Source organism: Amaranthus tricolor, chromosome 10 (assembly GCF_026212465.1).
Source record: "Amaranthus tricolor cultivar Red isolate AtriRed21 chromosome 10, ASM2621246v1, whole genome shotgun sequence".
Taxonomy (NCBI): Eukaryota; Viridiplantae; Streptophyta; class Magnoliopsida; order Caryophyllales; family Amaranthaceae; genus Amaranthus; species Amaranthus tricolor.
Genome location: NC_080056.1, coordinates 13,069,718 through 13,130,665, shown reverse-complemented (window position 1 = coordinate 13,130,665; position 60,948 = coordinate 13,069,718). Strand labels below are relative to the sequence as shown.

The 60,948-nt window shown below is 32.7% G+C and overlaps 2 protein-coding genes across 3 annotated transcripts; both read right to left on the bottom strand.

Annotated features, from left to right (window-relative positions):
• Nucleotides 1-2,948: 2,948 nt before the first annotated feature.
• LOC130824854 (uncharacterized) lies at nt 2,949-5,216 on the bottom strand. Its single transcript, XM_057689870.1, has 4 exons — nt 4,633-5,216; nt 3,991-4,462; nt 3,532-3,908; nt 2,949-3,441 (listed from the first exon to the last, which is right to left on the bottom strand). The coding sequence occupies exons 1-4, from the start codon at nt 5,214-5,216 to the stop codon at nt 2,949-2,951; spliced, it is 1,926 nt and encodes a 641-aa protein (XP_057545853.1).
• Nucleotides 5,217-16,771: 11,555 nt separating this feature from the next.
• On the bottom strand, nt 16,772-29,990 carry LOC130825707 (ABC transporter C family member 10-like). 2 transcript variants are annotated; one of them, XM_057691071.1, is made up of 13 exons: nt 29,858-29,971; nt 28,981-29,039; nt 21,938-24,015; nt 21,175-21,495; nt 21,003-21,089; nt 19,953-20,540; nt 18,724-18,888; nt 18,329-18,623; nt 18,036-18,250; nt 17,650-17,955; nt 17,411-17,474; nt 17,099-17,338; nt 16,772-16,995 (listed from the first exon to the last, which is right to left on the bottom strand). In XM_057691071.1, the coding sequence occupies exons 3-13, from the start codon at nt 23,981-23,983 to the stop codon at nt 16,880-16,882; spliced, it is 4,443 nt and encodes a 1,480-aa protein (XP_057547054.1). In that variant the 5' UTR covers nt 23,984-24,015; nt 28,981-29,039; nt 29,858-29,971; the 3' UTR covers nt 16,772-16,879. The 2 variants fall into 2 exon arrangements, with proteins under 2 accessions (XP_057547054.1, XP_057547055.1); XM_057691072.1 differs by lacking the exon at nt 28,981-29,039 and having other exon boundaries at nt 29,858-29,990.
• Between the last annotated feature and the right edge of the window lie 30,958 nt (nt 29,991-60,948).

Sequence of the window (60,948 nt, the reverse complement as noted above, 5' to 3'; positions counted from 1 at the left end):
TTAAGTATTATATATCTTGTGCTTATTACTAGTGATCATCTAGAACTATACAAAACAACTAATAATAATAAACTAATATGACAAATATTAAACTAATGATACAATATTTAAAAGATTTTATTACATTATTTCTTTTTAGGATAATAAGAACCTAAGAATATTAAGGAATATTTATACATTTTCTTAACGTAAACATATGTCTTTTATATGATTATATATGATTATATGAATGGTAATTAAGTTCAAACTAATTATAATATAGACAATCAATTAATTAAAAATAAAGAGATAATATTTTATGATTACACGTGACAATTTAATATAATAAATTATTCTATATAATTCTCATGTGGAACAAATGAAGACGCTTAAGGAAGGGGTTTGACAATAAATTTAATTCAATACATTCGATATACTATATTGTATTTAGTTAGAAAAAATGACATATAGCACAATAAATTCGATATTGAGTGAGTACATATTCCTTAGTTAATTATATTTATTCAATAGACATATATGTATTCGTCAATTATCTTATTATTATCATTTTATTTCGCTATTAATAAGTGAATAAAATAAAATTAAAAATAAACACTTACAATACTATAACATAAAACTAACACAAATTGTGCATAGGCACCTATACTATACTAATAGAACTAATAATATATTCATACTATTATAATGCAATTAATAATAAACTAATACAATTAATAATATATTAATAAATTTTAAATTACAAAGGAATTATAATTTGCGTAAAAGAATAGTTATTTATAAAAGAAGACGAGACAACTTTCTTTTAGTCACTTCAATATAATGCACCACTAACAATTCAATGAATAAGAGCTATCACTAGTAATTTTTGGCATTAAGGTATAATTCTCTGACTATATCTCTCGTTTCGTACCCTTTTCATTTTTAATAGTCTTACTCTTTTCTTTTATATTAATTGCGTTTTAATCTAGTTGCAACGTTTATTTTTTCATACAGTTTAATGCACTAATTCAACCCTTAATGTTTCAAATTATGTATAACAAAAAATTAAAAATAATTAAATATTAACAATCTTTGTGTTGAGACGAATCAAAAGAGATCCCACTTGACTATATTTTAAAATATAGATTAAACACTAATCACAAACTAATGATGGTGAATGAATAGTGCAATATTCCTAATATTGAGAGTAATTCGAAACGGAGGAAGTATCATCTACAAACATAAATTATTTCTGCATCATGACCACTTATTTCTATTTTTTACTCGTTTTTTAACTCATTTTTCAATCCAATCTTTAGTTCTACTAAATTTCACTTATTTTACCGTAGATGAAAGATAAGAGGAAGAATAGAGTAATTTGGATTTTGAGGAATATGAGCAAAAAGAAGTTATGCTTTTAGAATTTTAGCATTACCACACCACATTTATTTATGGCATGGACATGTGAATCACAATCACATTGCTAAATTGAGGTCAAGTGGATCACTTTGCCACTGGCTACTGGCTAGTGCTAAAGTGCAGCAAAATTAATTTAAATCATAACAAAAATTTTATTAAAGAAATAGAGTTGAAGTTTTCCTATAATTATCACTTTTAAAAAAAACCCAAATGTTTTTCTGACTCTATTCTACCTTTTTTAGAGCTTGTTCTCATCATCTGGTCTGATTTAAGGTCTAAATTTATTAATGTATAATTTGATTTGTTCTATTATGGTCTAATTTGATTTGCTTTTATCTAATTTGATCCAATTAAGTCAGATGTGATCTAATTATGTCTTATCTGGTTTAATTTCTATGAAAGTTATTATTATTATTATTATTATTATTATTATTATTATTATTATTATTATTATTATTAGAGATATTATCAATGGTACCCCTGTACTATAGAAAAATAACAATGGTATCCTAGTGTATTTCAGTGGTACCCCCCAAGTGTATGCTAATTACAACCGTGACACTAATAATGATTTTTCCGTTAAATGTCCGTTAATTTTTGAATTTAACCTAACCATGGTTAGTTTGTAATTGTTTAAATATCCAGCATCAATTCAAACACACGATCTTCTTCTTCTCTTTTCCATCTCCTCTTCATTCACTGCTTCCATGGCTGCTTCCTCAAGGATCTCATCATTCTGCGGTAAGGTGTATTCGGGTAATACCAAAAGACAACATGGAAGCCCTAACGTTAATTCCATTGAAGTTGGTGATAGCTGGGTAAGGTTGAAGAAATGTTACTGTGACCCAACAAAATTCTATGATATTAGGGTTTCGGGTTCAATTAACAATCTGGGAAGAATCTACTACAAATGTATGTCGTGCCAAGCAATTGAATGGGGTTTTGATGCTGATTTGAAGTAAAAAATTGATGAAGCTACACCTGCAGAGGTACAAGGTGCTGCTCCTGTAATGTTGAATGGCGAACAATTTAATGAACTCAAAGCAACTGTTGAAGGGCTGTCCAAGAAGGTTGATAGCTTACTTAAGGTTCTGGTTTTCATGAAATTTATTGTAATGTTCTACCTATTATTGGTTTTTCTTGCGATTGTAAAGTAAGATTGTAAGCGTTGTAATGGTTTCCATATATGTAAGCTTAGGTATTGTGTTGGTTCTTGCCTTGTAAAAGTAAGGTTGTACTGTTCATTACCAAAAAATTGGAATTAGATCAATTTGCATACCAAGTTGCTGCTGTTTATCCAACATCTTACATAATTAATACAATCTGGAATACAATCTTACATAATTTGCATCCATAATCATACATTAATTTTACAAAAGAGGTTTAATCTACTATTCATCCATTAGTTATACAAAAGAGGATTAATCTACTGTTCATCAATTAGGTATACAAAAGAGGATTAATGTACTGTTCATCCATATGAAGTCAGAAGTTAAGTAATTACATTCACATAACACAAATACTAATCATTTTGCTTTGCTCTTTCCCTTTCACTTGGAAGTTGAAGCATCATCAGTGTTTGTTGCTGCTGCCTTCTGTTTTTTTGTTGCCCCTCCCTTGCAACTGGCCTTGTTGTGACCAAAATCCCCACACTTTCCACATTTTATTGTCTTGCTCCTCTTTGCCTTCCTCTCTTCATCATCACCTCTCTTTCGGTTCCTACAAGGCCTACCAACACCTCTTTTGAGCACAAGAGGTAATATAGTAGGGTGTTCAGTTGCTGGCCACTTATCCTGGTCAGGGATAGGTTTAATGCTGTGATGATAGGCCAACTTATATTTCTCTACTGAATACCAATCATCAACCAAGGATTGTGGATCAAGACCTTCATGAAGTATCGCTCTCATTACATGCCTACATGGTATGCCAGTGAGTTGCCAGACATTGCAAAGGCATGTACATTGGTTCAAACTGACAGCCAAAGTTGATTTACCCTCCACCACCTCATACTCCCCTGGACTAGACATGAAAGCCCTGCAAGACCTACTCTCATTGCAGAATACTTGAACTCTCTTCGCAATGTTTGGACACAGCCTCTCCCATTCTTCACACTTCTACCTCCTTGCTACTAACCTAACCATTGTTACTCTCCTAATTCCCTCTAACAAACTTAACACTGGCTTGCACCTGTCAGTTCCTAGGGTTGCATTGAAGCTTTCCACAAAATTTGTCTTGTTAACATCACACTTCAATTCAGGGTCAAATTTATGTTTTGTCCATCTCTCCTGTGGACCCAAATTAGCAAGCCATCTCCTTGCATCAGGGTTGTTTTTTTCAATCTCATTCATGGCCTTTGCAAATGTGAAGGTTGAGAAGGCCCCACATGCTAGCCAAAACAATTGCCATAACTTAGGCCCATGAAAAGACTTCTTCCAGTTGGCACTAATGTGTCTGCAACAATACCTTCTTTGCACCTTAGGCCACAAATCAGTGAGAGCCTTCTCAATTCCCTGCATATGAAAACAACATATTAAGATTAGGTTTAGAAGATTATGCATAATCAATGAAATACCAAGTAATAAGTGTTGTTACCTTCTGCCTGTCAGATATTATGCACCAATTGTCGCCTCTGTTACTTGGTTCCAGTACATGCTTAAGATGCCAAATGAAGAACTTCCAACTCTCTTCATCCTCACATGAAATAATACCCCATGCCACTGGAAACATTTCATTGTTGCCATCAAGGGCAATTGCAGATAACAAAACACCACCATAATTACCCTTTAAATGAGCCCCATCCACTCCAATAACACTTCTACAACCAGAAAAAAGGCCCTCTAGAGATGCCTTGAATGATACAAAAATGCTCATAAATACTAGTGGTCTATCAGGATGTGTAGGGGGATACCAAGCACAATTTGCATATGAACCCTCGTTTGTTGATTTGATAACATCACAGTAAGATGGCAATGCACTGTATGATGTATCATGCCCACCATGAATGATACTCGAGGCCTTGTTCCTAACCCTATACAAGCTTGGTTGTGCCATCTCAACACCATATCTGGACCACAAAAGCTCATTCAAAGCCTTACCTGGGATGTCATTATTAGCCCTTATGTCCTCCAGTAAGGCATCAAAGCCTTACCTGGGATGTCATTATTAGCCCTTATGTCCTCCAGTAAGGCATGTCATGCCCACTTCACTGTTACCATAGGGTTTTTGGTTTCTAACCCCAAGCATGTGTGTTCAGCATTTTGAATTTTCTTGATAGCCCAAGTGACACCATCAGGCAGCGTAGAAGCATGCAATCTCCACTCACATTTTGCTTCACTACAACTAATTGTGTACCTAAGTCTGTCTGCTTTATCAACAATCACTGAAAAACCAGATTGTATGCAATAATCCCTAATTACATCCCTCAAATGTTGCTTATCTGTAAACAATTGCCACTCCTTAATCACAATATTCCCAAAACCTTTGTCTTTGTACAACTCCCCATTCTTATACAACTTAGTCAAATAATTATCAAAGTCATCACATTCATCATCCCAAATCGGTCCTTTAAATGAATCAAAATAATCTGCATCAACATCTTCCATCCTTATTCCATCCTCTACCTCAGCCTCTTTATCACTATCAACCAAAGACACAGTATCACTGTCGCAATTATGGAATGACAGGGTTGGATTGAAAGATTCATCATCACTCTCACTGACCAATGACTGTGTTCCAGATTTAGCAGCAGCCTCCTTGTTCTGTTGCATCAATCTTACAGACTTTCTAATAACTGTCTTCTTAATTCCCTTTCTTTTCATAGTGGTCTTTGGGATTTTTTGTTTGGAAATTTGTTTAAAGTTTTCTTAGCATTGGTCTTTGGGGTTTGTTTGGGGATTTGTTTAAATTTTTCTTTTGTGTTCTCTTTGATGGTGTCTTCTTTTGTGTTCTCTTTGGTGTTGTCTTCTCCACATTAAATTTATCATTTGCTTCATCATTAACTTCATCAGCTTGGTTTATCTCATTCAATAACTCAGTATTTTCAATGATAACATCATTGATGTTGTCAGGGGATGGTGGGTTTATCTCAACATGTCTTCTACTCCTTCTCAAAACAGGCAACTTGGGCCTAAACTCAGTCTTTGGTGGTTTCCAACCCTTGGGCTTCAAAATCTACAATGGGGTTGGAATGGGGTACACTTCTATATCAAAATCACTATCAACATCCATATCATCCTCAACAGCATGTTCCTCAAGTATTACAGGTTCCTCCTCACAGGGTACATCAACATCCACATCATCAGTAGGTTGTTTCTCAAGTGTATCAGGAGTTGAAATGGGGTCCATATCATCAACAGGTTTTTTCTCAGGTATAACAGGAGTTGGAATGGGGTCCACATCATCCTCAACACTCAACACAGGCGGCTCCTCATAGGGTTGACTAGGGGTTGGAATTATCAAAACAACATCATCATCATCTTCATCATCAAGTTCTGCAGGGGGGGATTGGATCTCAAATCTTTCTTCAGTGCATTCTACTTTAAGGTTTCCCTAAGCCTCCTAGCATTATCTAACAGGGCATTAGGTTTAGAGTCCCCTACATGGACGCAAATACTGTCCTTGCCCATATTTCTACTAAACATCTCAAACAATGCTTTATCATCAACTAGTTCAACATGCTTCTTTTTGTATACATAACTAAAACTGGGATGTTCAGGCGTCAAATGTTCCTCCCTCTCAGCCTTATCCCAATAATCAATAATCATGTCAGGCAAATTAACTTGGTCGACATCTTCAACAAAAACTTCTGTCTCTTTACCCTTGTACACAAATTTCAACACCACACTATCATCCATTTACAATCTGTTAACACAAAAAAAAAAACAAAAACAAAAACAACATCAATCATCCAATGCCAAACACATTCAGAATTCAAAAAAGCCTTAAATTTTAGGGTTTTTCCATTACAAAAACGACCCAGAACACCTTTAAACCACAAAATTCAAGAACAAATCCTAAAGATCGGAAATTTTAAGACGACAAAATAAAAAAAAAAAGCGACATTTTACTTGACATTTAGAGTAATAACTCAAACAACCGAACATCTTGCATGTACAGAAAAAAATGAGGAAAGAATAGGCAACTTACCAACGTCAACAAAAGCAGCAATGAGAAAGATGAAGCTTCAACAATGGCGTGATCAACGCAGGGAGATGATGATGAAGACAGAGTAAGCAAGTACGGGTTAGGAGGGAAAAGGAAGAGGGAAGCAAATGAATCACAAACAAATCATGGTTGGTTTTTAATGACATTTAATGGAAAAATCATTATTAGTGTCACGGTTGTAATTCGCATATACTTGGGGGGTACCACTGAAATACACTGGGGTACCATTGTTATTTATCTATAGTACAGGGGTACCATTGATAATATCCCTTATCATTATTATTATTATTATTATTATTATTATTATTATTATTATTATTATTATTATTTGCAAATAAAGTTTTATTAATTGCCAAAAACAAACCAAATACATCCCAACAATTTTGGAGATTGGTTTTAACTTGAAGCCTACTCACCTTGTTATGCCATCAACAATTTTGGCTGAAGGGGTAATTGAAAAGTAAATGGTTTGTTGTCTCTATATCAACTCCACATAATGGACATTAGTCCTTTTCCACCAATTTCCTCCAAGAGACCTTACGTTCATTCAAGTTTACGTGTGAAGTTGTATATCATTTAAGGACAAGACACTTTAAATAATTTGTGAGAGTTTGACTTATAATTTGAGGATGATTGTTGTTATCACCCGTAAGGATTGCTATAGAGGAATTTGGGTACTATAATAGGGTTGGAAGTATTTATTATTCGTTCCTATGGCTAGGGTTCTAATAAGAGCCACCATAGAGGTATGCATGCTTTACCATTGGGACAACGTCTTAGGTCGGATGTTGTCTTGGAATTAGCTCTCCTATGTGTATTCTTCCAAAATTATATAACACTTTGGCGTCCTGAACGGGACAGGCAACGTCATATGTTGGGGGATTTGAAATTAGAGGTGTTATGATCAAACTAGAATCTTTGTATGCTAGGATGAACTCATTGATATGCTTATATTGCTCATGTGTTATGTCTCTGAACGTGTACTGGTTGTTGTGTTTGTTCTTATGAACTTGCGGTATTGACAACTAGCAATTTGACTTCGGGTTGGGAAATGGCAAGTGAGAATGACCAAGTAGGACACCTTTGAATTTTTTTTAATAAACTTTGTTGTTGATTATATTTTATTATACATGTACGAATTATATAAATTTGATGTCATATTGGTGTTATTCTAGAGGCCAATTGGTTCTCAAGTTGCACATTTATTTTCCGCTGTTGAGGTTGTGTATTTTATTTAGTTATTCCTTATCATTAATAAATGAACGATCCACTAATTAACTTAATTTATAATGGTCCACGAATCAATCGAAGTTCAGATTTACATATGAGTGTTTGGGTCGTCTTAACTCAGACTGTTACAGTGATCCTACAAATATATAATAATGTGCTTTGGATAAGTGATTATCAATAATATATGTTCTTTTTGTATGTTTTAAAGTGTAAATAAAAAATTATATCACTTCATCTATTATGTTTTGAAACATAATAGTTTTAATAAACATTTTAAACTGCAAATCAACAAAAACCCGAATTTTATAATGGTATTCATATATATATATATATATATATATATATATATATATATATATATATATATATATATATATATATATTTTGACACACACGTAAGTGAAATTGGAATTTTATGAAAATATTTACGGTTGAAACTATCCTAATAGGATCGGATTATTGGATCGCAGGATCGTAAAATCCTGTTATGATCCTACCACCTATATTCTTGAGCTAAGTAGGATCGCATGATTCTACCAATATTAAAATCCTATCTACGATCCAGATTGATCACCTATTTTCAGATTATAGAATCGTAGATTAGGAGTGAAATTCTAATAACCATGGTTGTTACTATATAAGTATAGAAACTACTTTAACCAGAGGTGGTATAGTTAAATTTTGGCCCAAAAGTTTTATTTTGATTTGCAAAGTTTTAGTTTATACAATATAAACATTGCAATTGATTATGGCTTTGAATTTTTTGAGTCCAATAAACATAATGTCTAAATTCACTAAGCATTGTTTTAGCTGAAAGGGAATATGATGATTCACACAACTAAAAAAAATTCCAAGAGCGACGACTAATCTCTAATTGATAGGGGAATCAAATATCAAAAAAATTCTAAAATCAAATGCAAAAACACAAGTCAAAACACAATCCACAACACTAAAGGATTTGTTAAGTTTAGCTAATGTGGGTTACATGATTTCTAAGCATATTGTATTTGTTAATTGAAGATTTTTCAAGTTCTTAAAGAACTTAAATGGAAGTTAATACAATGGTTGTTCTAGAGTAGCCAAAAGTTAAGGCTAGAGGTGAGGATTACAAGTGAGGTTTAGAATGGAATAAATAGAATTACCTTATCTAATGTATCATGGGGTGTTTATAAGACATACCTATTAATACTTTCAAAGAACCGAGAAGCTAAAATAGAGCAAGCCAAAGTGTCACACAACACAAGAAAGCCAATTTGACTTTTTGGTGGCCAACCTAAATGTTGGGTTGATTTTTTTTTTTTTTTTTTTTTTTTTTTTTTTTTGCCTTCTATGAAAATTCGACTCACGTTTCTTTGCTATACCCAAACAAGGCACTTTCACATCCTTTGCACAATTGCACCTCTTAGTTTCCCGAGCTAAGTCTCATATCTCCATGCCAATAGATAAGCCAAGCTTCTGATATCAACTATACCTCAGCATCATTAAACATGCACACCGCCATTATGTAACTCACATAATTAACATTTTTTTTTATAAATCCAATACACCTTCTATGTGTGAATCTCATACATCATGTCCACCTCTATACAGAAACAGAATGGCTCGAACTCAATAATGGTAGAATTATGGTTAGAAGTTGAGTAGAAAAACAGAGAATAAACAAGAGACAATCAAACAAGCAAGACAATGTATTTATGAGCTATCTATGCATACCTCCCCCTCAAGTAAAGTATCTTAGAATTAATATAATCTCAATTACACTAATGACTCAACTTACAATAGTCAAGAGCTCACTGTTAACCCATAAAGGTTTCACCTTTAATGGTGAAACTCCACAAATGGCACTAATACAAAGAAAACACTCTAATGGCCAATGCCCTAGTTTCTCCAGTGCATTTGCCTCACTTCTCTTGCTTCTAATGATGTTCTTAGACCCCTTTATATAGTCCCTCATCATATTAGAAGCTTTAGGACAAAACCCTAAATGTCCAAGTAAAACAGCCCGCAAAACAGAATGTCGCAAGTAAGACCCTAACTTATCAATCTTAGTATTATTCAAATCAACTTTTTTATGTTAACATCTGTTCAATCACAAACTTTCACATATTTAATTGAGTTCAATTTACATAAGTACATGAAAAAGCTAAAAATAGATCAATAAAAAATAATCAAGAAAAATAAAATATAAAGGAAAATGTCGAGGGCTTAAAAAATTGTTAGCCTAGGCTAGACGGATAGTCAAGCATATAAAAAGTGTTTGTTACTAAGGTAAGTGGGAGTAGGGATGGCCACGGGGTTACCCGGAACCGAACCGGTCCCGAACCGCTTGGAACAGGATCCGAAACTGGAACCGTTCGCGACAGGTTCCGAACCGGCCCGAACCGCGGAACCGTGAAACCGCCGGAAAAAAATGCATGAACCGGACCTAAGAACCGCGGGTTGGAACCGGAACCGATCCGGGTGAACCGGTCCAACGGTTCCATGGAACCGGAACCGGGACCGGTCCGGGTGAACCGGCCCAACGGTTCCATGGAACCGAAACCGGGACCGGTCCAGGTGAACCGGCCCAGCGGTTCCATGGAACCGGACCGGGAAACTAGCCGCTGCAAATTTTCCTATAAATACCCATCAGTTTCAATCATTTTCATTCACAACTCATCTCTTCTCCTACTCTCTCTACTTACTCTCTCTACTTAATTACTTAATTACGCAATTATTCTCTTAATTACATAATTAGTCTTTTAATTATTTCTTAATTTAGTTAATTACATAATTAGTCTATTAATTATTTATTTATTTCTTAATTCTATTATTATTATTTCAATATTATCAATCATGTCTTCTTTTTTGAAAAAAGCCTCTAAAAAAGTTACTAAAGTGGCAAAATCATTGGGAGGTTCTAGCTCAAAAAGAAAGGCCACTTCAACTCCGTCGGTATCAACAACATCTTCGATTATTAATTATAATTATGAACCAAATTATCCAGAAGGGTACGACCAAGAATTACATAATTATGCAGAAGAAGTGAAAAGAGAAATACAAATTGATGAAGAAGAAGAACAAGAAGAGGAACCAACGACCCCTACTGGGATACATATATCTCGATAGTCATCAACAAGATTACATGAAGAACAACTACAACAACAACAACAAAGACAAGCTTGTGGTAAACGAGTTAATTTCCAAACTATCGATTAGTTTTATAATTTTATTCTTCAAATTGATTAAATTTTAAATTATTATTTATTTATATATCATGGTATTTGAGTATGTCTTTATATTTAAATTTAGATGAAGATGAACCAGTAAGACAACCTTTTTCGGCAATGCCACCTCCTAGTGGTAGAGCTGTTTCACATGTGTGGTCGTATTTTACAAAAGAACCAACCGACAATCCAGATGTTTTCTTATGCACTTGTCAAATTTGTGAAAGTCAAGGAGTAAAGCCCTTAGTTTCATACAATTTCGCCAGAGGTAAATACTTTTTCAGTTTTTTATACATACATTATATATTCATATTTTATAAAAATTTATTTATTGTGTTTTGTGAATACGTGTTAGGTGGTGGTACGAGATCTTTTAACAAATATTTGGCAAAGAAGCATAGAATCACAAAAGAAACTCATGCAGCAAGCGGCAGCGGGACCACAAGTGGAAGCTGACAGTGGGACATTCCCAGCACAGGTATGCCTTTTAAATATAATCGTAATGATATGATTGATGAATTTTCTAAGTATGTAAAAATTTGTGATGAATTGCCATTTAACCATGGTGAAAGTAGGGCATACGAGCATTACACTAGAAAAAGTTTGCAACCACAATATAGAGCAATCCCTAGGAGCACGCTTAAATGACGCACAATTAAATTATATGAAACAATGCGCTATGAATTAGTAGAAATGTTTAAATCTTTTAATGGTAGGGTTAGCATAATAGCTGATATTTGGTCTGCTCCCCCACATTTAGAATCTTATATGAGTGTAACAGCACATTGGATAGATCAAAATTGGATTATTCAAAAAAGAATAATTGCTTTTGAGGCAATGCTAGAAAGACATACGGGTGAAAACATAAAATATAGATTAGTAGAGATATGTAGAGAATGGAACTTATTAGATAAGATATTTTGTTGTTCTACCGATAATGCAACCGCTAACATTAAATGTATGGAACTTTTGTATAACGAACCTGCATTTAGTTTTATCCTTGGGGGTAGCTTATTACACATACGTTGTTGTGCTCATATAGTTAACTTATCTTGCCAAGCAGGTATAAAACAATTAAGCGATTTATTAGATCCAATTAGAGACATAGTGAAGTGGCTTCGAATGGGACTGATAAAGAGACGATATAAGCAATTATGTGACCAATATCAACTAAAAAAAGTGTATTGGTCATTAGATACTCCTACACGTTGGGGCTCAACCAACAATTTATTAAGAAAAGCGATTGCTTATCGTCCAGTTATAACACAACTTTATAGTGAGTGTACAGATAGCTATATAACTGATGACACATGGGAACTAGCTATAGGTGTTCATAAAATATTAGAAGCGTATGACCACGCAACTAAGATATTTTCATATGTTTACGAACCAAACGTCCACTTAGTAATAAGTGAGTGCATTACTATTTTTTATCACCTTCTTAAACATACGCATGATGATACTAACCCATATTTAAAGCCGATTTTTGTAGATATGATGGATAAGTGGAAGGCATATTTTACCGATTTTCCTTATATTTATGGAATTGCAACCATTTTAGACCCATGTTTTAAAACAGAAGTCCTTACTAAAGTAATTGGATTTTACTACCAATCATTAGATCGCCCGCCTAGTATGTACATCATTATGTTGGAACTTGTAAAAAACTTTTAGCAGAACTTTATGATTACTATGCTAGTTTATATAACCCAAAACGCGATACGTCTAGGCGTGCTAGCGTCTCGGCACGTCCCTCTTATTATAATTCCGTAATGGCTAATATAATGAGCCAGGATGATTGTTTTGTTGGATCATCTTCTTCTTCACCCTCCACTGCATATTTAGAATTAGATAATTATCTTAAACATCACTTTGAAATTGACCAAGGTAGCTATAGTATTTTAGGGTGGTAGAAAGAAAAATCAATAAAATTCCTCATATTATCGAGAATTGCAAAGGGTATCCTTGCAATTCCTGCTTCTACGATTGCGTCGGAGTCTGCTTTTAGTGCAGGTAGAAGAGTTTTAGACGAAAAGAGATCTTGTCTTGCTCCACATAGTATTCAAATATGTGTTTGCAAGAAAGATTGGGATCAAGCGGAGATTCGAACACAAGGACTAAGGAATGATGATGATCAATGCGATGATGATGATCCATGGATGATGATGGATACATCTGCATCATCGTCAGGAGGAGAGTCAGCGGAAGCATCTAACCAACCAGATAATGATGACGAAGACGAATAGGATCAATCGGACAACGATAAATCAACATTCAACAACTACAAATAAAAGGTATGACAAAGAACTACGTGGGCTTTGATTCCTTGGGGATACGTAGGCAGCTTAGTATTCCTTTGGGTACTAGGTTCAAGTCCATTTTCTCCCTCTTTTTTTATTAATCATCTTTATCGACATTATCGTTGATTCGTTTCTTATTAATTTATTTTTTTCATTCTTTTTAGTAAATATTTTAATAACGATGACAACTTGACAAGCAACGAATTTCGCTAATAATCAAGTAATCATCAAAGGTACGTCCGCAATATTATAGTATTTTTATATTATATAAATATTTAAGGAAAAATAAAAATGGAACCGATGGTCCGACCCGCCCTTCCCCCGAGTTGGAACCGCCGGAACCGCCTCATGAACCGCCAACGAACCGTTTGGAACCGCCCGGAACCGGAACCGTTCGCGACAGGTTCCAAATGGAACCGGAACCGGATGGAACCAGAACGGAACCGGCCCAACCCGGACCGTGGCCATGCCTAAGTGGGAGTAATATGAGTGTTGCAACAAATATATGTGAACCACTTTATATCAGAAGCAAAAGTACTTGTGCTAATGATTTTGGTTGAGGAAGTTCAGTCAATGCATGTGATACTCTTCTCTTGCCTTACATAATGTTGGAGTAAGTGATTCTAACACAACCTCCTACTGCCTAGTCGAACCTAATTCGTACGAGATTTCTCCAACTATTGAGAACCGAATTTCTTATATTGCTGCCTTAAGTAGGTTTGATAGACCAAGAAACCCATCAGATGGCTTATGAATTTCTTGTTGACTAAAGTTCTGATATAATAATTTTAAAATACGAAGAACCTACTAGCTACAAAAGTGATTTTGCGAGTCAACACTCCAAAAAGTGGCTTGGAACCACAATTTTCAAAATGGATTTCATGCATGAAAAAATCAACTGTAGGACTTGGTACAGTTGTCCAATGCTTAGCATCTACTGGTTGCAAATGAGTTTAAGACAAGAATAGAGACATTAGTGTTTTTAAGATAGGAGTAGCAGCAAAAGGATACAAACAAGGTCATGGTGTAGACTATGATAAAACATCATCACTAGTAGCGATGCTTAAATCTATAGAGATACTCTTAGCTATTGTTGCATTCTATGAGAGTGAGACTTAGTAGATGGATGTTAAAACAACATTCTTAAATGGGCTCTTGAAATAGGATGTGTACATGACACAACCTAAAGATTTTGAGGATCTAGAAAAATCCTAACAAGGTCAGTATGTAAGCTTCAAAAGTCTATTTATGGACTGAAGCAAGCATCTCAGAGTTGTAACCTTCGTTTAAATGAAATAATCAAACAGTTTGGTTTTTCTGAAATTGAAGATGAAGTTTGTGTCTACAAGAAGTTTAGTGGGAGTAGTATATCTTCTTTGTCATATGTGTACATGACATATTACTCATAGGAAACGATAATTCCATCCTTTACTCGGTTAAATGGCTAAATAATTATTTCTTTATGCAAAACCTTAGAAAAGTTGAGTACATGTTAGGGATCAAGATCTATAAGGATAGGAATAAACGATTGATTGGACTAAGTTAAAGGACTTATATTAATAAGACTCTTACAAGGTTCAACATGGAAAATTCGAAAAGATAATTCCTCCCAATGCAATATAGTTTAACGCTTAACAAGACTCAATGTCTTTTGTACATCGATTAAATTAAGAGGAAGAGTATAATGTACCTTATGCCTTGGCCATACGTCCATTGTAGTTGTCATGTTTGTACTTGACTAGATTTCTTATATATTTTGAGTATATTTAACACAATCCAATCAAATCCAAGTGATGCACTCTAGAATGCAACTAAGAACATGCTAAAGTACTTGAATAGAACTAAGGATCATTTCTTAGTGTATGGAATGAGAAGTAAAGTAGCGCTTGATACTGTTAGGATAAAAGAAATTCTTTTCAAAAATAGAAGTTGTGCTTAGTGTTAGAAATGGTATTATCTTGCGTAGATGCCCAAACACGTTGCTTAAAAGTTTCACATTATTTCATAAGATTGTTAAAAAAGATAGATGTGATACTTTGCAAAAGTTAGGCGAATAACAATAGTGTAGATTTGTTGGCTAAAACATTATTTCAACATTAGCATGTGTCTCATACTAAGGGTTGAGTTTCATACATATAAGAAAGTGCTTTTAACTGTGTACTATTCTTCAATTAGTCAAAAATGTAAAAACATTTGAATACGTTTATTCATGTTTATCATTAGAGTGTAAGTTCTTATTTAATCATGATTTGGTGTTACACAAAATGTCCAAAGTATTTTGTAACATTTAATAGGTTTATCAAATAGGTGATTTGATGAATGTAACTCTATTAAGTGAACACAATTATTTAAAATGCATTTTGTCCCTGATTTGAATCAGTATAATGGACATAAATGATTCATTAATGGACTAGTTGTAAGTTGACTAATAGAGCAAATTCGTGGGCTATAGAGACATAAAGATATCTAGTTATTTACATGGATTTTTAGTAGTGATATTGATACATATTAGACTAACCTTTCTGATCTTCTTCAAAAATCTTTTTCAGAATTTCATTGTTATATTTATAGGATTCTTTTGACATGAGTATGGCACTATTCTCAAATTAAGATTAGTAAGCCTTTGACATTTTCAAATATTATACCGTAAAAGGAGGTAATAAAGAGAATGCTTGGGGTCGCTAATAAGGAGTTTTAGTTATACAAGATTAGATAAGTCCTCCTATTTATTAGGATTAGTGTGTTTCATCTCTTGAAGAGTAAATATTAAAAATAAATAGGCATGTTCAAATGGATTAAATTGTTAATTATTTGTTCAACAGTTCAAACTCAAGTTTATTCGTATTATATATATATATATATATATATATATATATATATATATATATATATATATATATATGTATATATATATATATATGTATATATGCATATATATATATATGCATATATATATATATATATATATATATATATATATATATATATATATATATATATATATAAAAGACATGCGAAGAGATATTATCTTAATTATTATGTTACTTGCAACTTAAGTTTAGCATATGAAGGTATATATTTCTTTATTTTGTCATTTACTCAAGTAAGACCAATGAAGTGACAAGAACTTATTTATATAAGATGCATTTGGTCATAAAATCATCTATACACATAAGTTCCTGTCACTTTATTTGTCAAAATTTTAGACCTCCTATTCATTTTAAATGTCTCATTTGATTTTCCAACACTATTCATCAATTACTCTTATTATGTGATTTTTTTAATCTATAAGTCAAAACATATTTATTTGCAATCTTGTTTGATTCGTCTTAATGTAAATTTTATTAATATCAACTTTTTATTTTTTTTAATTAAGCAATTAATGATATTTAAGATTGAAAACGTGAATTAATAAATGTGCCAAAACTAATTGGAACATTTAAAGTAAATAGGAGGGAGTAATAGAGAAAACTATTAAAAAAGTGGTTTAGCTTTTTATGAGACTTAAATGAGTTAGATAATAAATTGTTTTAACTTAAGCTTTGTTTATTCGATAAGTATAGTTTCCCTAATGCCTTTGGTTTAATATGACTGCTGAGCAGAGTCAAAATGAGACCAATATTCCTTCACAAGTGTGCCAAATAACGACCCTTCCATCTTCATTAGCTTCATTGGATCATCATATTCCACCAATTTTCCTACAACAACATTATTAACTTCAAAATTTGCACTAAAATCTACAACTTAAACTATATTTACAGTAATTGAGCACAAAAATGTCATGCATTGAAATTGGCTTACCATCACTAATGGCTAAGACCTTCGTGCAATCCATAACAGTCGGTATCCTGTGGGCTACTGTGATCACAGTGCAATCAGCAAATTCTGTTCGTATTGTTTTTTGTAGAATCATGTCGGTTGCATTGTCGATTGATGCAGTTGCTTCATCGAGCACCAACACCTTGCTTCTCCTTAGTAAAGCACGACCTAGACAAAATAGTTGTCGCTGTCCCACGCTCCAGTTTGATCCATCCTCAATAACTAACATAAAATATTTAATATCAGGAATTCATTACTTTAACAATTTGTAAGCTCACAACATTAAAGTTTTACCTAAGGAATCTAAACCCTGCTCTTTCTCTTGGACGACCTCTTTGAGTTGGCACTTTCTAAGCACCTATACAAGAAAACAAGAATTGAACTTTCAGAGTCATCAAGCATTGCCAAAAGTATAGATGTTAAAGTAAATAACATATTTTGGGACCTCAACCCTCAACTTACCTTTTGGTTGAATTAGTTCCTTGACAATAAATTATATGAAAATATTTCGAGTAAAGAATCAACAACTATACCTCCCAAAGTTGTTCATCCTTATGCTGACTCAATGGATCTAAGTTGAATCTTACAGTGCCATTAAAGAGGGTAAAATCTTGGGGAATAATCCCTAGATGTGAGCGTAGATCGTGAAGTCCTATCGAACATATATCAATTCCATCAATCATTATCTTTCCTCCTACCGGTTCAACCAAGCGAAACAAAGCCCCAATTAAAGTAGTCTTTCCACTGCCAGTCCTACCAACAATACCAATTTTGTCTCCTCCTTCAAATGTGCAACTGATTCCTTTTAAGACCAAGGGTGTATCTGGCCTATATCTTATCTGTAGGACACCGATATTCTTTAGTGTAAGGTATTATGAAAAATTATCGAATGTGCAAGATGCGATTGCTGTAACGTTACCTTTAGATTGCATATTTCTACTTTACCAGTAAATGGCCAGTTTTGTGGAGGACGGTTGTCTTGAATAACTTCTGGAGCTTCACTTGGTATATGCATGTATTGATAGAGCCTCTCCACGCAAATTATATAGTTTGCTAATGTGCATTGATTTCGAATGGCAAAAACCATAGACATATTTAAAGAGAGACCATATGACAACGCCATTCCGATAAATCCTGCATTATGTTTTATATTCAATAATCTCAGTTTTGTTTACCTTGCAAAAAGAAAACAATAATAGTTAAAGCTCGTACCAGAACTGAATGTTCCAGTAGGAAGCATAACCATGCATAACGCTGCAGCTGCGAGAACAGTCGCACAGAGGGTCTCAAGCCTCTGCATTAGCCATTCATTTGCAGCAAAATTGTGGAAGTATGGACTTGCATTTGTGTCGATTATATCGAGGTTTTTAGAAAAGAAACGTTCTTCCTCCTCGAAAGCTCTAATTGTCATAGATCCAGCTATAGATTCAGCTAAATGGTTTGCTACCAAAGACTTGGTTGTACCGTTGATTCTCATCAACTCTTTAGCTGTCGCAAAATAGTATTTCTGTTGAAAAGTATGGTAAAATCATAAGAACGAAAACTTACTAAAACAATTATGAACACTTACGAATCTAGAAAGAATATCCTGCAAAAATAATGTTTACCTGCAACTGAATTATCATGTAAATAACTGGTATAGAGACAAACAGTACTTGCCAAGTAAAAACCGCCAAAACTACTAGATTAGCATAGGCATTTATAGTAACTGCAATGGATAATAGAAGGCTAAAAGGAACGTCAAGATCAACGATGCTCAAATCTGAAGAGAGCTGCAAAGAATACATAGGAAGAAGACATTAGTTCAGAACATGTCTTTCACTTGTAAATTTTTGCATGAAAAACTTGTATACGATGGAAGAATTATTTTGGAAAATTGCCTAATTTGTTATATGTTTATGAATCACGTACATTCTGGACGCATGATATTCAGGGCGTGTGATATTTTGGGATATGAATGAATATATAATGATAAGACAAATTCTTGGGAGAGACGGTCTTTTTGAGAGACCATTTCTAATTGGCCCGGCCTATTATATATTTTTTTAAAATTGTAACTAGGCATTAAGAATGATGTAGGTAGACATTTAAGATATTGAAACTAGGCATTAAGGATACGGTAAGTAAGCATTAAAGATAATGTAAGTAGACATTAAGAATACGGTATGTAGGTATTAATCTTTAATGGGTTGGGCTTGAGATACATCTCTCAAAGAGACGGTCTCCGAAGAGACTAGTTGTAATGATAATTGGTGATATTAGTTTAATTGGTTATAAATTATTTATTAATTTAATTGTCTATCTATATATAGGTTGTAGGTTGTTTCCAAAGATAACAAAGTCGTTGCAAAAAATGTATATGTTTTTTGAAATGATAATAGTCGTTGCTAAAAATAGTAATAACAAATTTCATTTAATTGTTTTCCCTACAATTAAGTCGTTGCAAAAGATAGACTATCATGTATTGCAACAACTTATGTTATTGAGAAAAACAAATATTTATCAACGATAACTGTTGTTGCTAAAAATGCAGAAGATTTTGCAACGACTTTTTCGTTGCAATAAACATTGTAGGAATCGCAACGACATTGCTTTTGCAACAATAAAACTCGTTGCAAAAAACGACAAACTTTTGCAACCACCAAAGTCGTTGCTAAAACCTTTCGCTACAGCTGTATCCACAATAACAGAAGTCGTTGCAAAAAAACATTTTTAGCGATGAAATGTGGTTTTTAGCAACCACTTATTTTGTTACTAAAAACGACTTTTCTTGTAGTGCACATCTGTGCACATTAATCATTTTAAAGAGATTATGACAGTGTTATGCTTAACATACCCGACTAAGTATTCTCCCGAGAGGTGTAGAGTCATAGAAAGACATTGGAGCGCGAAAAAGAGAAGTCAACAACTGAGAAAATATGGAGTTTGATGCATTAAAGCCCAATGTAACAGCAACAAAAGATCTCAAGAGTAAAAAGAATGTTGAGCTAGCTCCAATAATGAGGTAAACCACAATCAATTTCAAAGTGCTGACTCGAGATTTGTCAACACTAGAAGCCAACCAAATGTTCTGTGATATCTGGCCGATGGCAAAGATGAGGTGAAAAAATGTAGCCATAGCTAGGTATAAATAACCTTTGTTCTGATTAAGGTAGATTAAGTAAGGTTTAAGACCCGTGTCTCCTACTTCTCTTTCTTCTTGTTTAATCAATTGATCACATTCTGATGCACCAGATTGGTTCTGAATATCAGATTTCTTGATCTCTTTGGGAGAATTTCTGCGTTTTTTGGATGTGCCAACCTCAGTTAGCCTTTCGGTACCAGCGGTTTCTTTGTGTGCATTAACCAGATCTAAAAATTCCTTACTCGAGGCTAATAACTCATGATAAGGCCCTGATTGAAGGATTTCACCATTTGACATTAGCTGGAAATAACAACAGTTAGTAAACAGAATTTTAGAAAGCTGCATCTAAAGGTCTTCAATGGGCTAGAACCCCATTTTGTAAAGGCCGGGCCGAAAATGGGCTCTACTATAATTAAAATGAAGTGGGCTATAAAAGGATTTAATAAGGGCCGAAAACAGATCTTTGTAAATAACATTATTAATATATAGTTTAAATATTATAAATGACAATTTCAACGGAGATGATCAATATTTTTTCAATTTAATTATTAGAAATGATAATTTAATTGTTATAAATTGATAGATAGGGATTAAAACAATTTTTAGTAATAAAAAAGAGCCAGGCCATTTAAAGCCCATATTATATTTAAAGGGCCTTTATCTAACCCGGCTCATATTTACTTAAGCCCGATCCAACTCTTATCCAGCCCATTGAACACCCTTAGCTGCATTACATATTAGGAAAGTAAAGACTCGACTCACCAAACAACTGTGAAAACCTGGAAGAAAATCGACTTGGTGTGTTACAAGTAAAACAGTCTTTTCGGAAAGTGCTTCCATAATGTATTCCTGCCAGAAATTTAAAGGTTGAATACTAATTAATATTAAGAAAAAGAAATAGAGAATTAGTACATTTTAAGGGTTTAAGGATTACATTAAAGAGGCTAGTTGCAGTGTGTGCATCAACCGCGCTGAATGGATCATCTAAAAGATATATATCAGCATCCTGATATAATGCGCGAGCAAGTTGAATCCTTTGTTTCTGGCCACCACTTAGATTAACTCCTCTTTCCCCTATTTGGGTCATGTCACCATACGGAAGAAGCTCTAGATCCTTCACTAATGAACACCTCCGAAGAGATTCTTGGTACCTATGTTCGTCCATGGCAGACCCGAATAGAATATTCTCCCGTATTGTCCCTGTTTGGATCCAAGCTGTCTGGGAAACATAAGCGATACTCCCATACACTTCAACCTGAAGATAGTACCAATATAAGCAAAAAAAAAAAAAGAAAAAGTCTTTTTTGGCATGATAAGAACCAAACCAAACAATCAAATGCAAAGCAGTATCGGCCCGTTTAGTTAGTGATATTAAATGGTGGTAATGGGAATGATTTATAGTGTAAAATTTTATCAAAAGTTTCATATCATTCCCATCCTAATAAAACTTTGATTACAAAAAATATTTTTTTTTTTATAAATTTTCATTATCAGCTAATACCATCTCTTCTAATGATAATGCATTGAAATTAATTTTATGAAAAAAATGAAATGATTAAAGTTGGACAAGCATGGCCATCAAGGTAACCAAAAGATTTTTTAATCAAAATTACTCTAGTTTTCATTCTCATTACCACAGTTCATTACCACCTACCAAACGGATCGTATAAATAAGAGGAATGATTGTAAAAGCTTACATTTCCCTCCATGTATGGTACTTCTCCAAGAATTGCTGCAAGTATTGTTGATTTGCCTACGCCAACTTCTCCGCATATAGCAACCTTTTCACCAGGCCGAACCTCTAGATTTATGTCCCGTAATGTTGGTTTTGACGAATTCATTTCCCATGAAAGATTTGCATTCCTCATCAAAATGGCACGGTCCAAACAACCTAAAGTGCTTTTCTTTTTGACATTTTCAGTCCGAAGCTCGGGCTCCTCAAGAAACTTGACAATACGCGTAAATGCAACTCTTGCTTGAATGACAACACTAATAACATCAGGGATAGCTCTAATAGGGTCTTGTACTAGACGCAATGTAGCCACAAAAGTGAAAACATTGCTAGCATGTAGAGGAACGTTGATGAAATAACAAGCCCCGAATGTAGCTGCAGACACCAATACAGGGGACGACCAAAACAAAATTCCATTATAGGCCTTTTGCCATTGCACTCCTGATAACCACTCACTTTCCACTTTCCTTAAGCCCTCGATTACAGCCTTGAAGTGAGTTTCCCATGCATACAATTTAAGCACCTTCATGTTCACAAGAGCCTCGGAAAAAGCCTTTAATCTTCCATCTTGCGCAACCATAAGCTTGCTTTGGTACTTATGCTGCAATTTTGCAAGCGGGGTGTTGCAAAGAACGATTATAATAATCACGGTAAGTGCAGCAATCGTTGCAAGTCCTACTGAGTGTACCAAAATAAGTAATGAAATGCAAAGTTGAAGACTTGTAGTCCAAGTTTGATGAAACCAAAAAGGAAACTCACCGATCCTATAAGCATCAACTATAACATAATTCATTATCTCACCGGTAGAATGCTTCAACCTTGCAGCATTTGATAATCTTAGTTGCTTTTTGTAAATCGCTGCAGTGAGCATGGACCGTACTTTAAGGCCAATCAATCTACTCTGAAAGTACCAATGCCTTTCTGACAAAGATTCTAAGCTCTTTGCAATGAAGAGTGAAACGGCTAAAACATAGCCTTCGTATTCGAAAGCTTTGTTTCCCTCTGCAACCTCAATGAATGCATTCAACAAAAGAGGTCCTGCCGAAAGGGTGAGTATCTTTAAAAGAGAGAAAAACCCTGATATAAGCAACTCATTCCAATGGCATGCAACAATAGTCCACAAGATTGATGGTTTTGAAGACGGCTCATCCTGTTTTTGTTTATTTAACTTATTCATGAATCGTAGATAGCAAACTTCTGCTCTATCTAAGTCCCGTAATTTTGGAATGTTCTCTTCTTCAAGAGTCTTTTGCTTACTTAATTCCATCAAAGGATTCAACCACCAAAACGTTAACTTACTAAACCACCCCGCTCTGGCAAATGGGGAGACATCCCCGGCTGAATCACTCTTAGCCTCTCCATCAAGAGAAGTGTATAGAGTACTTCCATTTTCGATATTCCAACATTCATCGTTTTCATGGCCCTTGTAAGTACATAATAGCAACAAACTTGCTCCTATGAAAGAAAACATATCCAAGGCTATTTTCACTGTTATCTCGTGGTGCACAATGGCTGAAAAAACAGAAAAAAAACAGAATGTCGTAGCTAAAAGGAACGCAAAGATGGATACGATTCGCAATGAGGTTCTTGTGAAGTATTCTACTTTGAGATTAGCCATTAAACTCACTAACAACCATGTTAATCCTTGAAACAAATATAGAACCCACCAATGAATTGGCAAACTTGAATGACTAGTTCTCAAATTCTCCTCTAAAATCCAAATTCCTAAGCCTATGTAAATGATTCCCAAACAGGTATTAAACCCAACTGATGATATCTGCCAGTATGAGAAGTGCCTAGAACAAACAGAGAGCTTGAATCCCTTGGAGGAGACTTTGTAGCGTATGTTGAATAAGAGCAGTGCAAAGAGCAGAACATCACAAAAAATGGTGAAGGCATGGTTCAGGCAGGATGATGGGTGAGTGACAAACACGAAGCGAGGAATACAAGGCGCGGAATTGGGATTTGAACAATTAGATTGCCCACAAAATAGGTTCCAGAGATCCTCCATTTTCACCTTTCACTGCTCTTTTTCAACTGATTCTGCATCAAAAGACATAAAATTCACTCAGTATAGACAAATATATTATAGAACTTTATTAATAAATTGTGCAACTGTGTTTGTATGTGTTAGAGCAAGTGCCCAATCTACCAAATGTGATGGTGTTGTGAGCAACACAAGAGAGTCTTCGATGTGTCATGGTGATGGTACAATGAAAAACATGAGTGTGATGCACCAAAGGAGCCTTGGATTGTGCCTTGAACGAGGCAAGGCTCAAATGAAGGTATGCTCGATCGAAGTGTGAAGCAACAGCAGCAGGTAGTGAGCATCCATGGCTCGGTCGAGCGGAGTACAGGGGCAGTTTTTGCGACATTCTGTTTTGCAAGCTGTTTACTTTGGGGCTTCATGGGTTTTGCCCTGGGGTTTCTATTATGTTGTAGGCTATAAAAAGAGGCTTAGAACATCACTAGAAACATAAGAGGTGAGGCAAATACATTAGAGAAGCTAAGGCATTGGCTATTAGAGTGTTTTCTTTGTATTAGTGGCATTTGTGGAGTTTCACCATTAAAGGTGAAACCTTTATGGGTTAAGAGTGAACTCTTCACTATTGTAAGTTGAGTCATTAGTGTAATTGAGATTATATTAATGATAAGATACTTTATTTGAGGGGAAATATCCATAGAAGCCTCATAAACACATTGTTGTTGTTGTTTGTTGTGTCTCTTGTTTACTGCTCTGTTGTTTCACTCATCTTCTACATCGTTTTCTACCATTGTTGAGCACGAGCTATTCTCTTTCAATATGTAAATGAGATTTTTAGGGTTAGTTATGTGATTGTAGAGTTATAGTGTTTTAAGATGTGTATAGGAGTTAGGACTGCATGATTCATAAAATGATAACTGAATTAAGATCAATGTCAGCATAATTGTGATATCATCTCAAAATTATATGATGCTGTCTTCAATTCATTGATATGGGATAAACCGTTCCAATATAAAATCACTCGGCTAGTTTGTACTAGGATAGCTAATTTTTAATCTTCATGACTTTGTGTATGATTTAAAAATTCTACTAGAAGAAAACAAGTTTACATTATGGGGTTGCAAAGATTTTCAAATCTATCTACCCCTCAAACAAACCCGTGTGTTTGTTGAAGTACTTCACATATGAGAAGATCCTACATCACTAAAATATTAAGTTATCAATTGCATTCTACCATATGATTTTGCCAAAGAGTGAACCTTACTAAGTGTATATGCAAGCCAACGATCATTATTCGTTGATTTGTGGGCCTGAGTCCACGGATGTCCTATGAGCGTGTCCACACGAGTGGCCCATGAGGTGATTATGTGACCAATAATTGTTACTACCCAACAGTTTTAAGGTTACTCAAGAGATTTATCATGGATTCAACAGATAGTAACAGTAGATCAACTGCATCATCCTGTTTTTGCATTTCCAGACTATTATTGCAATGGCAACAGAAGTCATATTTTTGGACTGTAGTACATAATAGGAGTGTGTTTTAGACCTCTTCACGGATAATTATACATCTCATTACAAATTTTTACCATATACAATCAATTAAAAATATAGTATCCTTTAGTTACAATGGATAATTATCGGATATCATAATTATTTATGTAAAAAACTTATTTTCATTAAAATATTTTGTAATAAATTAAGAAAAAAAATTAATTTTGAAATATATTTTTGTTATAGATAATGATATATATATATATATATATATATATATATATATATATATATATATATATATATATATATATATATATATATATATATATATATATATATATATATATATATATATATATATATATATATATATATTACTTACATGGCTATTATTAAAAAAATTATACAAATTAAATAGATTACTAATTATAATTAAATAATTAGGAAAAGACACCATTGAAAGAAATTTCAAATGATGATTCTATCACCTATATTTGACAAATTTATAATACATAAATAAATAAATTAGGTTTTATGTTAATTATTATAGTAAAAAATTTGTTCTTTCGGCTGAAAACGTATTTTAAGCTTTTACAAAGACATTGAATATTTAAATTATTTTTTAATTATTTTTATGTGTGAAAATTTTTTATTGTTTTTATGTAATTACTTATAATTATTTATGTTGTTTAGTGTATAATTTTATGATTATGTTTTACATCCATTAGAAATATGTCTCTCAATCAAATAGTAATACTTTTACACTTTTAAAACCAATCAATTTATAGTTTTTAATATGATTTAGAATTCATATAATAGGTTATTTACGTATATAGAATTACTAAATTTTTATAAATAATTCATAATTCATAAATCGTTCTGGACGCATCAATCTATCTAGTATTAGTATAATAGTTGTGAAGATCTGTACATGCAATATCGCATGGGTAATTCATGCAACTAAATCTCATACATTAGAGTATCTAATTTAGAGTATACACGCAGGTTGATGAAGAATGATATATTCTATATTCAAGGAATTTCATTGAATGGAAACAAAACAATTCATGATAAATTTATTAGTTATAACATTTATTAGAATATACTTACTCTGTTCTGTTTTACCCGCTATATAAGGGTTTTACATGAGAATTAAGAAATTAGCATATTTGTATTAAATAGACCATTATAGCATTTTAGGAGATAAGTGTAAAAAGGTTAATAAGATATGAGTATGGCAAAAATTAGGGGCAAAATAGATATTTACATTTTGCTAGGAATAGTAATGCTGCAAGAAATTTGATACTGTTGAATAAGGAAAGCGTATCAAGTATAATGAAAGGGAGAAAGTATTTCATATCATGGAATGGAAATAGAACGATTCATAAGCTTTGGGTTGAGTTACTTGTTTGACATAGTATCAGAAGTAAATGTGACAAAAAGTTTAGAGGGTTCGAATCTCATCCTCATCTTATTATTTCAAGTGGAATGTTAGCATTTGCTATAAGGAGCGTCTGTGCTGCATCCGTAATTCCATATTTCTTTAGGAGGCATGTTAAAAGTATTTAATATATTCTCAGCTTAAACTTTTTGTTAAGTTGGTTTCTTAAAAATATTATAAGAACGTTGGATAATAGTTCAAGCATTATAGCTACTTATACTCCATCTGACCCTTTGATTTGCACTTTAAAACTCAAATATGTGAGAGTTTTGAGTCCTTGGGTATGGTAAAAACTCAAAAGTAAAGGATATTGGGAGTAATAATTTAGAACAAAAGCTTATAGGAAATCCAAGTGAAAGAAACACTCTGATATAGTGTAGAACAAGTTTTTGACCACAATCATTAGCTTAAATATTTGGTTGATTGATGAATAAGTGACTTAATAGAGCCTTAGAGTTGTTTAGTAGTTATACTCTAACGGTCTCATCTCTGCATTTGTGCTACGTGCCGAATCAACTTGACTATTATTATCCTATAATATATGTTATGCAATTCCACATTAATAAAATTTTTTAATTAAATAATTTAGATTATAGCTTAGTCAAGCCCGGGCCTAAATTTCTCTGAATGCACATAACATAACATGAGCACGGTTCCTAACAAGCTAGTTAAGAAGAAAAAGACAAGTAGTAACTGAGCAGCAGATCCATCGTCCAGCCATAATTGAGCTAATATAAGCATTCCTAAAATATTCCTATCACTCTTGTTTTCTTCTGTTGGACATTTATTTTCTTTATGTTCATGATTCATGATATGAACTTGGTTTCAAATCATTGTGTATTGTAACAAAACTCCAAAGGGTAAAGCCAATTATTTCAACTCATAGGGATAAAGTGTTCTGACTTCTGTCAAAGTAATGTGATAAGGTGTCTCACTGATTTTGTATATTTTCCTTTATTAGCAATGATCTCACTCTTATTCTTTAAATTGTATTTAACAAATTTATATTTACTCTCCATCTTAATCAATTATATTCTCCAACATAATCCACTTTTCCACTAAATTTCACACATTTTACAACTTGAACAAAGTGAGAGCAACAAAGGTAGCTAAGTAAGAACTTACGGCCCATTTGGTTAGTGATATTAAATAGTGATTTATAGTGTAAAATTTCAAAAAAAGTTTCATATCATTCTCATAGTAATGAAACTTTGATCAAAAAAATTATTTACAAATTTTCATTATCATCTAATACCAACTCTCATAATGGTAATAAGTTGGAAATAATTTTATGAAGAAAATGAGATGATTAAAGTTAGATAAGCATGACTATCAAGATAGCTAAAAGTTTTTGCAATCAAAATTACACTAGTTTTTCATTCTTATTACCACCGTTTATTATCACCTACCAAACGGACTATTAAAATTCTAATATATTTCAATCAACTAAATATTGCATAATAATTAAAAGGAAAATCTACTTTTAAAAATTTTACTTCGGTTGTTTATCTTTTAAAAAATCTATCTTTAACTTAGTTTTTAAAAATCTCATCTTTGCTTTATTCATCCTTTTAGAGGTCCAAATAATAAGATGATCATGCATGTCATTTATCATTTTTATAAAGAGTTAACAAGAGAAATTAATAAATTTTTTTGAAAGAAAAAATGAGTAAAGGTGGATTTGTTTTTCTAAAAAAAGACGAAAAGTGAAATATTAAAAAAAATAATCAACTAAAGTTGTGATTTTTAAAAATAAATTTTTTAATTATAGTACTGCAACTATTTTTTAAGTTTTAAAATGATGCAACTCTATCCTATCCTATTAGTATAAAATACTCCTTCCGTCCTATTTAATTTGTTTTGGTCTGTTTCACTTAATTTGTTTCATTTTTATTTTTGAACAATGATCAATCATTTTCTTTTAATTTCTATATACTTAATCTCACTTTTAATTTCATCCACACAATTTATTTTCTGTTTTCATTTATTACTACTTTCTTAAAAATAACTCAAATTCTCGATGTGCATCAAAGAGGATAGAGTAATTTTTACAAAATAAAATAAGGACAAATATTAATTTACTAACAGTATCTGAGTTCTGTCTGCACCAAATTTTTGTTGCTACTCCAAGATCTTTACTATCTCCTACAAGAAGAACTCATGATAATCAACGTAAATGCAAATTATTTTATTTGAGTTAAAAAGAAAAGATAATTTCTACATATTACTAATCTAAATATCCAATACTCCATCTCTGAGGAAATTTCATGCAAAAAATAACGTCTCTACTTTATACTCCTTTGTTTAGATTTATGCTCCTCCATCCGTTTTAAAAAAACTGCTAAAAACTTTATAACCTTTTCATTAAAACCAAAGTTTACAAAAAAAAATAAAAATTTTCAAATCAGTGAAAAATCATCTCAAACTCAACAATCTTCTCATTAATATCATGCAAACTTATAGGGTAGGGTGTGTTTGATTTGAAAAAAAATTATTTTTGGATTCAATAGTTTCTTATGAATATTAGTATATACATATAAGTTTAATGAATTATTTTTTTTTACCAATGAATTTTAAAATGAATCTAATTAGATTTGTGTACAGTCAACACTTCTTTTATACAAGTGTTACATAAATTTATCAATGTAAGATATATTCACGGTCGCGCCTCACACATCAGTGATATAAAAAATCCCTACACTAAAGATGTTATACTCTATTAATGAAATTATAAATATTTATCTCAAATGTATTAGTATCATATTGTACTTCACTTTTCCTCATAATTTCTCATTGTTTTCCATCTACCCAAACAAAAAAAATTATATATTTTACATTTTTCATATAATTTTCTTGAAAATTGAAGTAATTTATTTTGGCGAAACCAAATTCACTCCATTCAACCTCAAAACAAAGTCAAAAGAAATTAAAAATAGAGTTTGGAAGGATCGGACTATACTTACATAAACATGGAGGAAAAACCATTCGCAAGATAATATTCTGATGAGAAACAGAAGTCTCAGTATGTGTGAAAGAAGAAACAGAGAAATATTTTGGAATGAAGTAGTCTCTTTCAATTACCCTATTTTATAGAAGTATGTCGAATTATATTATTATTCTATTAATAATAATAAATATCAATTCCACTATAAGGTCATACTCCTTCCCTTTTAGTGAAAAAAATTCAAAATGAATAAGACAAACTAAAATGAAAAGAGGTAGTAAATTGAAAAAGACAGAAAAAATATTTGTTATTGATCTACCACCTTTTTATGTAATTCATTCCTTAAAAGTTGTTTAATAAGAAATGTTTCAAACAATTAAGAAAAATAAAATCTTTTAGATAATAGATTTATTATTTTATTAAATAATAAATTTAATAGAAAAAACTAAAGACTAGTATTAGCATTAAAAAATGTTAAATTAAATATGGTGAAAAAAATATAAAAACCATAATTATTAAAAATATATTTAAATAAATCAGGAAAAAAAATATAGGAACCATAAGCGTTATAAAAATGAAAATAAAAGTTAGTGAAAATCATATGAGGACTATAAGTATTAACAAAATATTAAAATAATTATAAATAAGATTATTATATCTAAAATTTGCTATACAAAATAGAAAATTTTTGAATAACAAATAAAAGTAGCCAAATATCAAAATAAAAAAACTTAAAAAAAAAAAAAACCCAAAATGACAATTATAAAAACTTTAAGGAACAAAAAGAGTATTATCATTTTTTTTATAAATTTAATCCACATAATTTTCTCTCTCACTTCATTGATTTTCAACTATTTGTCATTTTCTTTACTAATGGGAAGAGAAGGAGTATTAATAAAGTAATATATTAATAAACGGGTAATAAATATTCATTTTCCTCTTTTCTTTCCAAATTTAGCTATAAGATTGTAACAATTTTTTTATTGTTAAATAAAGTAATATATTAATAAAAGGAGATTGTAAGCATTTTATTATTGTCAAATGTAGAGTAATTTACTTCTTTCACTATTTACTCACACACTCACACAATATATTTAATTAATTGACCTTTTATGTTATATCATCTCACTATTCGTTACTCACATTTTAAAGATGCTTTAATGTTTAGTTCAGTTCATCTACTTATAAAAACTTTATTGTTTTAATATAAAATACCTTTTGTTCCACTTTGATTTTCTTCACTTATTAAAATGAGTTGTTTTAAATCTTTTTCGCATATATACATGAAAGTTGTACTATCTATATAATACTATAATCAATTGGTTGGACTAAAGAAATCATGTTGATACACTCCCTTTTTCAATATATTTTTAAATATATATATTCATATATTTCTCACTAAATTATTTTGTGCAGAAAATTTTAAAATTATGTTATAATTTATTGCTTTTCATATTTTAGTTAACAATAAATGAAGAGTATATTGTATATATTTTTTGTACAAAAAAAATATATTTAGTGGCTGTTATATAATCCTTTTCAGCTAGTAATTTATGTTTATTTGTCAGGTACTACTTTAAAATCTAACATTGGAATTTTTCAATAACTTTATCGGAATATATAATATGATTTTTAAATTATTATCTTTCTCATATTTTTCAAGTAACTTAATATTTAATAAAATAATATTTTTATTATCTATCTCAGCATTATTATTTCTATATTATAAAAAGAAAATTCTTAATTTTTTCAAAAATTCAATATGTGAAGACCAAATCTGAGGGAATATAATAATATAACCACAAATTATTGATAGAATTTAGAATTATAAATTTATGATTGAGTATATAATATACTCTTCATCTGCAAAAACATGGCCAATTTGTCAATAAAAAAGTTAGTATGAGCCTAACACACACTTTTATGTGCCGAGCCAAAATTTGATTATGGTTCTTTTGTTTTATATTTTACATATATATAATTCAGAATTAATTATGTTTATCATGACATAGAGCCTTAAACTGCCCAGCTTATATATATTACTCCCTCCGATCTTATGAATTAGTTCCATTTGCTTGGGCACGGATATTAAGGATTGTGTAGGGTCCATTAAAAAGGATAAATAGTAAAGGGTAAGTAGTGAAGGATAAGTAGTGAAGGGTAGTTGGGTAAGTAAGGTATATGGGGGTATATTCGTAATTACTTGTGTGAACTAAGGGTATTTAAATAAAAAAGGATTGCCAAAAATAGAAATGGGACTAATTCAAAGGTTTTGCCAAATAAGGAAATTGGACTAATTCATAAGATCGGAGGGAGTATTTACTCTATTTAGTATTGTTATGTACTTAGTGTAGTTGATGTATGTGTTTTTGGTTGTTTATTTTAGTTGTAAATTCTTCCTTAATAGCCATATCATTACAACATTTTCCATTTTGTCTTGAATGGCAAGCAAAACATAATAAATAAATAAGATATACCTACATACTATTATTGCGCAAGAGAATTCTTAGCAAAATTTTTATTCATTTGTTGAATATTTATTTTTTATCCTTAGAATTTTTTCCGAGAAAAATATTTATGAATGCAAGTTTTAATATGTGTCACTGAAATAAACAACTTTAGTTTAGAGCTAACTATATATATGGATTATTCATATTCAACTCCAAAATTTCCTCCTACTAGTCCCTATATAGTCTTAAGTATTATGATTATATCTCATTACAATAAATTTAACTTTTTGCAACATTGGATTTAGTGGCATCAAAAAATTAACACTGATTTATATTTTTAATGTAATAATTGTCGGTTCTTATTTTAAGTTTTACTATAAAGTGATTTAGTGACATTTTATTTGGCCTTTACTGGCATATGTAATTGTTACTATAGTCCATAGTGACATTTATGAAAAATATCACTAGATCTTATGTTGCGAAAAACTTTCGTATAATTTTTTATTATGCTGCTAAAGGGTCTAAGAAATGTCACTAAATTCATTATATATACTATTAGAAATTTAAAATATTAACATTTAAATTAAATGTCGCTAAATATATCCCAATAAAGCAAATTATGTTGTAGTGTGTGGTATAACATTTATGTTGCTATGTTCTAATTATAGTAATATAATATTAATAGTAAAATATTTTTAATCTTAACTAAAAGATATTCAACTCAAAATACTCATATGAAAGGATGATATGGAAGAATTCAAACTAACACTTTGTTAAATTGAGTTAAACTTATTGTTAATATCAACATACAATCGAAAAGATACAAGATGTATACTTAATAAGCCAAGAAGATATATCCTAAAATCATATGGCAATGCGAGTAAGGGCGCCAATGACTTATAAAATGTGCACATTAATTTTAATTCATCAATTTGGAATAAACCAATTCGAACACAATGACACGTGAGAGTAGCGATCTTTACTACGACTACAAAATCTACACTATTCACATGAGAATGAGGGCAGAGTAATTTTGTGGAGCTAAAAAATTAGACGTGGCCAATTCTAATCGCCTCTCTAATTTCGTCTTTTTTTCAGAGAGAAAATAGAAGGAAATATAGTCGCTATCAACTATGGAACTAAACAATCTTTCAAAATTCAAATTACAAACACTAAGATTAAGAATTTAAGATTAAAAAATAACACATTAACAATTTAACATTAACAAATAAAAATTAACAAATATTTAAAGAGGATATACAAAAAAATGGGAATGGAGGTGGGGCAACACCATGTAGAAATAAAAAACAATTTTTATTTTTATTTTTTTTAAAAAAACGTGTCCTTGACTCCTTGCCGTGTCCCTTCCGTGTCCTTGCCGTGTCCGCGTGTCCGGAAAAATATTAAAATATTGGACACTTCATTTGACGTGTCGGACACGAATTTTAGCGTGTCCGTCGCGTGTCCGTGTCCGACACGCGACACGAATGTTCAGTGGCGTGTCTGTGTATTCCAGATGTATCTAGTATATTCATTTAATATTTGTTTTTGCTTTTTTTTTTTTCTTTTTTTTTTCTTTTCTTTCTATTTTAATGCGTTTGCCCTAGGTTAATTTATATACGAATTTGCAAGTAACTTTCTAATATATACGATCCACTGCTACATTGTAATGCCTTTCACATTTCTCCTACCTGCTCTTTGTCGGGGGTATGAGTATGAATTATTTGTCTTCTATCCCTAGATTTTTACTATATGCAAGATTAACTGGGTTTGATGATCACGATATGATGGTTTAATAAAATATAGTAGTTAGATTAAAGTGATATTTGATGCATAATATTACTTCAATTATTTTTCTTTTTGCTGAAATAATATACTCCTCTAACTTTGTTGTAGAAACTAATATTTAAAAAATTTCAATATATTTATGTCATAAAAAGTAACTTTAAAGAGAATTAGGAGTACTATTTGAGATTTGCTCGTTTATAGCTATGATTCTGTTTTTTTACTTGTAATCAATTTTATGGAGAAAGAGATTAATCAATACCTAAAGTTTTGTCTATTATCAAAACCATCAAATTGATAATAAATTCAATTGGAACAAAAATATAATGTATATGACTCAAGCCAGATCATACCATCTAATGGTATAAATACTGTACACCAAATCATAGCATCTAATGGTATAAATATTGTACACCAAAACACCATGTGTATTTATACCGATTACTTCATAAGTGCATATGTCCTGCATCTATCAGTCTTTAATTAACAAAATAAATTCAATGTGGAGTTCAAATCCTATCCTATACAACACGCAGATCAATACCAGCCAAACTTAATTAATGTCTATTTTTATGGAATCTGTATTTACTTGAGACAACTTTAAAATAAAAATCTCATATGCTAATAATTGTATTAGTTGGCTATTCAACCCATATATAGAAAACGCTTTACAGTGAAACTGTCGCACGAGAATTTGTGATTAAAGTTCTATACTTGGATTGATTAAACTTCGTAAAGCAGAATATCCAGTGCTTCACGATAGCACGAAATACATTGAGGTATATTGTCACTTCACCCGAGATAAGCTTATGGAAGATCTCATCCAGCTCACTTACCTTCTTACTTCTAGTCAATTGGCAAACATGCTCACAAAGATTCTTTCTTCCCACTATTTCAATGATTTACTTTCCAAACTTGGCATGTTTTCTACCACTTTTAGTCAGTAATCAGTTGTTTATTCAGTTAGTTTGTTTCCCTTTCTGTTTGGTTAGCATACAATTAGTTATTATAACTTACGTTCTTGTAATTCTGTCCCTTGCACTTTATAAGTGCCTTTGATGTTGTTTCTTTTATTCAATCAATATTACGCAATCATTCAGTATTTTTTTCCTTATTGTTTATCCTTTTCTGTTCTTGCAATGCAATTATAACAGAGGAAGGTATTGAAACAACTATAAGTAGTTAGAACACCTACTTATCACCTTAAAATGTCATCTGTTGAATTTCTGCGTTAAAATGTATATAAATTTCAACATTAAAAATTTGCAATAGGTTTAGCATATAACATAATTCGTAAAAACATATACTTATTGTGCACCTACTTATTTACATTAAATATCTTGTGTTTAATTACCTATAATAATCCAAATGTTTTGACGATTTTTCTATAATAACCTGAAATTTTGATTAACCATTAATAATATTAATTATACAATCACTTACCCAATAATGTTATTCACAATAATAACCTATTATTGTAGATTAATTTAAAAAAAAAAGGAAAAATAAAAATAACTAACATAAAATAAATAATTAAAAGATTAAAAAATTCAAAAAACAAAGTATCCTTTCCCCACTGCCAAAACCCACTTCTGCCACAAACTACAACCCACTTTGGCCACCCTTCCTCAACCAGTTCCCCTCCCCGGCGAGCCCTCCCTCCAAGCGAATACCCTCTCCTCTCTTTCCACTACCCACCATTCTCTATGATATTGACTCCACAATCTTTCACTTGCTTCTTTAACTTGTTGATCTTTTCCATTATTGATTAAACCGCCATTTTTGCATTTAATGAAATGATTTCAAGATATAGTCTTCCGAGTAAGCTTGATTTTTGAGAACTTTTTATTACCTTGTCATAAAGAAAGAAACTTGGAGAATCAAAATCTAAGAGTCTCAAATAGAGTAACTTTGCAATATGTTAGGGTATAATGACAAATGGGTGGTTGTTGAATGTGATGTTGGGGCAATATATCGATGCGGATGAATTGAAGCAATAGAGAAGATGAAGCATTAATAAATTATTTAGAGGTGATGGTGATCATGATTAGCATGATAAGGTGTATTTGATGGAAATAAATGATTAATTAATGATGGAAATAGAGTAATTCGATATGAAATGGACATGATGAAGCATTTGAAAATAGAATAAGGAATATGTTATATGGTGACAACGAAGATGAAGATCCATGGCAAATTACGTCATTACAGATGATGAACAAGGAATGAGGGAGGTGAGGTTGTTGTGGCAGTGGGGGAGGGGCATCGAGAGGGTAAAGGTAAGTTTTTGTTTTTTTTTTATTAATCTTTTTATTTTTCTAATTTTATTTTAATTTAGATTTTTTTTGTTTGCAAAAGTTACATGTCACAGCAGGTTACCAATTACTTCGGTATAATCTTCGCATATATCCTATTTATGATTAATCAATAGTTGAGATTATTATAGAAAAATTGAATAAATATTGAATTATTATAGATAATGTTTCCTAGTTAAAATATTTACTATTATCTCAAAAAAAAAATTAAAATTGTGCAATGCTTAATTTTAGTGTTAAAAATGGTAATTTGACCATTAAAAAACTTCTATCAATTTAAGCACCTTCATTAATACGTAAAAACATCTACTTACGGCAGTTTTTAAACCTACTTATTACCTATAATGTCACGTGTTCAATTTGTGCATTAAAATAGAGTGATTTGAACATTAAAAATTTACATTAATTTTAGCACCTGTATTAATTCATAAAAACACCTGCTTTATATTGTTAAAAACATACTTTAAGTATTTAAAATACTTTTTTTTAGTTATGGAAACAATTTGATTCATTTTACTAAAGATCATAAACAAGATATGAACATCTTAAATATCATCAATAATATTTATAATACCTTAATTATGTAGCAAGCCCATTTTAAATCACCATGAATTCTGTTAAAACAAACATTAGTATAGTGATTTTAAAGCTTACACTTACGTTTCTCTTTTAACGTTCTTATTCAGCATTTAAACTTTTTAAGCTCGGTTGTCATAGTAAATAACCAAAATTATTTTAAAATTAAATTAAATAAAAAATTGAAGTAATGCTACTTAAACTAAATTAAGTCATTTTTCAACTTACATGTCACTATACCTCTTACATATATTAGAGTAATTAATAATAATCCAAAATTACTAATAATAATAATGTTAATAAATTTCTTCTATGTGCCCATGAAGAGTGGCCCATGAAAATCCTTCGTAAAGGATGGGCCTTGGTTCCATACTGATGCAAAATCAGTTTGGTTACGTTCTTCACTTTTGAGTTGTATTGACTTTATTCTTTTGTTAAATAATAAAAATTTATATTAGCAAAAATTAATAATAATAATAATATTATTAATAAAAGAATAATTTGCAAATTAAAGCCTTAAAATTAGAGACATTTGTGAATTACAACCTTAATGTTTATTGTTTGCGAACTACAGCCACAAAAGTGTTAAAGTGTACATCATTCGGGGCAAATCATAAATTCTGACCATTTAATTAAAAATTCTGACCACCAAAATGGTTAAAATTCTCTAATTTAGCTTAAACGCTGTAGACTTTGATACTTTAGTGACCGTAACCGTAAAAATGTTAAACTGTAAAGCGATAATTAGGAAATTATACTTAATAAAAAGAACGAAAGAAAAAAGAAATTAAAAACCCATATGTCTTCGCGTGATGTCCCATCCTCCATCTTCTTCCCTAAAATTCTACGTTGTTTCAGATGAAAATCCATTTATGAACAGTTCACCTCTGACTGCCCGCCTACCAACTAAACTGGCTCCACCTCGTCTTAACTCAGCCACCACCTATCGCCAACCATCACTCAATATCACAACTTTCCCTTCATATTTAAAATCTCTATTTTTGTGCAAAAGAAGAATTTCGAATTTCCGATTTTTATTTATCGCCACCCTTTTCATTTTATCGCTACTCTTTCTAATGAAATTACGAATTTGCCCCTTAACTTTAAAAATTTACAAATATGTCATTGTAGTTAATAACTTTTCATTTTATTTTTTTTAATTTTTTTTAATTATTTTTATTTATATTATTATTGTTATTATAATTATTATTATTTATGTTATTATTATTATTATTATTATTATTATTATTATTATTATTATTATTAAACCACAATAATAATAATAATAATAACAAAAATAATAATAATTATAATAACAATAATAATAAAAATTTTATAAAAAAAAAATAATTTTTTTTTAAAAAAAAAACAGTCTCACGGTCTGTGCGACTGTTTTTTTTTTTTTTTGAATTTCGACTTATAAAATTTCTTTTGTTTAATTAATTCATTTTTTAAGTTATTATTATTATTATTATTATTATTATTATTATTATTATTATTATTATTATTATTATTATTATTATTATTATTATTATTGTGGTTGTTATTATTATTATTATTAAATTATTATTTTTGTTTTAATTATTATATTTAATTTATATTTTTAAATTTTATTATTATTATTATTATTATTATTATTATTATTATTATTATTATTATTATTATTTAAATAAAAGTAACTTAAAAAATAAATTAATTAAACATAAGAAATTTTATAAGTCGAAATTCAAAAAAAAAAAAAAAAACCAGTCGCACAAAACGTGCGACTCGACCGTGCGACTATTTTTTTTTTAATTTTATTTTTATTTTTAATTTTTTTTATTATTATTGTTATTATAATAATTATTATTTTTGTTATTATTATTATTATTATTATTATTATTATTATTATTATTATTATTATTATCATTATTATTATTGTGGTTTAATAATAATAATAATAATAATAATAATAATAATAATAACAAAAATAATAATAATTATAATAACAATAATAATATAAATAAAAATAATAAAAAAAAATTAAATAAAATGAAAATGAAAAGTTATTAACTCCAATGACATATTTGTAAATTTTTAAAGTTCAGGGCCAAATTCGTAATTTCATTAGGAGGGATGGTGATAAAATGAAAAGGGTGGCGACAAATAATAATGCCCTTTCGAATTTCCAAATTTGATGTTGATATTGATGAAGAGAATTGTAGTCTTTGTCCAATCTTCAATGCTTTCACACTCAAATTTATGGTCCACACCTTAATAGGTACTACTTTTTCGAATCCCGATTCTTATTTGTCGCCACCATTTTCATTTGATCGCCACCCCTCGAATGAAATTACGAATTTGTTTCTAGAATTTTAAAAAAATTACGAAAATGCCACTAACCTTAAAACCTCTATAAAAATACTTCAAATTCACTCAATAACACTCTCATCACTTCCATAAATTCAAATTCTTCACATAAAATTAATCGGAGCTAAAACTTTGAAATCGACGTCGTCAACAAAAATTCGAGGTAAGTTTTATTTTAAATCAATCGAAGAAAAAAAAAATTAAAATGGGTTCATCACAGTCGCACGTATTGTGCGACTGTGATGAACCCATTTTAATTTTTTTTTCAAAATTTCGAAAGAGTTTCTTATGTTTAATTAATTTATTATCTTAGTTAATGTTATTTAGTAAATGTTGTAATAGAATGTATTATCATAATGTTATTCTAAGAAGTTTTATTTTAAATCATTCGAAGAAAAAAAAAAAATCGGTTCATCAGAGTCGCACGTTTTGTGCGACTGTACAGTCGCACGTTTTGTGCGACTTTAATGATCGATTTTAATTTTTTTTTTTTTAAAATTTCGAAAGAGTTTCTTGTGTTTAATTAATTTATTTTCTTAGTTAATGTTATTTAGTAAATGTTGTAATAGAATGTATTATGATAATGTTATTGTAAGAAGTAGTTTTTACTATTGGATCGAAAAAGGAAAAAAAAAATAAAAATAAAAAACCCAGTCGCACAACCCAGTCGCACATTTTGTGCGATTGGGTTGTGCGACTGGTACATATATATATATAGATATATTTTTATTTTTTTTTTGGAATCAGAATTTTAAATTAATTTTTTTTAATTATTTATTTTTTTTATTTGGAATGAATTTATTTAGTGTAATTAATTTATTAAATTTTAGTTGTTTAAATATTTATGAATATAATAATTTTTTAATTGTTTGTAATTGTGAATTATTTTTGTTGTTACTTGTTTTTAATTTATATGATTCTAAGTGTTTATTAAATTAACTTTGGAATGTCTTCTTATTTAAAATATGAAAATTGTAGTAAATGACTGGAAATCAAGGTAAGGGAAAAGGGTTTTTTAGAGGGTTATTAAGCGACAATAGATCTAGGCCAACTTTACTCAGAGGGGAGTTACGGAATCTGCAAGGCGAGCAAGGCAAGAACAGGCGGCCATACACAGTCAGGCCCAACGTTCAAGTACCCTAGAGCAAGTGCGTAGTTGCTTTGAGCGCCAGAGTAGCCTACATAGTCATACGGTCGGCCCAGGTGACGATGATACTGATTACGACGAGTCTCTTAGTCGGGAAAAGTCTCTTGGTCAGGATGAGTCTGTATGTCATCCTATTGATTGGACGAGCGTAAGAGGCTATGCTGGTAAGTTCAGGATTAGAGGGCAGGGCTCGGGTGGCACTTCTGATCAGGCAGGAGTAAGTCAGGCTGAGGATGCGGCTCCACGGGGGAGGAGGCACTCGCAGTCGGCGGACACGGACTGGTTGATCACATTACCCCAGCCCCGGGGCCCTGTTGATACCACTTTAATACCCAGCTACGGTGGGCACGTAGCAAAGGTTATATTTGAGGGATCGGAGCGTACCCCTCTGATTTCGGAATGTCGTGCTCGGAAGAAGACGTTGGATTCAATCATCAGACTTCAGGACATGTCTGATGAATTGTACTGGGTGTTACCTGTTGATACCACTTTGTGAGGAATCCATGTTCCAGCCAAATATCGCACGACCCTCCGGTTCCTAGTCGACCAAGTGGACACAATCTCTTCCCATCTGTTTTCAAAATCGGCGATCGTCATACTGTTAACCAAGGGGTTCCATTTTGTTTGCCTGAATATCTGCCTCTGTTGATTTTTCTTGCCGCCACACAATTTATCAACCATGTTCTCCACGTCAATGCCAATATGCCATACGCATAATAGATGTCGTACATCTGCATTAAACATAAATTTAAAATTAATTGAGATATATATAATATATAGATCGACGATAATTAATAATTAAAACCTCCTTACCTGGAAAGACAGCATGAATAGCTGCAGACAAACCCTCATCCCGATCCGTTACGATTACATCGGGCGTTTGGACTCTCCCGTAAATATCCCTCAACCTCTCCAACACCCAAGAATAAGACACAGCCGCCTCATCTCGCATCAAACAAAATGCAACCAAGAAATTATGATTTGTTGGTGTCATTCCAATGATTTCGCAAAGGGGCCACTTTTGCTTATTCGTTTTGTACGTTGTGTCTATCAACACAACATGGGGCCACGAACGTAGCATCTAGATAGATGTTCGATTCGCAATCAATAATTTAGTCAACTGACCCTCACTATCCAAGTCCGTCCAAACTACATAATTATGCTCCGTGGCCATACACAGACAGTGTTGAAGAGGAGTCTTACCATCCATCTCTTCTCTCCTGATTGACTGTCTCACATTGTAAATTTGATTCATACTAGCATAAAAACGAGGAACATTTCTTCTAATTGAAGACATTATAAATGCTGGTTGCATGCCAGTTGCACTTAGATCTCGTATGTGCTGCCTGATATCCACAGTCATCCTATTTACTCTTATTTGACCATCTTTGTACATGAAGAAGGGGTGGTTATGTATTCCTTTTTTACTAGGAAACACTCTAACCGTCCAAGGTCTTTCCTCTGGGTTACGACTAGTTCCTAAAATCATAAATTTACACCCACAACCCCTACTTTTGGAACCAGGTTGGGCAACATTGTCTAAGTTATAAAAATCAACCCTTCTTTTATTGTAGCGGTGACATCTTAAGTACAGACTCACTCTAGAACGCCCTTTTTTTTTTATATGAAGCACGTGTAAATTGAAAACCAATTGTTACTGCTATCTCATTAGCCCAAGCATGTAAATTATCTACAGAATCAAATTCTCTATCGGTAACAAATCTATCAGAATAATCTACATTATCCCCTAAATTTTCAAAGTCCTGCAAATAATAATTATAATAACATTATCATAATATATCAAAATAATAATAACTTCAAAAATAATTATAAAAAATCAGAATAATTAATTTTTCTATAAAATAATTAAAATAAAATACCATTATTATTGCACAATAATACATTAAAATAAAATAATTTAATTAAACAAAATAAATTTTATAATTCGAAGTTCAAACAAAAAAAAACTTAAAAAAAAAATAAATTCCAGTCACACGTTTTGTGCGACTGGTTATATATATTTTTTAAAATTTTTGAATTTTAAATATTCAACACTACTACACTAATTATTATAATAACATTATTATAATATAATAAATTAAAATATATTAATTAACAACAACTTAAACAATAAATTAATTACATGCAAGATATTTTAAATTTCGAAATTGAAAAACACAAAAAAAATAAAAAAATAAAAATATTGGATTGCAGTCGCACAAACCAGTCGCACAAAACGTCCGACTCAGCATAGGTCCAGTCGCACGTTTTGTGCGACTGCATCCCAATTTTTTTTTTTTGCAAGCCAAAAATCAAACTGGTTAATTACTTACCGAATCGTTATCATGCTCGTCTTGGTATGCCATTGATGTTCGATGTAGAGTTCTAGCTTGTTTAACTTAACGTAGTGTTTTTATAGAGTTTTTAGAGAGAAGGTACCGTGTTTGAATTCGAATATACTACAATAACGCCTCTAAAAATTCAATATATATAGTTTCGATAATAATGTTATTAAGCGATAACAATGTTATTAAGTGCCATTTACATTTCTTAAACATTTTTTAAGTTAAGTGGCATTTTTGTAATTTTTTTAACTTCAGGGGTAATATCGTAATTTCATTAGAGGGGTGGCGATAAAATGAAAAAGGTGGCGACAAATAATAATTCCCTTTCGAATTCCCCCACTTTATCAATATATTACTTAATCATTATGTTCATTAAAAGATTCCGTTGTATGTTATTTAATTTTAATAACTTTCAATTGTTCTTCAATCTTTCGATACTAAATTAAGTTACGGTTTACCTAAATCTCTAAATCCTTTCAACTCAAGTCATATGTATGCTCAGTATTGTGCGACAGCGAAAACGGTGATCGTATAACAATGAAACAAACAAGAAATTAACAAACAAACAATAAGAAATAGACACAAGAAATTTACGTGGTTCACTGTCTGTCTTTAGCTACGTCCACATGTTACCAAGAACAAATTTTACTATAAACTTGAGACTACAGTGCAAGATATGAAAATTGCTCACTTTCTCTTGCTAGCTTTTTCTTCTCTAAAAATCTAATTCAGAATCGGGAGGGGTTTTGATATTAAACCTCCCGACGAAGAAACTAGAATAAAAGAAAAGTGTTTTACAGAGTTGGTGCACGTCTTCACAAAAAAACTGCCCTACACCCAAACTCGCAACACGCGACAAACGACATGCCTCACGAACTCGCGGTCAGTGACCAAAGTTGCGACCCACGACCTGCCTTGCTACACCATCCAGAAACTTTTGCAGCAACTGTCGCCATCCGCGACCTAGCTAGCGTCCCTCGAACTTCCAATTCTCGAAACAGTAACTTTTTAAGGTACTTTTCGCAAGACAACATAACAATCGCAACCCGCAAATTTGTCCTTCATACTTTCCATAATTAAGACTCTACTTCGAGTCACCAACCATAAACGATCTCCACCATGACGAAAACTCGTATTCAATAAATAATCCCATCAACAAACCATGGTGAAACATAACCAATTTTAAGCCCCAAAATCGACACTTAGCTCATTGTTGAAATACAGTGTGACTCGAACAGGAAGAACGGAGGTCGCCAGGCAGAGAGAGGTCCGCGGGGCGCGGAGAGCTGTCTGATCTATTCCGCGGGGCGCGGAGTTGCTTCTGATCTCACTCTGCGGCTCGCGTAATGGCGGTTTCTTGGCACGTTTTGGCCGGTTACTATTAGTTTTTGACGGTTTCTTGTATTTTCTTAACCCTAATTTCTTTTTATTATGCGGTATAATATATAAAGGCCCCATGTAATTAGAATTAAAGGAGGATGCAATAAAAAACACAAAGTGAGGAAAACTAAGAGAGAAAAAGCTTGGAGAGCCATTGTTGTGGTTTCTCGTGTTCATCTTGTAATCTCCTGGTTTATAGTGAAAAGTTTATTCTCAGTGCCGGTGGACGTAGCTATCACGTTGATAGTGAACCACGTTAATTTCTCGGTGTGATTTTCTTTATTGTTTGTTTGAATCTTTATTGTTTCATTATTGTTTTCGATCTTTGCTTTCGGTGTCGCACAACAATTGGCATCAAGAGCTCAGGTTTAATCCTAGGAAGAGTTTTTGAAGGAAACAATGGTAGGAGATTCTACAATAAGGATTGAGAAATTTAATGGGAAAAATAGCTTTGGGCTATGGCAGATTAAGATGAAGGCGTTATTAAAGCAGTTGCAGATTTGGCGTCCGTTGATCCCAAAGAGTGCAGCGTCTACGTCGGGATCTGGAAACGGATGGACTAATGAACAGTTAGTAGTGATGGAAGAAAAGGCTCATTCTACCATCTTACTAAGTCTTGATGATCATATCATCACGGAGGTTGCTGATCAGGAGACGGCCGCAGAATTATGGTTAAAATTAGAGTAACTATACATGACAAAATCTTTAACCAACAAATTACTACTGAAACAGCGGTTGTTTAGTCTCAGAATGCAGTCAGGTACGCCATTAAGGGATCATCTAGAAAATCTTAATTCTATTTTACTAGATTTGCGTAATTTAGAAATTAAGATAGATGATGAGGATGCACCGTTAATATTGCTTGTTTCTCTACCGAATAGTTATGAGAACTTTGTGGAGTCTTTTGTGGTTGGCAAAGAATCGTTGACCCTAGAAGAAGTGAAGGCAACACTTTATACTAGGGAGTTGCGTCAAAAGGCGACAGGTGATAATGAGAATTATGGCAGTGGGTTAGTTGTTAGCTCAGCTAAAAATTCTAGAAAGAATAAGGGGTCTAACAATAGTAACGGTGCTAGGTCGGATACTTGTAATAGTAGAGATAGGTCTAGTAACACTAAGACCATAATATGTTATCACTGTCAGGAACCAGGACATTTTAGGTCTAAATGTCCAGAATTAAAGAATAAATCTCATGCCACAGTAGTTGAAAGTAAACATAACAAGAGCTATGATTCGGAGGAAGATTTAGCATTGATTAGTTGTGTTGAGTCTAATGATTTGGTTGATAGCTGGATTCTTGATTCTGGTAGTTCGTTCCATATGAGTCCTCGTCGGAACTGGTTTGATACTTAAGAGTCTTGTTTTGGGGCTTCAGTTACGATTGCTAACGGTACTCCATTTAAAGTAGTAGGTATTGGTTCCATGAGACTTCGGACTAGTGATGGGAGAAGGGTTACTTTGACTAAGGTGAGGCATGTTCCTGCATTGGAGAAGAACTTGATATCGCTTGGGACCTTAGATGATTTGGGGCTCAAGGGTGAGTTTAGCAATGGGGAAGTGAGTTTCTTTAAGGGTTCGGATTTGATACTTAAGGGTGTCAAGGTGAAATCCCTGTATGTCTTTTAGGGTGTTACGCTGCTTAGTTCTGCTGTTAGTGCTTCTACTTGTCACCAGGAGATGACGAATTATGATAGGCATGGCCATATGGGTGAAAGTAGAGGGCTGGAATTGTCCATTGAGAATCGTCTTACAAGTGTCAAGGATGCCTACCTTGAGGAAGACAAGCATTGTGTGTTTGGGTTTAAACACGGGTGTGAGCTTAGCATTGAAGCTCATGATCACTTGTATGGTAAGATGGTTAGTTGGCTACATTTGGATAGTTTGTTTTGTGGATTTGTTATGTTCTGTGTTTTAGGTATTTTGTGGCATCATACCTATAGGATAACACCATTGCAGGACGGTGTTACAAGAATAGCAAATTGGACCTTGTTAAGGAGAGTCTTATGCATGCTCTTTGGTACTTGGTTGTTGAGTAGATACTGGATTAGTTTGTTTGATCGGAGTTTACACACGGGATTAGAGGTTCCCAGTATGTGTGTGGTGTGGCTCAGTAGGGTATCGTGCTATCTCATATTTGGAGTCTTGTTAGGACTTTGGTGTGTTGTTGTGTATTTTGCAGCAACTGGTTATGGTGATAGTGGTACCGAGTTTGAGGTGGAGTATGAGGTTAACTCCTCATCCATTTCTGTTCGACCCCAGATAGATGGTGTTGATGCTACCCCAAGTATCTCTCTGACTGTGATTTCTGGTGCTATCTTTATCTCTGTGGATAGTTTAAAGGAGTCAGTACAGGGAACATTCCGCCGATCTAAAGCGTTTCAAGAAAAGCCTATATGTGTTCTCGAGAAGTCTAATAGGTTGGCTGTAGGGAGTGTTATTTTGGTTGCTATAAGTGTGGAAGTTTATGCATTGAACCTTGTGGGATTGGCAAGGTTGGTAGCCATTTTTGTGGAGTCACTTGGACCTCCAACTTATGAGCACATTGTAGAGTATAGTGAGCGGCGCAGTGGCTTGCTATGACATTACGTATGAGCAGAGTGAGGGAACTGTTTTATGGACTGGTAGTGTTACTTAGCTCAATTACATCACCTCATTTTGAGGCTAAGTTGGTCTACATGTCTAGAATAATGGTTCGGTGTTTGAAGTATGCTGTGATGTTTACTTGTTTTGCGCATGCCAGAAGTGTCATTTGTAGGTTTGTGACTCAACCTGGGTGGGGGCACTGGCAGGTAGAGATTTGTTCTCTCTACAGTTTGCTTGGATCAGCTGTTGTGTTTCTTATGTACGGGAATGATATTAAGTGTTTTGTTATATCGATTGAAGCTTGGGTTGTGTTCGCTGAGTTTGATTATGTCTTGATCTCGGTGATGGTTCTTTGTGATCAACCTTGGTTGGCTTTTGTGTATTACGATTGTGTGTTTAGTGATCAGGTACTTGATGTTCGGGAGAAGCATAGTGTGGTCAGATTTCATTCGGAATGCACGTACATGAAGATAGAGGTAAAGATGGTAGGATGGTCTAACAGTCCTAGTAGATTCTTTACTATATTGGATTCATTAGCATAGGCCCTTAGGGGCGGTGTGAGGGAGCTCACAGGTGGAGGTGTGCACAACCTCAAGGTGGAGCTTGCCTCGTGTACTCGTGATGCAGATGGAGCATTATGTGTGAACTTGTGATGCTAGTTGAGCGTTATGAGTTCTTATACTTGGAAACGAGTATGTGATAGGTCTTAGTTGAAGACTTATCGAGATGGGTCTTAGTTGAAGACTTATCGGGATGTATGGCTTATGCTTGAGCTTTGCATCGGGTTTGGCTTGAGAATGGTTTTGCTTCACTATGGCTTGATGAGGTAGTGGTTGACTACGTGTTCTCGTCAAGGTGGAGATTGTTGAAATACAGTGTGACTCGAACAGGAAGAACGCAGGTCGCCAGGCAGAGAGAGGTCCGCGGGGCGCGGAGAGCTGTCTGATCCATTCTGCGGGGTGCGTAGAAGACTGCGGGGCGCGGAGTTGCTTCTGATCTCACTCTGCGGCTCGCGTAATGGCGGTTTCTTGGCTCGCTTTTGGCCGGTTACTCTTAGTTTTTGACGGTTTCTTGTATTTTCTTAACCCTATTTTCTTTTAATTATGAGGTATAATATATAAAGGCTCCATGTAATTAGAATTAAAAGAGGATGCAATAAAAAACACAAAGTGAGGAAAACTAAGAGAGAAAAAGCTTGGAGAGCCATTGTTGTGGTTTCTCGTGTTCATCTTGTAATCTCCCAGTTTATAGTGAAAAGTTTATTCTCAGTGCCGGTAGACGTAGCTATCACGTTGATGGTGAACCACGTTAATTTCTCGATGTGATTTTTTTTATTGTTTGTTTGAATCTTTATTGTTTCATTATTGTTTTCGATCTTTGCTTCCGCTGTCGTACAACACTCATGCATAAACCAAGCATTTTGATAAGTCTCCAAGGAAGATCCATCATAATAGTCTCACCAAGACACATACTTGTCACCAAGTAAAAACACTCATAACGCTCCACCTACATCAAGAGCTCATGGGCAAGCTCCACGTAAACATCAACACCCTCCTCCTGGAGTTTTGCAACACCTCCCTTAAGGACCTACTACATCACATAATAATCAATATTCAGTAAGTCCAAGCAATGTTTAAACTTATTGAAGGGGACAGACTTAGTGAAGAAATTAGCAAGGTTATCCGCAGTCCTAATCTTCTCCACCTTAGCCCTATTGTCAGTTCGTAAGAAATGATACTTGACAATAATGTGCTTGGTCTGATCATGTTGCACTGGATCTCTAGCTAAGCAAATGGCACTTGAACTATCACAATACACTGTGCCAAAATCCTGCGCATACCCCGTTCACCCACAAGGCCTTCGAGCCAAATTGGCTCCTTAGTTGACGAAGTTAAAGCCATGTACTCAGCTTCAATATTAGATAACTAACTAAAGACAATAATGTAGACTTCCAACCAACCATGAAACCACCCAAAGTGAACACATACCCGGTCACAGACATCCTAGCGTCCACATCAGCTGCATAATCAAAATTACTATACCCAGTCACCAAGCACTCCTTACTATTCTCATACACAAGATCAATATAAGTTGTCCCTCTCAAATAGAAAAAAAAATCTTTTTCACCCCTTGCAAGTGTTCCCTCCTAAGTCAAGCCATAAATCTGCTAACAACACTAAAAACATGTGCAATATCCGGCCTAGTACAAACCGTAGCATACACCAAATAGCCAACAACATTGGCATAAGGAACTCTAGACATATACGACAACTCCTCCTTAGTTAAAGGTGATATAGATAAAGACAAGTTATAGCTCATAATAGTTGGTGTACTTATAAGCTTTGATTTTTCCATCCCAAACAGAGACAAAATCTTCTCAAAATAGCTTTTCTAAGTCAAGAAAAGCTTACCTCTAGCCTAATCCCAGTAGATCTCCATACTTAATATCTTCTTAGCTGCATCCAATTCTTTCAGATCAAACTCCGAGTTAAGTAGCTCCATTAATCTAGGAATATTTGATTTACACTTTGTTGCAACCAGCATGTCATCAACATATAACAATAGATAAATCATGGAACCATCATCCAACTTACTATAATACACACAGCAATCATATGAATTCCTATCAATCCCATGCAAAATCATAAAAGAATTAAAACTTTTGTACCACTATCAGGGGGATCGCTTAAGCTTATACAATGACTTGAGCAATCTATCGGCATAGTGTTCCTTTCCAGGAACCTCGAATCCCTCAGGCTGCTTCATCATAATCTTCTCCTTAAAATAACCATGAAGGAAAGTCGGTTCAACATCCCACTGCTTCAGTTTCCAGATAAAAGTGTGCTATAATAAACAATAACACACGTATAGTAGTATGTCAAACCACAGGTGAGATTATCTCCACAAAATCAACCCCTTTCTACCTGATTAAATCCCTCAGCAACTAGCCTAGCTTGAAAACGCACTTTCTCAGTTTCTGATGGGTATTCTTTCTTCAAGTAAATCCACTTATACCCCACAAGCTTCCTCCCTTTCGGTACCTTTACTAGTTGACATACTATGCTCTAGTAAAAAGACAACATCTCTTCGTCCATTGCAGCAAACGATTGTGCCGACTAACTGCAGCTAATTGATTGTTTATATGTGGTAGGCTCAAATGACTCTACATCATCAGCTAAATTTAATGCATAACCAGTCAACTCCTTAATACAACAATTCATTCCCTCCATCTCTTCAATCAACCTAATAGGCTTCTTGATAACTTGTTTAGACATCTAAAGAATAGTGTTAAATCGACTAGATGACCCCTAATTAAATCGCTCCACCTCCACCCCAAATTTAGGAAAAGTAAGAGTAATCTCAAGTTTAGGATTACCTGGCACTGGAACCTCAGCATCATCATCAATAAATTTACCCGAGGTAAATCAACAATGGTTGGCTGATGCACCTCAAGCAGCCTATCTGTCTCCAATAAGTTCTCCGCTATCCTTCTCAAATTAGAAGTCTTTGTGTTCTTTTTGGAATACATGGTGCTCTCATTAAAAGTAACATCCCTACTAAAAATGATCCGTCCCCCTGAAAGTGAATAGATCCTAAACCCTTCACACCATCCTTGTACCCAACAAAACACCCTCTTGGCTCGTGAATCCAACTGACCTTCAATAACATGATAATAATCAACACAACTAAAAATCTGTTGTTGTTTCACCAGAGCCTTCATCTTTATCAGCCATATTCTAAAATTGTTGAATCTCCCACCATTGTTTCCCTTAAAAAAAAACTCTCATAGGATTTAAACTTGAGCTCTTGATGCCAATTATTGTGCGATAGCAGAAGAAGTGATCATATAACAATGAAACAAACAAGAAATTTATAGGCAAATAATAAGAAATTAGCACAAGAAATCTACCTGGTTCACTATCGGTGTGATAGTAGCGTTTACGGGGCACCAAGAATAAATTTCACTATAAACTTGAGATATAGAACACAATATGAAAGTGGCTCACTTTCTCTCTTTAGCTTTTTTCTTTCAAATAAGTTAATTTAGTTTAGGGAGGGGTTTTTATATTAAACCTCATGTACAAAGAAAATAGATTAAAAGAAAACTGCTTTATGAAAATTGTGGCACATGTCTTAACGGAAAAACTGCCCAGCACCCAAACTCGCGACACGCGACAAACTGCGTGCCTCGTAAACTTGCATTCAGCAAACCATCAACAACCTTCACCTTGACGAGAACTCGTATTCAACGAACAATCCCATCAATTAACCATAGTGAAACATAACCATTCTTAAGCCCCAAAATCGACACTTAGCTCATGTATAAACGAAGCATCCAGATAAGTCTCCAACCAAGACCCATTACAGTAGTTCCCACCAAGACTACATACTTTTCACCAAGTAAAATCACTCACAATGCTCCACCTGCATTGAGGCTATGGGCAAACTCCACCTAGATATCAACACTCAAACAGAAGCAGATTTCATCTCTGCAAATTTTTCTCTTTAGGTACACCCTTGACCCCACCAAGATAAACTTTATTAAGCTTAATTTACTTATGTAGATAGATTTTTTGTAAATTATAGAAAGTTTGATATTATTAGCATTAAATTATGAATTTAATGATTGGAATTGAAAGTTGAGATTTAGTTAGTCTTGTTTCCGTTGGGGTTTTAATTGAGAATGTTTTGAATGAATGGGGAATGAAATTGATTTACTTGTTCATGTTAAAAATTATTGTATCTTGAAATATATTATTAAATGTCAAAATGATTTAACTGGAAATTGAATATAAGTATTGCTTGTGTTGAATTTGTTTTAAGTTGAAATATAAAATTCCTTGTTCTTGGTCTATTGAAGAATAATGATGTATTGGATGAATGTGTTTAGAATTGAAACGTAAATATAGCTTGAAAACGAATTGTATTTGGTAATTGATTATTAAGTAGAAACTTCAACATTAGTTATAAAGTGAGTTGGTATTTGATGGGTTCACTTGGAATAAGAAATTAGGATATAAGCTAGAGTGTACTTAATATTTTGATGTATTGAATTATAAATTGGGATACAAAGATGAGTTTAAGTAGGAGATTTGTGTGTTAAAGTGACGCAACTAATTGAGCAAGATTATTAGAAGTGGATAAAGAATTTGGTGTTGTAAGCTTTAACATGGACTTAGGAACATGTCAATGGTTATTGTTGGGTTTTTTATATGTGCAAAGGATTTAGTTCTTGTGATTGAATAGAAATCTTGAAGTTCATGTAGCAATAAGATTGAAACTTGGTGTTGTATGCTCACAATTTATAAAGATTGTATTGGTTTTGTTCTTTTTTTGTAAGTAGATTTTTTTAATAATAAAAATCCTATAAGGGACATCTAATGCACCTTTTTGATATAAAAAATCCTGTAAGGAAAAACCATTGAAAAAACAAAAAACGTGGAGCGCCATTTAAGGATAGTGAGCAAACTGACAATACACAGCTGGACCATACCAAAAGGTATTGCACAAACCACCTAGCCCTAATAGGTCATACACTTGTAGATGAGTCACAACCCGACTCACTTAAACACCTAGAAATCCAGAACAAAAATATTATACACCATGTGTGGGCCACAAGACGGCCCACCAAAAATAACAATAAGAAAGTACACCATGGGTGGGGACAAGAAGACCCACCAAAATACACCAATAACCTAATCCTAGGGAGCCCTAACGCTAGAACTAGTCTAAAATATGACTGAGCCGCTATCCATTTCTCCGAGGAAGCCCGCCTCCGCCTAATGAACAAGAACACCCGCCCAACAACCAACAAAGAGGAGATAACCCCAACCAGCCCATTAAACCGTGACTACAAACAAAGGGACAACCAACGTTGCTAGGCCCTCAACACGTGGTGGTGGCCAACACCACCCGTCCCACTGAAACGAGGAGGTAGTGTTCTTTGTGTTCATTAAAAATTGAGGATTCAAATTTTTGGTATTAGAATGATGTGTTAAGCATAGTAAAACGAATCATGGTTATTGTTGATATAATGAGTTTTATTTTTTGATGATGTCATAATTTGATTATAGCTTCATTATAGGAATATGAGGTATAACACAATTTGTGTGCTACTATGTTGTATGAACCGGAGATTAAATTAGAATTGATTATGTATAGAGAATTTAGAATTTAGGTCGTGTTTGAGTTAGAATTTAATAAAGGTTAAGAATTAGAGATAGAGTAATAAGTACAACTCTAAAGCTTGTTATAACTTGACGTTATAAGTTTGATATTGAAAGTGATAATAAAAAATTGATTTAAATTTAGTAGAGTAGTGTTTTGGGAGTTTAATTTGAGTTTTAGGAATATAAATGAAGTTTATAAGATTGGTATATGAGTTTGAGTTAGGAGCTTTGCCTTGCATTATGAGCTAGTATATAATCAACTTAAGGGAACCTATCCAATTCATCCCATAGTGTATTAATCTTGGTGAAAAACTTAGCTATGTTCACATTAAGAGTTTGGACTAGCTTGTATAACTCTTCTTGTAGAGAGAGAATTGTGCATTGGAGCATTGTTCATACCTTTCTCCAAACTCTACCCAAACTTGCTTTGTTGTTTTGTATGAAAGCACGCTTTTAGCAATGGATTCATCTAGCATGACTATTATCCAAACCATGACCACATTCTGGTGTGTGTACCAACTGCCAGCAAATTCAAATCATATTACATAAGCTAATTTCATATATCAAATCTTAGAAAGAAGGGATCAAGACCAGGCTAAACAAGGTTTGATTCATGCTCCCTAATTTATCATCAATCTACTAAAATTGGTTATTCCATCACTTTTTTTAGGAAAAATTATCAGAATAAAACAATCTTTTGTTTATTTCCCTATAATAATACCAACTTTTGATTAATTATGGATGATATCAACTTATGGGGAGTTTCTCTACAATATCCCTAACACGTTTAAAATCAAATTATAGGAGAGTATATGAAAAAAAAATTTAGAAAATTAGTTAATAAACTAAAGTTAGTATCATTCTAGAAAAAAAAACTCCTAAGTTTGTGTTACTTATAGTTAATCAAAAGTTTATATTATTGTAGAGAAATTAATAAAAAATTGTATTATTCACGGTAATTTTTTTTTTTATTCTTATTTAATGTTATAATTGTTGGTTTTTTTTTTAATTGAGCAGTATGTTTCTTTTTAGAAAACCAATGAAAAGAAAAAAAAATTAGATAACGAGTGGTAATGAAGATGTAATTTGAAAATTAAAAGTTCCATGTCGATTAATTTTAATAGGCTTGTAAATGCGAAAAACAAATTATACTTTACAATATAGGACTTTCAAAGATTTTAATTTTATACATATTCAAATGTGTATGAATATTTACAAATTGGGAATTAAAACTTATACTGTGTATTTGTTAAAAAATGACTGTTTTTTTATTCAAACAATTTACTTAATTATATACATAAAAAAACATACATATATATTGTATTGTTTTGTTATGGTTTATACCATAAGACAAAAATATCATTAAAATTTTATTTTTTCAAGTTTTTCATCAGCACAATACTAAGTAGTTTTGGCTCCAATAAAAAACTTGAAATGGACGTAGATATGATTATCTTGTATTTTTAGTGTAGAGCATATATAACAAATACATTATGCAAATTACTTTCAACGTCTTCATCTTCCAAATTCTTATTATTACTTTCAACATCATCATCTAAGTGTGTGTTGTATACATCTTTTCTTTCAATCAATGAACAAAAAGTATAAATCAAACAAAAAATATTTAAATTCAAAATACATCATAATTTTTTGAGAAATTACTTTGACAACCTTCTTTTTTTACGAGAAACTCTAACTATTTTGATTTGCATATTCTTTACATACCCTATAAAGTCTCAATTTCTTAAGAGCATTCATATTGATGATCTTTTTAGAGGTTATATGATCAAATTATGGTAAAATTTCTATTAATAGTGACCCAAAATTAGGTGAGTCATAGAAAAGGATGGGCAATTGGATCAAGATATGATCTCTTCAAGCAACTGGTCGTCTCTTCTTTTTCCAAACCATGTCCCATGTGTCGCCATATAATTGGGTACTGTAGAAAAATAAATTTTTCTTAATAGCTATTTTCTGATCAAAAATAAATTTTAAAAAATTCAAAAAAATATATCAACGGTTTTATTTTTTCGAAATCTATAAAATGAGATCAATTTTCATATTTTTTGAAATATTTTCAAAAATTATAATTTTTTTGCTAATTTCCTACCTCTTTCTTTTGATATAAAATCTCACAAAAATCATTCAATATTAAAAAAAAAGAATTCAAATAATATATATTTTTTTAAACAAATGAATTTAATTTTTTTAAAAATAAATTTATCTTGTTCATGAAGATATAATTATTAAGAAAATAAATAAAAAAATAGATAAAATAAGTGAGAGAAAGTATTATGAGGTAGATAAAATTAAAAGGTAAGAGAGATAAGATGATGACCTTTTAAAAGAGGTCATTGTTAGTAAGATTAGGTTGAAAGATAAACTTTTAGGAGAAAGAAAAATCATGAAATAGTAGGATGACTGTTTTTCTAGGTCATGAATAATGATGCTCACACTTTGCAATCGTTATTTTCATATCACTCTTCTTTCTTTTTTTTTTTTTTATTTACTTTCACACCATTTTTTTGAAGATGTATGAGGCTTGAGAATATTAATTACTATTTTATTGGATCTTACAAATGATTCAATTTGTTCCATTTTCCCTTTGTTTTTGTCAACATTAGTTGCTTTCTTTAGAAAGAACACCATGAAAGTATCTTTGTTATCCAAACTATAATTCTAGTTATCGTTTATTAACCCAATCAAATTCTCTCATGACTACACCTTTTTTATTTGGTGTCAAATTCTTCTGATCTTGATTCCATCCACCATCAATTAATTTTTCATTATTTATCACATGCATAATTTATGTTTACATTTTTAAATGCAAATTTAATAACTTAGAACATTACATGATCTTGATCAGTGATTATGCAAATATGTTATGAACTGCTGATAAAAAAAAGTATAATGAGAGGCTTTTTATTGAGGATAAAGTAGAAAAAAGTATGAACTGCTGATTTTTGAAAAAGTGCATTGTGATTTGTGGGGGCCGTATAGACATGTTTCTTCTTGTAAGGCTCGTTATTTTCTGACGATTGTTGATGACTATTCTAGAGCAGTTTGGCTTTATTTACTTCTTGATAAAATAGAGGTATTTAAAATGTTTATGATGTTTGTTGCAATGGTTGATCGTCAGTTTAATCAAAAAATTAAAATCGTGCAAAGTGATAATGGTAATGAATTTAATTGTTTGTTTCTGTTTTTCAATGCGACTGGAATAATTTTTCAACATTCTTGTGTGGGTACGCCTCAACAAAATGGGAGAGTGGAACGTAAACACAAACATATTTTATCTGTTGCCCGAGCTTTGAGATTTCAGGCCAAATTACCTATTTACTTTTGGGGGGAGTGTGTCCTTGCCGCTGCTCATTTGATTAATCGCACACCAACTCCACTTTTACACAACAAAACACCATTTGAAATCCTTTTTAACAAACCCCCCTCCTTTGATGCCATACGTACTTTTGGGTGTTTGTGTTTTGCGCATAATCAGCAAACTCATGGCGATAAATTTGCTAACCGTAGTAGAAAGTGTGTGTTTGTGGGTTATCCTTACGGTATGAAATGTTGGAGAGTGTATGATCTTGATTCAAAGGTGTTTTTTGTTTCCCGAGATGTGAAGTTTGTTGAGGATGTGTTCCCTTTTGGATCCCCGGAAGATGTCCATATTGATCCTAATACTTTTGATGGACCTATTCCTGTTCACGATGATTTTTTGAAGTTTGAGACTTTAGAAACTTTAGATGCGGACAGTCTGCAGCCAGCTATTTCTCCTTTGCCGCAGCCACATTCGCAGCAGTCAGCTCCATACGCTACAGATTCCCCGAGCGTAGGTAATGGACTACTGCAGGAGCGCGCGTCTTCCTCTCCTTCAGCTGCTGATCAGCAGCCACAGCAGCCAGACAACACTGCTTCATTGTCCCCTGAGCCTACCACTGACTTCTCTTCTCCGGAGCCTTTGGGTCGTGGTTTTCGGGATAAGTATCCCTCGGTTTTGCTCCGTGATTTTGTTGATCCTTCTGGGAAACCATTTGTTACTCATTCCGTCATTGCTCATAATCCGTCTCTTTCAAACACTCGGTCTAATCATGCTTCTTCAGGTAATCCGTATCCTCTGGCACATTACATACATTGTCATAAGTATTCTGTGAATTATAGGAAGTTTATTGCAGCCCTTGTGATTGACAAGGAACCAAAATCTTTTAAAGAGGCTATGAAATCCTTGGATTGGCAAAAATCTATGCAGTATGAAATACAGGCTTTGGAGGACAATGGAACTTGGACTTTGGAACATCTACCCGCGGGTAAGCGTGCGCTTGGTAGCCAGTGGGTCTACAAAACCAAGTTCAAGTCTAATGGCGAAGTTGAACGTTTGAAGTCTCGTTTGGTTGTTTTGGGCAATCATCAGCAGGTCGGAATTGACTATCATGAGACTTTTGCTCCCGTTGCTAAGATGACTACAGTTCGCGCTTTCCTTGCTATTGCGGCTTCTAAGAATTGGGAACTTCATCAAATGGATGTTCACAATGCTTTTCTTCATGGTGATCTTGATGAGGAGATTTACATGAAACTCCCTCCTGGTTTTGAGAGTTCTGATCCGTCCTTGGTGTGTCGTCTTCGCAAGTCTTTGTATGGTTTGAAACAAGCCCCTCGTTGTTGGTTTGCTAAGTTGGTCTTTGCTTTGAAAGGGTATGGTTTCTTACAATCTTACTCTGATTACTCTCTTTTCACTTATACTAAAGGCACAGTTCAAATAAATGTCTTAGTATATGTTGATGATCTCATTATTTCTGGTAATAATTCCGCTGCCACTGGTGTTTTCAAAGCATATCTTAGTGACTGTTTTAAAATGAAAGATCTGGGTTGTTTGAAATATTTTCTGGGTATTGAAGTTGCTAGAAGTTCACAAGGTTTGTTTCTTTGTTAACGTAAGTATACGTTGGATATTATTTCTGAGGCCGGTTTACTTGGGGCGAAACCTTGTGGCTTTCCTATGGAACAAAACCACAGACTAGGTCTAGCTACAGGAGATCGCCTTTCCGATCCTGCGCCTTACAGACGGCTTGTGGGTCGTCTGATTTATCTTACAGTAACTCGCCCAGATTTAGCATACTCGGTGCATATTTTGTCTCAGTTTATGCAGGAGCCTCGCATTGATCATTGGGAGGCTGCCATGCGTGTACTTCGGTATTTGAAAGGTACTCCTGGACAAGGTATTTTGTTGAGTGCAGACAGTGAGCTTTCTTTACAGGGGTGGTGTGACTCTGACTGGGCGGCTTGCCCTCTCACTCGTCGGTCTTTGATAGGTTGGTTTGTGTTTCTTGGGCATTCTCCAATTTCTTGGAAGACTAAGAAACAGCATACGGTTTCTAGATCATCTGCTGAAGCAGAATACAGGGCTATGGCCGCCATTACTTGTGAGTTGAAATGGTTGAAAGGTTTGTTGTTGAGCTTGGGAGTTCATCATCCCAAAGCTATTCCCCTTTTTTGTGACAGTGAGTCTGCTTTGCATATTGCCAAAAACCCGGTTTTCCATGAGCGTACGAAGCACATTGAGGTTGATTGTCATTTTGTGCGGGATGCTATTTCCGAGGGTTTGATTACAACATCTCATGTTTCTACTTCTTCTCAATTGGCGGACATTTTCACTAAGGCTCTCGGAAAGTTCCAATTTGAGTTACTTATGTCCAAGTTGGGCATTTTTGAACCCCATGCTCCAACTTGAGGGGGGTATTGAGGATATGTGCACTCCGCGGTATACATCAGATATTTGGTGACGGTTACATTATCACACTTTCAGCAGTTTCATTATCTTTGGTGACGGTTTGGTATATTTGATGACGGTTACATTATCACACTTTCAGCAGTTTCATTATCTTTTGTGACGGTTTGGTGACGGTTTCTTACTAATTCTACGGTTACCATCTTGTATTATATAAATATTGGTTGGAGTTAATGAAAGGACAACACAAATTATTCCCGTATTATAGTTTTCTCACTTTTTTCAGAGGAAAGCAACGAGCTGCTGATAAAAGCCATAACTCGTCGTCAATGTTATAAACTGTCAAAAGTCAGAACATAATTTAGAGGAAAGCGATGCTAATTACTGGAACCGTATAGTTTTATATTCAGACTTTAACATTCACAAAAGTAAGTATCTGAGATAATTAGGGTCTTTCAGACGCAATAGTGATATTGGTTTTTCTATTGGAACTACTTAAAGCGGCAGAAGATGCCATATTTGATACTCATGTGCTATAGTATTTGGTGTATGAACCTTTGTGATTGTGGTAATTAATGAGCATAAATAGTGTGATATGACACGTATGCATGTGTACGTTTTAATACGGGTTTTTGATGTTCGTCTTTTGATGGGACCTCGATTTATAAGGGGTCACTAATCGTTTTGAGCTTGAGGATTAACATGTTTCTGACGTGTAATGATGTTGTCATGTAGACGACTAGCAGATTGATTAACAAGTTAGGATAAAGGCAAGTGAGATGGACTTATATGAAACCTCGTGATACACTATCTCATTAGCCTTGTTAGGATCTAAGTTATGTTTTGCTTTTTGTTCAAGTACTTGTTTAGTCTCGATATACTTTGATTTATATTTTGTCGAGGTCAGTTTTCAAGTTGTAAAATTTCTAATTTTCGATGTGGAGTTTTATTGAACATTATTTTCAATTATTTGAACGTTTATGATCCATAGACCGATTTAACCTTTAATTCTCCGAATTACTATCCCAAAATTTATATTAATATGTAAATATTCGGGTCGTTTTTACTCGGGCCATTATATTTGTGTTCAATGTTAGACTTGCCCATTTTTCTTCACCAGTATCAAGTACGGCCGGTACAAATATCAATGTTGGATACGCTTCCGATATGCCGGACCAAACGTAGGTACTAGAGCTCAAAGATTAAAATCGTGTTGCCATTAATAGGGTTCACAATTCTTTCAAAAGAAATTTAGTCTACATTAATAATTAAGGTTTGAAATTGGGGCTTTTAATTGTCAACTAAAGGAATTCTAACCAAATCTTCTTCTCTAGTACATAATTTTTTTTTCAACTTTTTCTCTCTCTCGAATAGGGATATTAAAATATTTCAAAACTAGTATACAAATACGTGTGTAATGCACGAAGTTTATTAGTATGAAAATATTTATAAATAAAAATTTTAAAGAAAGATGTAATTGCATATTATAGTGAACATGATTTGAATGTTTCACAATCACATTTTAACCTAAAAAATGCTTTCATTTGGAAAAATTTTTTAAAGTTGTCATTTACAATTTTTCCGTTTTTTTATAGTATTATATAAATATGATTGAATGATTTGATCTAATAAAATCTTTTTGAAAACTTGTCTTTAATATTTAAAATCATAATTAATGTAATAAAATCTTTTGAATATAAGACAATAACATTTGAACATGTAAAAATGCTCTATTTGCCAAAACTCTATAAAATCGTCGTTTGGAAATTTTTCTGATTTGATCAAATAAATTTTTTTGAAAAGTTATATTTATTACTTAAATCATAATTAATGTAATAAAATCTTTTGAATATCACACAATCACATTTTAACCTATAAAATGCTACATTGGCAAAACTCTATAAATTCGCCAGGTGGAAATTTCAGTGCTTTTATAGTATTAATATGATCTAATAAATTTTTTTGAAAACTTACATTTATTACTTAAATCATAATTAATGTAATAAAATCTTTTGAATATCACACAATCACATTTTAACCTATAAAATGCTACATTGGCAAAACTATAAATTCGCCATGTGAAATTTTCAGTTTTTTTATAATATTATATAATATGATATGATATGATGTATGATGGGTAGAAGACTAGAAGTGTAGACTCTACAAACTCTATAAACTCTAAAATGCTACAATTTGTGTTTAAGCATCAAAACCAAAGGTATGATAATATTGTTTAGCATACTTTTGATTAATCTCAGTTTGTAGATTTGTAATTGTTTTATTTT

What these genes read in the sequence shown, in the direction of transcription:
- LOC130824854 (XM_057689870.1), bottom strand. Translation starts at nt 5,216, where the DNA reads ATGAAAAGAAAGGGAATTAAGAAGACAGTTATTAGAAAGTCTGTAAGA. An exon ending in GCTGAACACACATGCTTGGG is followed by an intron (nt 4,463 to 4,632) that starts GTTAGAAACCAA and finishes TTTGTGGTCCAG; the next exon opens with ATATGGTGTTGAGATGGCAC. An exon ending in TAATATCTGACAGGCAGAAG is followed by an intron (nt 3,909 to 3,990) that starts GTAACAACACTT and finishes TTTCATATGCAG; the next exon opens with GGAATTGAGAAGGCTCTCAC.
- LOC130825707 (XM_057691072.1), bottom strand. Translation starts at nt 23,983, where the DNA reads ATGGAGGATCTCTGGAACCTATTTTGTGGGCAATCTAATTGTTCAAAT. An exon ending in ACATGATAATTCAGTTGCAG is followed by an intron (nt 18,624 to 18,723) that starts GTAAACATTATT and finishes ACTTTTCAACAG; the next exon opens with AAATACTATTTTGCGACAGC. An exon ending in TACTGGAACATTCAGTTCTG is followed by an intron (nt 18,251 to 18,328) that starts GTACGAGCTTTA and finishes AACATAATGCAG; the next exon opens with GATTTATCGGAATGGCGTTG.